Raw genomic sequence first — 57,977 nt, forward strand, 5'->3', positions numbered from 1 at the left:
GGCATTGGCCCTCCCCCCACAGCACTGCCCACGACAGTGTTGCCCGTCCGGCACCGCGAGGAGGTAGGAGGTTGTTTTGCCGGTGCACTTGGCCTGGCACAAGCATCGTGGTGACGTCACCGCCACTTAGTGGCGAATGGCGGTTGTTGTTGTTGTTGTTGTCTGTATGTCTGTGTGTGTGTCGGTGGTTGTGGCTGCAGCAGCAGCAAGGGGCGTTGCACTTGGCGATGTTGGGGCCCAGCCCACGATGTTGAGGCCCAGCCCACGATGTTGAGGCCCAGCCCACGATGTTGAGGCCCAGCCCACGATGTTGAGGCCCAGCCCACGATGTTGAGGCCCAGCCCACGATGTTGGGGCCCAGCCCACGCCGCCACGAGCCCCCATTGCGGCTTCCTCTTCCTCTCACTCAGGCGGGGGGCGGCGGTGTGGGACAAGGCAACGTGGGTTGGTTGACATTCCCCTCTCTCTCTCTCACTATCCTCCCTCTCTCTCTCTCACTATCCTCTCCCTCTTTCTCTCTGGCCGTGTGTCTTTGTCGCAACGCCCCGGCAGTAACCGGGGGGAACCTCCCCATCTCTTGCCCGAGTCCGTGTAGCCCAGGGGGCCCCTTGGCGATGCGGCATCAGAGACGATTCGTTCTGTAACGTAAAAGTTCGCTTCTTCATCCGCTGGCCGGAGGAAGATTGTAGTTGTTGTTGTTGTCGTCCAGTGTAAGAGTAAACAAGCGGTGTGTGGTGGATAGATTCACGTTGTTACGGGTTCACTTAGCCCGTGGTATTATTAATGAGACTCGGAGTGTGTTGTGGGGCTCTGGGTCGTGGTAAATTGTTGTAAAGTAAATCATTTAGATATCGTCCCCCTTGACACAGGGAGAGTGATTGTTGTTGTTGTTGAGCAAGCCATCGTGTGGGAATTGGTGGATATCGGTGAAGTTTTAAATAAAAAACAACGAAACATTTCGCCTTGGACAAGTTTTGATTATTATTTTTGTTCTGAACAAGGGACATCCTCAATTTGCGGTGAGTACCGAACCAAACACATTTACATTTTACTCACAAGCACCACATGTTGCCATTGTGTGTAATATCATTGCTGTAACGTGTATCCTGTGCTGCTCCTATGTTTAAGACGTATTATTTTATAGCGATGTTGTGTAAAAGTGTACGTAGAGTGTGTGAAACAATACCGAACCAAACACATTTACATTTTACTCACAAGCACATGTTGCCATTGTGTGTAATAGCATTGCTGTAACGTGCTGCTCCTATGATTAAGACTTATTATTTTATAGTGATGTTGTGTAAAAGTGTACGTAGAGTGTGTGAAACAATACCGAACCAAACACATTTACATTTTACTCACAAGCACATGTTGCCATTGTGTGTAATATCATTGCTGTAACGTGCTGCTCCTATGATTAAGACTTATTTTTTTATAGCGATGTTGTGTAAAAGTGTACGTAGAGTGTGTGAAACAATAGTCCATGATGTGTACGTGGGATTTAGAATAACATTGGGGCTGTGTGTGCCTTCTTCTGGTTATAGAAGAAGTCCAATAAGTTGCCTTTGGACCAAACTGCCGCAAGTCAATACTTGGCACGTATGAAGATGATTGTGGTTGTGTGCTTATCTATCACATGTGTCATGCATTACACATGTAGCTATCACATGTGTCATGCATGACACCGTACAGGCTGCGGATAATACCTAATATTTCAATACGATGATGCATTCCCACCCGTACCAACACAATAACAACAACAACAACGATAATTTGTATATTAACGAAGCCAATTCATCTTGTTCGGTCACTTATCAGTGCCAGCCACGTGCAAAGCACATTGCACACTTCCCGATAAGAGCTGTGACCCCCAATACATTGTGTATTAATTGTAGAGTTAGTATGCAATGATATATCCTCTACAGTATAGTCTTTTAAACAGACATAATGTAAGTTTTTTTGGGGGGGGTTAGATCGTGTAAATATAAATGTTGTGTCGTTAAACCCGCCACCACCCGATACAACCAATTAGTAATGTTTTTCACGTAACAGAACATGCCAATTCGTTACTAGTACAGCAACATCGGTGTGTTGGATAGCAAAAAGCCACAACGTTTACAATCTTGAGTACGACGTTTCGCCGGTGATTACAACCAGCTTCATCAGGCGACAGCCAGATTTGTGTAGAAATCCTCCTGGTTTAACGACACATTTAGATTTACGCGATCTAACCAACAACAAAAACCTATATTATGGATGATATTGGTCGCGAAAGCCTCCGTGTTAAACATTAAACAGACTGTTTGGGGTGGTGGTGGGGTGGTGGTCATCACCACGCCTGACCGCCTTTGTCTCCCCAGTGGCGATGTTCTATTATACACACTATGTACTCATATTGAGTTCTTAGTCCCCACATACAAACACACTCACTCACTCACACGCCCCATAGCCATTGCAACAGGGGGGACATCGTGCCTTGCCTGCCCTGACTGCACAGACGATGCATCAGCAGGATGGCCTGGGCGTGAGATCATCATCCACAGAGGATGCTTTCGGCAAAATACTGCACATTTTTTTAAAGCTGACACATGCCTGCTAGTGTTTTATGGATTTTTTTATTCCACTTTTCCCATCTCAATGGTTGGAGTGCAGGAGAATGATATAAGCATTTATGTGAACATTATAGTTAGTGCAACATTTTAGTTATATCATGTGTCAGAGTGTCATATACACGTTCTACTTACACACACATGCTTTAAAGCTGACACATGCCTGCTAGTGTTTTGGGTTTTTATGGCTTTTTTATTCCACTTTCCCAATCTCAATGGTTGCAGTGCGGGAGGATGATCTAAGCATTTATGTGAACATCATAGTTAGTGCAACATTTTCGTTAAATCATGTGTCAGAGTGTCATACACACACTCTACTTGCACACACATGACTGTGTATAGACTACGGTACTTCGTATCCACCGATCTGTTAGCCACACACACGCAGCGTAGTGTTCGTTACATGGTGTTGTGTGACTTGTCATTTGTGTTTGTTTTTACGAGATCGCAAATTCTTGGCTATTTTCACTGCACTGTTATTATTTTTCTTGGTTCTTTCGGTATATGAATCCCTGCAGTCACGAAAGCTTTAAATACAAATTTGCCTTGTTATTCTTAACACTTCTAAATGACAATGAAGCGGTAACCCACCGCCTGCAGTATTCAAAGCACAGGTCGCCTTGTTTGTGTTAAGTAACCTTACACTGTTGTTTTTGGTCTTACTCCCCTATACCGTTACATCATTGTCCCCGAGTGAAATGAGATTGGCATGAAGTACATGCAAATTGGACATCGACACATTACTGGGCTGTCATCTGCAGGGATATGATTTGGCTACACATTTATGTGTGTTGTATATATGAAGTACTTGAGATTTCTAGTTTTCTCATGTTCATGTCAATCCACTGCTGGATTTGGGGGGGGGGGGGTCACACGTGTGTTATTTTTGACCATACTTCATGGTGCTGTTCAGAGGCCAGGCAAGAGAGCCATATCCACGTGGGAGCATAGCAGAACAGTACAACATCTTGTTTATATACGTTGTGAAGTTACGTTAACAGTGGAGGCATATTTTTGTTACAGACTGAGATGTAAATAATGAACTTAAAGCAAGTACGAGCTGGATGGGGGGAGCCCTGTTGGAATGTTAAACTTGATAATGAAATGCAGCATACCGATGCGCTTGAAGAAAGTGTTCATTCATTCCACACCTCATTCATTCCACCCCTCTTTCATTCCACACCTCATTCATTCCGCCCTGCTTTCATTCCACGCAGCAGTTCTACGAGTGGCCAAAGAATGCTAAAGAAAAGCTGAAAAATGCACACAAACTAAGCAGAGATGCATGCTTGAATTTCTACTGCGAGCCAGGGAATAAACAACAGATGGCGGGGCATGACAATGACTAACAGTAGCAGGAAGGCGTGGGTCGGACAGATCCATAGAATGGGCGGTTGCTCATGGACAAGACTTGTGATGGAATGGTAACATGGAGATGAAGTGATGATATGTCTTAATTGCCAAAGCGTGGGATTGGAGCGTACCGGAGTAGCATTGCAGAGCTGTGAAGAGTGGTGATGGCCGTCATCCATCAGTGGATAGACCATGGTCGTTGCTTGCACAGTGCCGCATTCAATATTTACATTAGCACGGCGTAGCGTCATTGGTCACAGCAATACAAGTCCGTACAATGTCCTTTATTCGGCAGTGGGACAGATACATGGCGTATGCACATTTACTGCACGTCGTATAAATAAATAGATGTGCATTTATGTAGCGCACTTCACATTAGCAAAGGAAATCTCTGAGCACTTGACATTAAAATGCATTTTTACTCGTGGAAGAATGTGGGTTGTGAAACTGATGACCAGCGTTACTTTAGGCCCGTGCTTCTCGGAGGATTTGAAGGTCTCTGAGCCAATAAGGCATTCTTGCGTAATGTCATCTCTATACCATTCCACTCCAGTATCATTGGAAACATGTGGTAAATAGACGCACGCTTCAGTTTGTAAAGGAACCAGACAATTGTCGGTGGGCCCTCTCTGAGAGAGTGTGTGTGTGGCACTTTGGGCATGACCGCCGGTTACATAATTAGGTGTCCGCAAACACACACGTGTGTGTGTGTGTGTATTCTTTGAAGTGTTTACCTGTGCCTCCACTCTTTTCAGGCCTTGTTTGCGTTTTAATATGGCATGTCACTGGGATGTGTTTGCGCTGGCTCCCCTTTCTCCAGATGCATACATAGATTTTTGCATTGCAACCAGATCTCATGGGTATCTTATGAATGTAGGCATTGATTTGTTTTAACTGCAGTATTTATACAGTCGTTGATTTTACCATTGGTGCATCTGAGTGTGGATTGCAAAAAAGGGGCAATTTGCCATGAGAGACTTTTTAAAATAAATTTTCGTAGAAATAATTGAGGATTATTTATATTTAATTTCAGATTTGTGTTTTACTATTTTATGATCCAAATTTGCTTGTATGCAATAATTATAGTATTACAGTAAAAACAATGTTTCCTACCCCCCCACTCCCTCTGAAATATTTAGATGGGTTGGCCACTGCATTTCGCAATCTAAATTTAAACTCTGTCACTCAATTGTGACTGTAAACCCAAAACAGACACTGGGTGTAAAGTATATTTCAAACAATGTTTTTCTTTTTGAACGGCCATCATTTTCACTCTTAAGTGCTCCCCACAAGTTAATGAAGCACAAACACATTTTGTGACATTGTGTTTTTTTGTGCACAGTGGTGGTGGTGCTGCTGCTGCACGCTAAGACCATAAAAGTCTCTGAACTCAAGGGCCATACGAAGCCCAGGAGATGTCATTTATCTCTCACGTTTCTGACCTTTCGAATGAACTCAAAATCCCAGATGTGCTTTCTTAGTCCGCCGAGACATTTTCTTAAACCCACTGGCTATTCGCTTGCGCCCACATTTTTAAATGTTAAATCCACATTTATTTTTGCTGATCTGTATTTTGGCTTGATTTGCTATCGTTTACATTTTTTTTTAAATACTGTAATTGCAGTTTGCTTCATTGCTGCACACCCACAACTTGCGCATTGAGGAATCCGGTCTGATTTACATTTAGTGTTCCAGCAGGAAACAAAAGGCTGCTTGGCTGAAGATCTTGTTTTGCAAAGATAATAAATAAATATGTTGAGACACTTGCAAACACCCATTAGCTGTTACGGGCTGATGACTAAATCGGTACTGTACTGTGCCCCGAACAAACCGGTTGTCTGGAGCCTCAGCCTTTGGCAGGGAAACCAGCATCACGTGTCTGTGTTCCCCTTTAAAAAGTCTGGTTCTGGTGGATAGGGAGGGCTTCACTTGGCCACCTGTTAGGTGTTGAGTTGTCGCGAAAAAACGAGAGAAAATAATAACAGCATGGCCCACATTCCAATTACTGGGACAATGAATGACTTTCAGACCTTGTTTGCTGATGACTGATGGTTCTTTACAGGTGATGACGCAGTAAAAAGGGCTTGTGACTCATGAAAAGAGAGTTTCGTGCAAGCTCCGTGCCTTTACTGACAATGTTAAAAGCATTACGTGCTCTCAAACCATTTACGGAAAAAAAACGATGTTGTAACCATGTTTCATGCCGTCCAAGTTTGTTGGTGAAGGTTAAATAAAAAATAAATACATTCTTGAAATTGAAAGACTTTTACGTTGTATTTGAACAGCTCCGGCCAGCCCTAAATTGGTTGGAACGCGTTCCAAGGCTATTTGGTTAAATCGGTAAATAGTTTGACTCGTCTAATTCGGGCTTGAGACCTGGGTCAACATCCTGTTCCTTTAAAATACAATTTCCAATGCCTGCTTTTTTATGTGAAGTGAAGGCTGTGAAAACAGTGAAAGGCACTATAAGCTGCAATGTGGTTGGTCATAATGGGAATCCTATCACTCTGCTAACAAATTTCATAATTAAATGCTTGTGCTGTTATGAGAATCATCTGCTAATCATCGCTATAAACCTCAATCTTCAATTACGGTGATTGTAAACTTAAATGAATTTTTATTGTATATTTAAATTTAAATGACATTCTCATTGTATAGTTGTCTGATGACTTTTCATATTGTACCGCGTGCTGTTTTGCATGATGTCCGTCGACGTTCTCAAAGAAGCGTCCCATCACGTGGAGCAAAATGTGGGACATCATGCCTAACAACACGCGGTTCAGCCCAAACACACCGGACAGCTGTACAGTACAACCGCAGTAGTAATCTAATCGCTTGTTCTTTTTCTTTGTCATGCCTACAGCTTTGCAGGATAAGGAGTCGACAGTGTTCTTCATTTAGTCCACTAGGACTCGTGACAGAATCCGTGAGCGAGAAGCGTACCTAAGCTGCTGCTGCTGACTTCATCTGCTATTGAGTCACGGGACCTCAAGGGCCTTTTCTCCTCGAGTTCCACTCGTGCCAGTTAAACCCTCGCGAGCATCAACGGTGTCGCAGCCCCCGCGGTGGCCGTGTCGTGTTAACCGCTCGGCGCCTCCCATCGTCACCGTCGTGCGTCCGTGCAATCGCGAGCGGCGCCTCCGCCAGGCCCCGCACGGCAAGCCGCCACCATGCTGCAGCAAATCCTACGCGACATGTTTATCGAGCCGGAGCTGCTCTCCGAGCTCAATGATGACCAGAAGCAGATCCTCTTCTTCAAGATGCGGGAGGAGCAGGTCCGGCGGTGGAAAGAGCGCGAGGAGCAGATCGAGAAGGAGCAGAAAACGCAGCAGAAGAAGCCCAACTCGAACAAGCGAGGTAAGCGATTGAAAGTAGAGCTTACAGCCTTTATTGGGTCAATGATAGTCCAAATACCAGCCAAACAACAATTAATGAATGACCTATTTGTGGATTGTTTCTCATGGGTGAATTAGACCACTGTCATGCTCGTATGTGGATCTTAACAGCAGTGTTTATAAATGTTACGTGTACACGATTATATATTGTCTGATAGCGAACTATATTAAAATTGCAATTCATAATGGAAAATTATTTACCTCTTGCTTCGGTGATGTGCAATTTCCTGGACTACCATCATGTTGTGTACCATACACAGCCCTTTGTCCTATATTTCACGATGTTGGTCAGTGCGGGTTGGCGAAAGTGAGGAACGGAAACGTGGGGCAAAAGGAGCATAGTACAGCAATTGATGTTACTGTAAGTTCCCCTGCAGCCGACAATGTAGTCCCGTGGCCTATAACACCTGTTATACATGGTTAGCCACCCTTGATTTGTCGAGATCGTGCCAATTCCAGGAGATTTGTTCATTAGGCTACTGTATCACATTTACCCACGTTAGAGTGTTTTCCAGACATGTCTGGTGATCTGTGCATCTTCCTGGATGGGACCATCTCTAGCTTAAGAACACCAGACCCTGGAGAGAGATTAGGTGACTCGTGCATGCCCCGAGGGCTTCCGGCAGCAACACGCCGTCGTCTCTGACCCCTTTTCTCGTTTCTCGCTGCAGATCGCGGCAAGACGGTGCACTGGCAGATGAGGTCGGATGGTGAAGTATGGGTGTGCGTCATGGGCGAAGATCCCGCACTCAACCGCTTCTCACGAAACGACATCCAGCGGTGAGTGGTCTCCGCTGATGGTGACGGTGGCGATGGCATCGGCAGTGGTGCTGATGATGCCGTTAAACGTAGCAATGCCGATCACCGTGATGGCGATTGGAGTTCGAGATTCAACGATGCATCGATTTGTTCGTTAAAATCGATTTGTTGCACTCGCGGATCAAACGCTGCGTCGAACAAATGATGGTTATTGGGCCAAACAAGATTACTATCGAGATAATATGAACAAGATGGTAAAATGAGACAAAATAAAGAGACTCTTTAACTGAACCACTACCCTAAATCCTAACAATTCATTGAATTGCTCATAATGGGGAGTGGGGGAACAAGGGGGGGGGGGGTAATCATCTTAATGATTATAAATTAGGGTTGTTAAATAACAAGGTGGGGGCGGGAACGAGAAACGATTTCATAATTTATAACAGGTTCTGAAAATCGGGTAACGGTCATCATTTGCAGTATAATAATGCACTTATTGGCACACGCTAATGTAGAATCAGTGCGGTGGGCTAAGTCCACCTCCATTTGCCATCGTTTGTCGGTCATAAGGTAAACGGGTAAATTGATTTTGTCAGCTTTTTTTTCAGTGCAGTTTCCGGTATGGAAAATATTGACGTCAACCCTTTTACAAATCTTGCATTCCGCCTCCTATAGCAGCAGTGGACATTGCAATCGTTTCAAATGTCACCTTCACCAAGCAATGTAATCACATTGCGACATCATAGTTTGTCATGGTGATGATGTAAGATGCTTGTCTTGGCTAACAGTCTGGTAATGATTGAGAAGTGAACTATTGACATGGTGGTGTGTGCAGTGCAATTAGTCAATGGTGGTGACAGAATTATGTCATTCAATTTGATATCGATGAGTGAAGTCATTTTTCCTTGTACAAAACATGCACTTCTCTTTTTAAATCCTTTATATTAAGTTCACTTGCTTGCTTGCGTGCTTACGACCGTGCAAATCTTTCGGTCGTTTTTTAACCCACTTCCCGTGATCCAATCGAGCTGACATTTTGCACACAGACTCGTGCGTGACAATTTATTTTCGTGAAATTTTTTTTCTCCAAAATTCTACACTGTTTAGGAAAAATTAAATTATATTTAATTACCAATTGCTTAATGGTGGCAGGCAATCATCTGACCCATAGGTGGCAGCCATCTCAAGCCAGAGGACGAGAAGACTCTAGCCGCCACGCATATAAAGGATTTATAGTGAAAAACTTTGTTTTACGGGTTAATTTTTTATTAATCCACTCCTGGATGAGGGCCTCCCCCCACACCGTGTGGGTCATTTGACCATGCTTCAACATGCTGGTCAGTGCGGGTTGATGAAGACTGGGAGCATAGAAGCACAGTACAACAATGGCTTTTCCTGCACAATCCCACAGCCGCCCGTGACAACCTGTTGTGTTTTAAAGTCACCCATCCAGGCATTAGCCCGGCTCAACACTGCTTAGCTTCTGACCTCTGGGGATGTGGTGCTCATGCCTTTTGATTTGATTGTAAGCATTTTGTTAATGATTTTACAATGATAACACTGGTCAACAACAAAAAAAACTTTTTTTCTGGCCTGGACTTTTGCAGCTGTTTTAGACTAATTTCAGGGTGCCGATTCCAAATCTGATCTCAGATTTGCTCTATCACATCTCATTTTTTTTATGCTATCGGCATACCCCATTTTCATTGATTTTACCCGAAGTTACCTTTGTCACTTATGATTGCAAGTTGTTGCGAGTCAGCGACTGCTTTAGTGTTAAAATATGGTGCTGTATTTTTAGGATAGTGTGTTTATAATATAATTTTATGTAGATATCCACATTTATTTAATATTTTTCTTCTGCAGTTTTTATTGAAAATTCAATATTTGATATCTCAAAAACCTGATGTGATAGACAAAAACTGATGCCAGATTTGGAATCAGCACCCTAAAATTACCTTAAATCTGTTGGAATACCTTATGCCAGAAAAAGTGTGTGACCAGTGTGATGGGAACCGAGGTTAAGGACCACAGTGTGGACACACTGATTCAGGGCTGCTGCAGCTGATGGTGCTTAATAAAGTGGTCGGGGGCACTGGGGGAATGTCTGCACGGAAAGGGAATGTGAAAACAAAGCACGAGTATAGTGGGAAGTTGGCCGTGGATAATGCCTTCATTATTCAGCGAAGGTTGAGAGAGTACAGTGTGACGCTTTATTTTAAATATAAACTCGGGGGATCATCCGTTTTGTCTGTCTCGAGAATGTGTGCAAGAGAGCTCTGGTGGCGATAGCAGCTGGCTGCCTGCATGCAAAAGGTGTAAATGTGCTGTGTGCTTAGCAGTGTATGTGTGGAAATATGAACCGTATGAGACGAATTAAGTCTGTATTTATGATTCAGCCAGTTCTCAAGTTGTATTTTATTATGATTACAAATGAGAGATTACCTTATGAGATTGACATCGCATTTGCAAGGCTGTCCCGGCAGAATGGTAGCAAGGCGTCCGATGAGTACAAACAAATCAGCAGATGACCAATTCATATTTCACACCAACAGTGATATTTAAGCTTATACACAAGATGACAATACATTTTAAAAATGCAGTGAAATTAAATAGATTATAGATAACCATATAATTAGTGTAATAAAATGTTCTCACGTGCATAGAAAGAGGTTAACCATAGGTCTAGTATTAACATGATTTGTAACCGACCCTTAGAGATGTGAGCCGTGGAAATTAGTCTCATTACGATATAACTGGTTCCAATCTCATTGTGCTCATTACGGAGAAAGCTGTGCATGAAAATTACCCGCTGGTAGACTTGACATGAGACGTATTGAGTCTGAGAGAGATATATCCGACCTGTCGGCATGGGAAGCACTTATGTGAGCCTGGTGAGTGTACAGAGCGATAGAATGTATTTGTTTTTGGAAAGATGGACTAATTATAATTTTTTTATGCTGTATCTTAGAGTAGGATTCTTCAATAGGTGGCCCAGAAGCCACTTGGAGTTGCCCACAGAGAGATCTCACAGACACATTAAGATAGACAGAGGAGTTAAAATGAGAGCGGAGTAAACAAGATATAGAGTTAAGAGTGCTGTAGACAAGAGATAATGATTAGTGAAATAAACCAGAGAGAGATAAGAGATCTGGAGATATGAGACACAGGTCATTGGTCCCACAACGCCATATTTTATGACTACACGGCGCCATTTGTGACGTCAGAGTTTTTGGACATGGCCTGCCAGCACATGCTAGTTTTATTTTGAGGCCTGGAAAAAAGTATCGTTGACGAATCTTGTCTGAGAGAATTGAATGGTGAGTAAGAATGCCAAGGCTATGGGCTCTGCTCTGAACATATTGGTGCTGCATGTACATCATACCCATGACTCTGGTTGTGAACATAAATTTGCATCGAAAATCGCATGCAAAATAAATAAGTAACGATTCTCGCTGATTCAACTATCAACCCGCATCAACCAGCGTAGTGAACTTTGGTCAAACAACACCTTGACTGATACGGCGCGGTCAGGCCTTCATCCAGCAGTGGACTGACTGACATGTACATATTCACACGACCAATCACATTTGAACGTGCCATGCAGTTTGAACGTTCTCACCTGCCAATCGGTTCGATTGTTACTAAAATGGAACTGGATTTGAATATGGAATCCAAACTTTTTAGATAATCCAAAAAACGAATCGATTCAGAACCACCCTACTCCAGGAACGGCACTAGGATGGTTCTGGGGTGGGCCCTGCACGACCAAACATCCCTTTGACACACCCAAAGTTCTGCTCCTCAGTGGTGTATCACTCTCATCCTGCCGTCCCCCCCTAACTGAGAGGAGCTGGAGCAGGGCCCGTGCTACCCGTGGACCCCGTAAAACGTGTGCATCTCTTGTTCTGGTTTCAATGCAGGAAGTCTGGGGAGGTCAACAAAAACGAGCGCTTCAAGGAGGCGAACCTGAAGGATCGTCCGCAGAAGCTCACCGCCGAAATGCAGCGGGAACTGCAACAGGACGTCCAGAGCAGCGAGCCGGAGGTCAGACATTAATTATGGGGGTCCAGTGAATGCCGCAACCTGCTCGTGTCAGACTAACGGAATGCAGCTCGTGTAATTATATAAAAATCGAGGCTGCCTTTGTGAATGTGAGTAATGCTTTATATGATGTGTGTATGCGTGCGAGCGAGTGTGTGGGGGGGTGGTGGTGCAGTGGTTGGCGCACTGTGCTACAAACTCGGCCACCCGAGTTAATTTCCCACTCGCGGCCTAAACAGTGGCGATTATTTGAACCGACGCTGGGCCTCCCCTAGGTCGACTCGGCCTCAAATGAGTACCTGATGCGGTGTGTAAACATCGCTACTAGGGAGATAAAGGCCATGGTGCTGGCCACCCAGCCCTTCATGTGTCGTCCCAACTTTCAGAGGTGCTCGATAATTGCACTTGCCCCAAAAGTTTGTTGTGTCTATACAGGAGTTCTTTGTCTTTGCGTATAGATAAATACACATGACGAGAGGTCTTCATGATAGAGTTCGTGTCGTTTTGATATTCCTTCATTGCAAGATCACAGAATACAGTAAAGTGGTTCGACCACTAAAAATGTTTGTTTCAATCTTGACCTTTATTTTTCATTCATTATATATGAATACTGTTCCAGCATAGTTTAACGAGCACCCATTTAGACAATAAGTGCGTTTTGTGTACGGAAACGCTCCCTACTGTACGTATTGTATATATTATTTTGAGATTATGTCAGCGAGTGAGCTCTTAGAATTTTGTTCTGGAAAAATAATAACGTTGCTGGCGGTAAACCTAGCTGAGGCTAGCGTGACGCATCACACTTCACCCACAGGCGGCAAATGTCACGGTGTTTTCTTGCACTTTTTTCTCCCATCCCTATTTTAAGGCCTCCATCATCCGTCCATTAAGTAATTGGAAAAGAGGAATCCGAGAGCAGCTGGAAGCATCGGGCTAATATTTCTCGTATTGATTTCATTGTCAATTATTCTAATTGCTTTGTAAGAAAATTCATAGACGTTCGGGCCACCAACAAGTAAATCATTAGAGAACAAACGGGAGAGTGGGTTCGAGCAAAAGATGACCGGTTTTCGTAGAAATTTCAATCCATTTGTTAATCCACTACTTTGTCAATCCTCTGCTTGTCGGTCGACTGGGTTTAACCATACTTATTCTTAGGTTTTTTCGGTAAAGTCACGTAGGTAAAAAATTAAAATTAATAAAAGTAAAATAAAAATACAGCTATCGTGCTGTGACGGTTCCACCTGAAGACGGAAGCTTGTGTTGCCTCCGAAACGTCGTGATTTTTATTTTATTTTTATTTTACTTTTATTAATTTAAATTTTTTACCTACGTGACTTTACCGAAAAAACCTAAGAATATGAATCCTTGCAGTCACGAAAGCTTCAAATCTAGAATTTAACCATACTTGGCCGCGCTGGTCAGTGTGGATTGGTGAAAGGGGTTGCACGGGACTCGATTTGATATCACTCACCTCTGATATCGGTGAAAACCGGGTTCATAGCACTGTGCGCTAACTACCGCACCACTATACTACAAACACGAATACAAATGGCCCCTTAATTTGTTTAGGCAAGCCTCACTGCATCTCAGTACTTCTTCTTAGGGTCCTCAGGATGTTTTACAATTTCCTCAATGAGTATTTGCTTCTGGGAGGAAGCTGGAAAACCTGAAAACAAAACTCCCAGACATGCAAGGGGGGAGGGATAACACTAAAACAATCTGTACATATAGGTCACCAACTCTCTTGTGCTACTAAATATTGGAGATGGTGAATTCTGATGAAATATACTAGTCGTCATCGTCAGCCATAGTAATTTATACTGCTGGATGAAGGACACGGATTCTGGCAAATAGTGTTGAATATCAAATACCATCATGCCTGGCGTTTGTAGACTTGCATTTGAGTTGGTGGAAATTGATGTCGTCATCTAAGCTCGCATGAACATATACCTTATAAAGAACATAAACCAAAACAGGAACAGCTATGCTGAGGTTGCAGTAGAAAAAAATACTAAAATAATTATGAGGAGAGTCTGACAAGGAGGCACGTTTTGCCTAGGTTATTCACGGCTACATTAGAACACATTTAGTAACATTTGGCTTTGGAGACATCAAGGCATTACAAGCAATGGAGAAAATATTATCAAGTCTCATGTTCGCGGGTGACAGGCATCAGTGTTCCATTTCAATCGACCATTTCTAGACACATGTGCCTGATCTGTGGCGCAGGATCTTTCAATCCCAGATTGGTGTCTTCAGCCATCTTCAGACCCATGGATAATCGAACTTTTCTATGGAAGACAATCATCCTGGATTGTGAGGGATAGCCGATGATGATGATGATGAGTGACCAGTGGGACAGTAGAGGTTAAACATTATGGGTGTGGTGGATCGTGAGTGTGGGTTTGATGGATAGCCTCAGCTCCAGCTGGTGTTCACTTGAACAATCGAGTCTTATCGCGTTACGATCCCTATGTCCGTCTCGTGAGCAGTGCGTCATCTCTTGTAAATATTTTAAAACTCTGGTAATGCATATTTATGCTCTCCCCCTACTTAAATAATTCTGTCTCGTTCATCTTGACTTTTAAGACTTCAAGTAACAGTTGAGGCGAGTAATTTTTTGCGTGGATGCTACTTGCAATGTGTAGATCTTGCCGATGGTCTGTTTTCGATTTTTTTTTCCTGTGTACTGTATTCATAGAATGGGTGCTTGTGATGTTTATGCCGTCTCACACATAGTACTTGGACTGTCGGTGTAATTCCAAGCGTTATAAACCACATGCTATAACCGGTCATATGCATTCATTGAAAACTTTCTTCTTCATTCGGCATTTTGGTATGTTACCATTCATTTTTTGTATATTATTATTATCATTAGGTGGCAAATGGAACACATGGTTCAGGAGACAAAAATGCTAATTTAAAGACATTGCATTGGCGTTTTAGAAAAAGAAATGGGCGTGGGCATGGCATATTGCTATGAGCGATGATGGCCAATTTTACAACGGAGTGACATCCAAAGGAGGGAACACAACAGAGATGATGACCACTGCGATTATTACACGAGATTTTTTATGTTTCCCAGGAAAGTCTTGCTGAGTCTCGAGACTTTTTCAGAATGGTCCTGCAAAGTTTTAGCACTCGGGGTGATGTTACTGTGGTATGTGTAATGCCAATTGAGTAACACGCTGGTGGGTTTTTTCCGCATTGGGATGTTTGGCCATCACCAGTTTACATTGAGTGCATTTTCCAGCTTCGGGAGGAAACGGGCAAACCTCGAGGAAGCCCATGCACTACAGGGGGAGAACATATACATTTCACGCAGAATCTAAACAAAACTATTTTTTACTTCACCAGTTAAGGCCCACTGAGTTTATATAGCTCAGAAGCGACCTCGCCACAAATGACAGCTCAATGAAGTGGCTTATCATGTGGAAACGCAGGTTTCTAAATGTGAAGGGAAAAACTGGAGGAGCTGCAGTAAAATTCCACGTGACTCCCGGGAGGGCCATGCAAACACCAAATACACAGCAGGCGTCCGGGTCGGGATCGAACCCATGGCCTCCTGTATACCAGGCGAGGTAGTTAACATCTCCTAGCCACCGTTGCACCCCTCTACTCGCTGCCAGCCAGCTGTAGAGATGGAGTGATGACGGCAACAGCTCATATGCAGGAGCTAGATGGACTATTGCATCACGAGACCATGTAGAATGGCAAAGACCTGGGTGGGACGTTCAGCCAGTAGTAGACAGAACTCGGCTGCTGATGTAGATGATGACTAAGTATAGCAGCCTGAAGTGGAAGAATATTTACGTTGCATAAATAATTAGGTAAAATCAGTTTAGACGTAGTTATGCATAATTCATACAAATCATTTGAGTGAATTGTCTGTTATGTGTCTTGTGTGTGTGTGTTGTGTGCGTAAAGCTCAAATGCATAAATAAATATTATAAATAGCAGCTTTTGCCTGTAAAGGCGGCTGATGGCCCGAGTCGTGGGTGATGTCGCACGCAGGGCTCTGGATCGAGATTCAGAGCTCCAGGGAGCTCTGCTCACAAAGGTCCCTGTCCCACGCACATTGACAAACAAACAAGAGACCGCTTTCTCCACTGATCAAATGGAGCAAATGGTTGCACCGCATCTCCCTTTGCAAACACAGGGCTCCTTTATCGTGGTTGAGTCACCAGATGTTGTCGAGCTAAACCAAGTGGAAAGTTTCGAAAGTCATCGGTTTCAACATTTTTTTTTGTTACGACCTAAGGATTTATGTTTGTTCGTCCCCCACCCGGTTAGTGTGGATTCGCCGCAGCCTTGTTGTGTCAGTAGGTTGCCTTTTGTGCCTGGAGCCTTGTAGTCTTCAGTATCCACCTATCATCATTTTACAGGCTGGGCTCTGAGTCACAGTCAATGTGTATGCAAGTCCATAGGGTTCTCGTTCAAAGTTCATTGCCTCTCGTCTATTGCATTATAGTTTTCAACAAACAAACATCTAAAGAGAGTGCCTATGACTCAATTACCACGGAAACAATCCATCTTGACAAAAATCAAAAGGGAAGCAGGATTTCGCACTGACCAGCGTGGTGAAGTATGGTCACATAACCCCCACGACCCCCGCTCGGCGTGGGGTGGGGGGGAGGCTCTCTTCTAGCATCAGTGCACCGCGACAAAGGGCGATGTACCACTGGTGTAGTCACAACTTCGTGGGGGTTTTACGAATTGTAACGGAGGGGAGTGGGCGGCCTTCCACTGCCTTGATGCTGCGCGAGTGAGATAAGTGCCGATTCGGTACTAACACCTATGGGCACACAAGCTCTTTGATTGCACTTCACGGGACAAAGTTTGAAGGACACGGTCGCGCGTGTCCTCGCTTCACACACGTAACTGCAGGTCAGAAGTTCGCTTGGGGGGGAGGTGCCGGTCAGTGTTGCGTGTGGTGTTTTTTTCTGATGGATGCCGCACAATTCGGCTTGGTTTGCTTGGCTTTGGAAGTCCTTTGTCATTTTATGTTTTGCAAGAGTAACTGGTTGCCTGTGCAAATGTCCTTCATATCTCCGAGGGTTTTCAAGGCAGGTTGGATTGTTATACAGCGATGAAACTGCGCATCACTTCCGCAGTGTTTCCCCGCTCACTAAACATTTACAAATCGGGTTTGTACAATGGCAGTGTCTGCACAGATAAGTGCAGAGAGACGGAATTCTGTACCGTACTACCAAACAGAAAAAAGCTAATGGGTTTTCCCTCCCTTTGGTATGTGAATAATTTGCGATTTTTTTGTAAAAAGTTATTTATAGAAGATTGCATTTCCCTTTTTGTTCGGCTACTTTGAATAAAGAGTTTGAGGTGTGCGAGACGAGAGAAAAACATTGGCCCACCAATTTATTTTCCCTTTCAGCATCTGTTGTGAGCAGGGAAACATCTTGGGTTGCCGACTTTGAGCGAGAGTATCCGCGTGCTCGCCGTTCGTGTTACGCAGTAACGTGACGTCGTCCGGCGTTGGGACCTGCGGCACAACGCAACGTCAACCGCACTGGAGAAACTATTTTCAGGGTAAAAAAAAAAAACACGCCATCTTTTGTGGGATCAAATCTCTCCCCGGCTTCGTGGGGGCCCTGGCTGCGGACGCTGATAATAGCACTCATGGGCGGGTGGCTGGTAGATTTCCCCAAGGGCAGCTGGGATTGGTACCACCAGCACGACGCAAAGCACCTTCGCACGCCAGACACCGAGCAAACATTTTACGTCTCCCTCATTGCGCTTTAAGTGCCTCTTTTTTACGTGTAATTACAGTACTGTACTTTAGTGCCGGTTTACAATTGTTTGTTTGCTTGCTTGCATTGTCGTTCAGCGGGAACGGTGCAGGGGGGACGCTGTTGAATTTCCGCCCGTGGTTGTGTTGTTTAACAGTTGGATTATGTCCTTCCATTAACAGCTTGCTTTGGTGCTTTTTTGAAAGTGCCACACTTGGCAGGGGTTTAGTTAACGCCTCTCGGCATAGCTCTGTGCACACGGACGGGTTCCTTTGTGAGTGTAAAGGTGCGGTCCTGCAATTTCTTGCCTGATGCCAGTGCAGCTAAGAGAAGACGACTCTGCTAAACGGAGGTGTCGAGGGTTCCTCCGCAGGGTTATTGTTGTAGCCCAGTGGTTCTTAACTTTTACTGAAGTCTTGCACACCTTGGGTTCTCCAATCGTTAAAAAAAATGTACAGTGTTAAATACATAGGTTTGATGAAACAAAGTACCGGTAAAATTTTGATTTAAAGCTCTCATGACTGCAGGGATTCATATTCTTGGTTCTTTCGGTAAAGTCACGTAGAAGGGAAATAATAAAATTATATAAATATAAAACAATATTTATTGTTTTATATTTATATATTTTTTTATTATCCCTTCTACGTGACTTTACCGAAAGAACCAAGAATATAAAGTACCGGTAGTTGTACTTGCGTGCCCGTGCTTCATTTGTGTTTCGATGTTTGCCTTCTAAAATAATCTGCCCATGTCTCGCACCTCTAGAAGGGCATCTCGCACCCCCAGGGGGTGCGTGCACCCCAGGTTAAGAAGAACCACTGTTTATACCTTACGCTGTACTCTTCCACGCTGGACAGAGATCTTAGAAGTGGTGGGAGTATACCCACACTTTACTCCGCCACATACATGGCCTGCCGATCGACTAACTGCGAGTCTACCCGTTTATACTGCTGGGGGGATGGAGGCAAAGGGTTGTGTTTAAGAGAGTTGCCCCATTGTTTCAGCTGCCGCGCCATGGTAACTATTATCCGGCATGATAACCATGACGCCACTGCTCTGTGTGGCCATGAGTTCGCAGCGATGCACGCACGCGCGTGCACGGCTAAAATGCGTTGACGAAGCGGGGCACGATCCTTCGGTGAGGGCGCAAACTGCCGGACAAACGGGGGCGAGACCTGGACGGATAGGTCACGATGTGGGTTACCTTTACATTTTCAGTTAAATTTCGATTTCAAGCTTTCGTGATTGCAGGGATTCATCTTCTTGGTTCTTTCGGTAAAGTCACGTAGAAGGGAAATAATAAAATAATAAAAATTAAACATTATAAAATAATTCTGTCCTCAGGTGAAGAACAGGTCTGTCGGAAAGACAGACGCTGTCTTTCCGACAGACCTGTTCTTCACCTGAGGACGGCTGCTTGCGTTGTGGCCAAAACGTCGTGAGAATGATTTTATTATGTTTTATTTTTATTATTTTATTATTTCCCTTCTACGTGACTTTACCGAAAGAAACAAGAAGATTTCCAGTTAAGTTTCCGTTATCAATGAGCACTCGAGAGCAGAGCGTGTGAAGTAGCCTTTTTCATGAGAGTCTTGGGCAATGCATATTACAGTATATAAAACTTTATTATATTTGATTTGTTCTCGAAAAATATGCATAATTGGAATTTGATTTATGCTGCGGTCACATTATGATCTTGCGGGCGACGTCACAGCGTCTCTCGCGTTTTTGTCTGTGGCGGATGAGACGATTTGATGGTGCCTGTGCAATGGCGCCTGTGCAACGGCGCCTGTGCAACGACGCCTGTGAACCGGACCTGGGCCTCCCCTAGGACGACTCAGTTTCAAATGGATACCTGGTGCGGTGTGTAAAAACATCGCTACCGGGGAGATAAAGGCAGTCGGGGGGTGGTGTTGTCCAACCCACCCCCTCGTTTATCGTGCCGGCCTTCATAGGTGCTCGCTAGCAGCACTTGCCCCAACAGTCTGTTACGGGCTACATGGGGGGGGGGGGGATATTTGTTTTTTGTTCTGCACTGGTGGCCACCTGTAAGATGGAGCCGTCGGTGTGGTGCACCCTGCCGCGCCGGATAACGCAGTGAGCAGTGAGCGCGCCTCCGTGGCGTGCACAACGGTCCGCTCGCAAGCGCATGTTCGGAACATGTACGCCGAAATGAGCTCTTTGCTTGCGCTGGATGTATCTTTTGTGGGCACAAAGCCGATTTAAGAATCAAATTACTCTTTCAGAAATCTAGTAAGCAGGTGGAGCGGTAGCGCAGGGGTGCAGTGGTTAGAGCACCGCGCTATTAACCCGGCAACCGAGTTTTGATTCTCGGCCGTGGGAAACACCAGCGGGCGAGTGATATCTGAACCGGTCCTGGACGCACGCGCGCACCACATTTACCAACCCACACTGATCAGCGTGGCGAAGTATGGTTACACAGATCCCCGCGACCGACGCGGCGTGGGGAGCCCTTCATCCAGTAGTGGGACGGACAAAGTGCTGTAAAATCATTAAGCCATTATTGTCGGTTTCCAGGTCCCACAGCTGCTGGGGGCTGTGCCCTCCCATGCATGGTGTTTGTATCTGCAGTTAATTGCATTTTCCGCTTTTTTCCTTACCGAGCTTCCTTGTTTGTGAGAACGCGCGCCCCCGCGATGATGGCACGCTGCCGATACGGTGCACGAAGATGGCGATGCTTCGAACGTTTGCGCTGTCTGCCGTCGTTTGAGAGGCCAACGATCCAAGCCAGCGCTTATCATCTCGTAATGATCGCCGTAATAAAAATAGCGACACGCGATGCTGCTACAGCGCCCTTTGTTTTTTATAAACTTAACTGTGTTATCTTGGCGATTAGGTGAAGATTACTTTTGTTTTTTTTTATCATTTTAACATGTGCATTTTTTCGTAAATAACTTTGAGCTTGTTCAGGTTTTAGTATTTTTGGCCGATGCTGGAATGTCACATAATCCCCGTGGAGGTAAAGAGGGACACACACCGTGTACTTTTCTGTGATTTCTTTGCCAGCTCTGGAGGCATGTGCAGTGACAACACAACACACCCCAAAACCTAGGTTACACATTAAAGTGCAGTTGCCTAACATTCACTGCCACATTAGGGCATGTGTACGTAAGGAACATTGCTTGCATCATTGAGGATGTAGTTGGAATTACGGATAGGGTACATGGTAGGCAACATGGTTCAATGCAGGACAATTCAATGTTGTCCTGTACTCTGTATTTCCACATCTATGCTCCCTGCCTTCACCAACCCGTGCTGACCAGTATGTTCAAATAACTCGTATGAGGCCCTTATCCTAGCAGTTGATTGTGTATGAGAGCAGCATCTTGACACAACTACATTTGCATTATAAATTATTATGGGTGTAACAATTTGCACCCCTTCCTGCAATGTTAATGAATTGTCACGATTTGATTCAAGAATCAAATTTTTTGTATATATCATTGTGGTGGATGTAGTAGTAGTCTGTTGGACATACTGTAAAGTATTGCGATGCCCTCTCTAGTGGTGGGGAGTGTTTACTAAAACATTTATTCTAATGAACGCAAGTCTACCAGCTGCAGGGATCATGTGTAAACCCATTACTTACAACATATACACGATTATCATTGATTCATATCCATGCAAATTGTTACGTGTATCCCGAGCTAATGGGTTGAAATTAATTAATGAATCGGATGCATTGCTGTGCCGCTTGACTCCACGCCTACTGGACATTTCCAGCTGCGCCATAGCTCAAGGAAGCTTGAAAGATAAGCTCAATTGAGCCTGGTTAGTACTGGGATGGGTTACTACAAAAAAGGCTTGGCAGGTGTCGTAGGCATCAGGGGGGGAGGGGGGGGGCTCCGAGGTGGCCAGGAGATGGCAGTGCTGCGTGTCACCCCCCTCGTCGTCATATGCATGTGGCGGGTTTTCTCCGAGTTGCTCTCAGAGTTCTTTCCACGTGACAAAAAGATTCCCGATGCAAAGGGGGACCCTCCTTTAAATCTTGTGACTCGGTGAGGTTTTTTCTTTTACCCTGGGGTAAATAATTGGCACTGCATCTCAACAAAAAAACGCAGGGCTGGAATTATTTTGAATGTAGGGGCATACCTCAAGATATAGCACATAGATAGCCGGCGGGTACGTGTATGTGGAGCATTTGCTTTGATCAACAAACAATTCCACTACGTGATGTTTACATGTTGGCGTTATCGAACATATTTTATGCGTGAAGTTTGAAAGCATTAGATTTCAAATAAACACCATCACGTAAACTCCTGGGACATGAAGTCATCAGTTTTACAAAAGCATAAATCATGTACACTTTTTGAGAAGTTCCGTGTCAACAATTCCCAGAATTCCGAGAACAGATTCTAAAAGCTTTAAGTAAATGTTTAATAGTACGGCAATTTTATTACACGTGCTGCTTTATGTCCAGAGACAGAGCTGTTTCCACTCATCTGTGTTAGCAGCACTCTCTCTCTGTCTTAGCAACCGCAGACGCCATGGGTCCACTGGGTGAAATAGTTCCTGGAATTTTTCCCATAACCGAACAAAGAAACAACAAAAAAATGTACAAACCTCCCCCCCCCACCACCAGAGTAGTCTGCTCCTTTCTCAGCCTACTTTCCCCCATGCTTTCACGCTAAGCCCTTGTGCGTTCATGACCACTCTCAATCAAACGACAGCGCACTCCTTAAACGGCGCAGCGGCCTGCCTGCACATCCGCTAGCTGTTGGACGACGTTTGCCCATGTGTGCTTGTAAACTGAATTAAAATAAAATGTATATACGGCGTAGAAACTCTGAAAACAAAACTAATTTTTTATTCTATCAGGTAAGGCCCACTGAGCTATTTAGCTCTGTTTCAGAAGCGATCTGGCCACAATTGATAGCTCAACGAAGTGGCTTGCCACGTGGAAATTTACAGCAGCCGCATACTCTAAACGCACGTTTGTGAGCAAAACCGGAGGACCCAGAGTAAAAATTCACGCGACCACAGGGAGAACATTGCAAACTACAAACATATAGGCGTCAGTGTCGGGATTGAACCCACAACCTTCTGTATACCAGGCGAGGAAGTTACCATCTCGCCACCGTGGCGTGTGTACAGCATGTGTGGGGATGCTGCCCTGGTGTAATGCTTAGCACAATGGACTTCCATTCCAGAGGTCCGCTGCCTGTTCGATTCTCCAGTGCGACAGCTGAAAGAGTGGGATATTTTCTAAAATCCCCCCCCCCGCCCACTTCCACTCAGCATCTGTCCACCCAGCAGTGTGAATGGGGTACACCACGTTTAGTCGATCCGCAGGTTTTGTCTCGTTCCAGTAAAGTTCAGGTCTTGTGACGTCTTCCAACGTGTCTGGCCATTGTGAGTGGAAGAATGTGCCAAATACCCTCTATAGGGGCTCTATAGAGTTCCCACCAGTGGGAGGCCCTTCTGCAGCAGTAGCATGAGAAAAGTAACTGCAGGGCTGCACCTTTACTTGTGGGAGTTATGTGTGGAGAGGACTGCAGTGTCAAAAAGAATGTCAGCATGTTGCTATGCTCAGTTCAGCCTCAGGTGGTTATCACTTATGTTGATTGTCCTGAGCCAGTGCTTGAAATTCAACATTTTTAGGGCAGTAATCATGCTGCCTATGGGACAATAAATTTGCCTTCAACCAAGTGGTTTAATGGTGTACAGTACAAGTACACGTACAGTCTTTCTCAGTCCGCTGCTGGATGAAGGCATCCCCCATACCTAGTGGTTCTCGGGTGTTTTTTTTGTTGCCATACTTCACTAAGCTCGGCAGTGCGGGTTGCTGAAGATAGGGAGCGAACATGGAAGTATAGTATAACAATGGATGTTGCTGCTTAGCTTTCTGCTGCCCTGTGACAATATGTTAATGGTGGCCGCCCATCCAAGCACTGCGTTCAGGCTCAACCCTGCTTATTTCCGAATATTTGACGGGGTCGGGACATGTCGTGAGTGATTTTGGCATTGGCGTGTACAGTGCAGTAAAAATGTCAGGATGCGCAGAGCTGCTTTATTAACGCTTTGGGCGGCACTCATTTCTGTTGCCCGCCCTGAATCGTTGGTGGAAATTCTACATTTGCATGACAGGCACCGCAGGGGATATTCACATTGACTTTAAACACAGTGGGGTAATGTAGCATATCGTGTAAATGCCTTTTACTAGCGTTGTAAGCTTTATTATCATTGACGGTAGAAATAACAGGTGCCTTTCATCAGCGTTAAAAATCCTGTAAGTTTTTTTTTCACATGCTGGCTGGCCTCTAAGGACGAAAAGAGACACAGATGCTGTGTACACACGCACACTCTCCAAGTACCCTCCTAGCGTGTCGTCGATTTTTTAGCGCGCACAAAGCGAAGCGTTTTAAAATACCCACTCGTGTAGTTTGCCACGACCCCCTGTTGTGTACTTTCAGCAGCCCTTCCCTGGCGGCGTTAATTAAAGGGTCCAGTGGATATTTTTGGGCCAGGTGTGGTGTGCGAATTGACGGCGTGGAATCACGGCGGCGCCCGTAGGAAGGGCGTGAGCGACGCTTGTCCCCCCCCCACCGCCCCGTGTCCGTGCTCTTCTTCTCGCAGAGGGCTTCGAGTTTGAATGGCTGAGGCCATCGCCGCGACGCACATTCAACACGTCTTGCGCAAACCTGGCGGAGCGACATTTTTACTCCACCGTGCATTCCGAGCGAAAATACTGCGAGCTGGCTTCTTGCGCTAAGTTTCAGGACTTGCCGTGGTAATTCTCCAAGCAACCCCGGGTGTCACGGGTGGTAGACGCAGAAGCTGTTTTCATAACGCCGCCAGTGCATACCTATCATTTTGACTCGGGGGGCTGTGGGGGGGTCTTGAGGGTGTTTAGCCGTGCTGTGTGAAAGAGCTTGTGTTGCTATGTTGCGCAGCTGCGAGCGTGTTTGTCTTCATTGTTATCGTCATCGTTGTCGTCATGATTGTCACCGAGTCACGAGCACGTGAGAGGACGTGGTGCAATCGGCAGCATTACAGCGAGGCACCTTTGTTTGAAATGTTCCTCCGATTTAAACAAATTTTTATTTTACTGGGTTAGGCCCACTGAGTTCGAAAACTCTTTTTCAGAAGTGCCCTGGCTATCCCAAGTGATAGCTCAACGAAGTGGCTTATCGCATGGAAATTTATTGCAGCCAAAGACTTGAAACGCACGTTGACTCTAAATGTGGAGGGGAAAACCGGAGGACCCGAAGAAGAACGTGCAGACTCCAAATATACAGGCGTCAGGTTCGGGATTGAACCCACGACATCCTGTATACCAGGCGAGGAAGTTAACATCTCCTAGCCACTGTGGCACCCCTGTGACACTTCCCAGCAAACATGCGCACTTCCTGTAATTCTGTGACACTTCCCAGCAAACCTCAGATCTATTTATTTAAAAACAAGACTTATAAAATGATAAATGAGCCTGACATGTACCATTTGTAGCTTGCAGGTAAACATATATATAAGACATTTATTTTCAGCCCTTTGTCATGCACTGCTGGATGGAGGTTGCCCCCCACACCATCTCAGTCATAGGGGGTTGTTTGACTTCACTTGAGCATGCCTGGTCAGTGTAGGTTCGTCACTCGCCACTGATGTTAGCCGTGGCTGGGAATTCAACTTCATTGCCGGGTTAATAGTGTAGCATGCTAGCCACTGGGCCACTTCTCCGTGTACCCTTGTGCGGGTAGGCATACAGGAAAGTGTCGACTGACGTTTGACATCGTTTTAATACCCGTGTATGGTAGTTCACACGATGTCTAACGTGTCTTTCTTCAGCCAAATGTTTTGGAGCACGTGCTGGTTGGCATAGCACTTGGTTTGTGCAGCTGTTGGTCGGATCGACGATGTTAACTCTACCCTTCATATCATATGTAGCTGTGCGCGCATACAATGAAAGCTTTTATACCTTCTAATCTTTTCCCTTTGTGGTTTCCCCCATTAAAGCTTTGTCTGATGTGTCCACATCTCAGCCACTAAAAGTTCAAGTCTCAGATAATGAGGCACAACGGTTGTGCCGACTGTATAACTTGTAAAAAAAAAAACCTGGAACGTTTATTTTATCAGCCAACTGGAGACAGATGGTGTCTGTGAAAAAGAGCGCCGTTGAGCAAACATTTTTCACTTCAAATAATGCCCGAAAATTGATTTGCCGGATTGAATTTAGGCGAAACGACAACGGTCCGTGAAAATTCCATCTTGGTAATTTCCCTTGCCCCTTATGGGGATACACCGTATAAGGTGAGGGGATTTGGTTGAGTGGGACATTTGTCGAAAATAAAACTACCATCAGCAAGCGAGCGTTGTGTGTCCTGGCCCTCTACCTAATGAACGGGGATTTGATTGATTTGTTGAGATTGTGAGCTCATTAGGTGACTCGTGGAAGGACAACAACACCGCAGTTGACCATAACACATCTGCCCTTGTCAACGTACTCCTCAATTAGGCATTGGCATAATGATGTGGGCTCAGTGTTTATGTTTTCCATAACCATGACAGTTTTAGTTTGGGGAGGGGAATGGAGACACCTATATTGTCGTACGTGCTGGACAGCATGTTTGTTTATAGTTGTACTGTACTTATAAGCGTCCATAGCTTTGCTCCCCAGCTTCACCAACCTGCACTGGCCAGCATGGTGAAGTATGGTCTGTGGAGGCCCTCATCCAGCAGTGGATTGACAAAGGGCTGTACATGTATCATTGTACATATTATCATTATATTGTTGCTGCTGCTGCTGTAAATATTAAAATCTAGCCATATGATGGGGATTTTAAAATTAGGTGTGTTGGCTTGAGCAAATGAATGCCGGTGTAAATATTTGATGAACACTTGTGGAGATTATAATTACCTTGCATGTTGACTTTCCAATTTTCGATGGATAAGCCCTTGGTTCTAAAGGTCATATTAAGTGCTTTGAGAGGGAATTGGTGTTCCTTAAGCTGTTGCTCAGCATCCTTTGTACAGGTGGCCTTAGTGGGTAACTAATGATGGATTATCCGCCCATCGCAGGAGGGTTGCTGCGATTTGGCGATTCTGTATAGGGGCAGTGACACACGGCACAGCGGTAGCACATTCGCTGCTTGTTGCAAAGGTTCACCGTTCGAATTCAACCACCGCCATGATTATATGGTGCCACGGTGCCAAGATGTTATCTCCCTTGCCTGGCATACAGGAGGTCGTGGGTTAGATCTCGACCCTGACTGCTGTATATTTGTAGTTTGTATGTTTTTCCCGTGGTCGGGTGGATTTTTTTCTGGGTCATCCAGTTTTTTCCTCCACATTTAGAATCAACACGCGTTTCGAGTATTTCTCCGCTTTAAATGTCCACGTGATAAGCCACTTCGTTGAGCTATCATTTGTGGCCAGGTCGCTTCTGCAAAAGAGCTATATACTTAAGTGGGCCTTACCTGGTAAAATAATATAGTAGCAGTATTGTTCCAGGTGTTATTAACCATAGTAATAATGTTACATGCTGTTTGATTCACAGTGGACGTTAAAGATCGCCTGATGTCATTCACAGGAGTAGGCAATTGTGTGCCACAGTCAATATTCCAAATTGGCCAAATTCGAAAATTTCACACAAATTACTCAATTCGTAGCATACGTAGCAATAGTTGGCCCTTACTGGCAGACGAATACCGCTGGTCGCTCTTGAAAATGAGACTATATTGCTGTTTTGAGTTCTCACCTGGTTAAACAAAATAAAGTTGAAGCTGAGATATATCAAAACTACAACATCCACGATAATTGTGATGTCAGTTTTGGAAAACATCATCATATCCCGATTGTATTTTTAAATGTTTTATTTCCTGAAACTACATTAATTAAATAACTAACACGAGTTCAGAATCATACCTATTTCCCATTAAATGGATACTTTGCAAAATGTTTTAGAATTGACGGCATGGCAGTTATATGAGATAATAATTTCCTTGGATCGTTCCATTGCGTAATTGTTTTTGTTTAAAAGAGATCCAGTACGTTTAGAAGTGTTACAAATTTTAAAGTTGCAATTGTTAGAAGACGGATGGGCAGGGCTTGTGTTGAGTGAATTGCAACATAAGAACTCTTAGGTAATCTTTATTCATACTGGTAGTACGGTAAACACAAACAATGTACCGTATTCTCTGGATTATAGGACACTTTTCCTCCTGTGTTTTAAAGCAAAGGTTAGGGTGCTTATCCTCAGGTGTGTGTCAGCGTGGTCAACCTTTGTGTAAATGTATTGATGCTTCGGCACAAGTTTGGGGTGCGTCGTACATTCCGAAGTGACTTGTAACTTTAAGATTACAGAAACAGAAATGCTAAATCGAGTTACAATTCTATATGAAACTGGCATCCCGATAATTGTCATATCTTCATGGTTCTTTCGGTAAAGTCACGTAGACTTTACCGAAAGAACCAAGAAGATGAATCCCTGCAGTCACGAAAGCTTTACATCGAAATTGTCATATCGAGAAACTAATTTAATTTGTGGCAACTGTGTACCTTGCAGGTACAGAGGCCGACGAGCGTCGGGGAGGAGAAACGAATTTCGGAAGAGAAACCGCAGACCCAGGCAGCAGAGGAGCGACACGTGCCCAAGGAAGTCCGCCAAGAGACGCCCGTGGCTCTGCCACAGCAGGCAAGCGCCACTGCATCATGCCCGCACGCCGCTGCACGCGTCCCTTATGTCAGCACCGGCCGGGCTGTCGTTCCCGTTACCGTGTTCATGCACATACGGTCACGATTTAGTCAAGTCCCGACTGTGCGTGCCGCCCTGCTTCCACACAGCGCACACGATTTGAAGTTGAGCAAAACAACAGCGAACAAAGTTGAATTGGAAAAAATGATGGCCGCTGAAGTTAACTCCTGATGAATTCTATTGTGTCTATGTCACAAAAGATAATTAACATTTTCCGAGTTGGGTTTGTCGTTATTCCTTGAATGACACGGTATGTTTAACGGTGACTTCCGAGCGCTTTTGAATTGAATTTCACATTGGTGCACTACAGTTGTGCTGTTGACTTTGTCACGCGGTGAGGAATCAATTCAGAAATCTCAGAGAGCGGTGCGCGCCCGTGTGTCGGAGAAGGACAGGGTTAAAATATATTTTTCGCAGGATATCTGAAGATGATCCTTTACACTGGGGGGGGGGGGGGGGGGGTGCATGTTCCCACATGCTATGCTACAAGATTGCCTCGTGACAGTCAAAGTAATTAATTTAATTTCCGGCACTGACAAGTCCAACATTGTGGTGGGATTTTATGTGCGTGCGATCATTGCGCGACTGGGCTGAGACATCCACTCGCTACGCTTGAGTGACTCAAATCTGGATTCAAACCCCAACATCTCAGTGGTGCCAGCCCAGCGCTCTGACCTCCGATTCATATCCACATTGGTGTAATTTTAATGTAAAATCAATGTAGGTTTAACGACTGACACTTAGAGTGCACTGGTGTCTGCAATGGTTTCTGCATTATAGACGATTCTTTGTCTAAAACAAATTTCAATACATAATGCAACAAGGGTACTGTGTGGAGCTCATGAATATGAAAATATACTACATTTTATGGTTTTATAGTGGCAACCTTCTACATCCAACATATTGACCCATTTTATGCTTCAGTAAGTAAAATTTACAAACAACTACATTTTTATCCATATAGTTAAAAGGTGTATTATACATGCAAAAATGTGTCCAGAATATTACCAATATTTAAAAACATTATTAAAATAAATATAATTAAAAAGATGTATTATACACGATCTTTCCATTCCTGGACAGTCAGGTATTTTATAAATCTGATGAGTTTCCCATCCACTTACACAAAGTGTTACAATTGGTTCAACACGCACACTCTGCCGTGTTTTTTAAAGTTCAATCTCCCTTTCCATGTCTCTTCCCACCAGCCAAAAGTGCAGCAGGAGCCTGCAGACCCACGCAGGATCCTGGGGAAGATGTGCGCTGAGTCTGACCGCAGGAAGCAGTGGATGAAGGCCTCGCACGAACGGCAGCAGAAGGAGGATGAGAAGAAGGAGCAGGAGGAGGACGATGACTCGGAGAACATCTACGCAAACTTCCAGCAGTCCAACTATGACGCCGAGGAAATGGCGTGGCAGGAGGCCCGTAAGTGTCGAGGCTCGGTGCATTATGTGTGCAGGTAGTCCCCGACTTACGATGGAGATGCGTTATGACGACCCAATCGTAAGTCGAAAATATCGTAAGTCGAAAATGGCCTCGCCTACCCAGGAGTCTTAAAGAATGATGATAATTTAGCAAAACAGAGCAATTTACAGTACCGTACTGTATAAACTATATACTGTATGTATTTATTAATTACAATACTGTATTGCTCAGTATAATGTAAAGTAAAAAAACAAGGTAAATTCTTAGCCTACCTATATGAACTGCAATTTCATAGAAAGTTTTTTCAGGAAACATTCCTATCTGCTATAAAAACTTTTAACATGCATTGAACGTATGTATCGTATCGTGGTAACCCTAAAATTAAATCGCTAAAGCTACATATCATACATGCATTGAACGTATCGTAACGTATCATATTGTACTGTACTCGCTAAGATTCTGAAACACAATCACAGAAGAAAATGCACGCGCTAACACCGTGACCACTTAAAACTCCGTCGACCGCTGGTGAGAGTGAGGCATCACCGCACAAGGCGGGAGATGCGTACAGTACATCCCGGCAGCGTCCCAACGTACAGTATCGTACCTCGTACGCTGCTGCGTTTGCCTGCCGCGCGAAATGTAAAACATTTTACAATTTTGTCATATCGCTATCGCCATTTTAAGATCAAAATATCATAAGTCGGACCATCGTAAGTCAGGGACTACCTGTATGTTAAACTTTTTTCGCACAGGTACGTAGCCAACCGTGCTAATTGAAGGTGCGGGGGAAGGACAACAAAACTAAAGTTCGCTGTGTCTGCAATGGAGAGAGAGAGGAGAGACTATGGCCACTGAGCATCCGTGCATTGTTACGCCTCGTTTTCTATGGGCAGCAGCCGGAGCCGTGCTGGGTAGATGTTCGCACAGGGCAGCTCGCATTTCGCCCAGCAGAGCCCAGCCTTGCTGAACCAGTCCCAAGGATTCCCCCAGAACTCGACCACCCAGGATCACTTCTCAACTCGTGCCACACGTGGTAGAGTCGGCCCCCACCACAGGACCAGTTGTAATTTAACGAGGTCAGTGCAGTCACGAGACGTTTGTGTCGTGATGTCATTTGCCATTTTAACTTCCCCCACCGTGTGTGTACAAAAAAAAAATGTAGTCAAGCCATTACAAACATTTTTATTGTTTGCGTTCGTATCGTGTAACACGGTTATTCATTACATTAAACTTCGATAACAATATTTTTTAAAGATGTCTCCCCGACCGGCGCCCACTTGCTGGCCACGGAGAGCAAGGAGGTAATGATGTTGGGGAGACGGAGTGTTTAGGGCTCAGCTCCTGGAGCTTCTTGACTTGTGGACCACAAGGGGACATGGATCCAGGCTCTGGTGCTGCCTCTGGCCAGTACCGGCCGTTCCAGTGCTGACAGAGACCTCTTCTTAGTGGTCATGGAAACGAAGCTCGAGTTTAAATTGGGTGTTGCAGTCTCTGAAGGAAGGGTCGCAATCTGCTGGCTGGATCTAAAGATAGGACAGAGATATGCTGGCTGACTCTAGAGAGAGAGGGTAGCGATGTGCTGGCTGACCCTAGAGATAGATAGAGCAGCAGTGTGCTGGATGGCTCTAGGGAGAGAGAGGGTAGCGATGTTCTGGCTGACTGGAGATAAGGCAGCAGTGTGGTGGATGGCTCTAGAGAGATATGGCAGCGATGTGCTGGTTGGCTCTAGAGATAGGGCAGCGATGTGCTGGCTGGATCAAGAGATAGGGCAGCAATGTGCTGGCTGGCTCTAGAGATAGGGCAGCGATGTGCTGCCTGGATCAAGAGATAGGGCAGCGATGTGCTGGCTGGATCAAGAGATAGGGCAGCGATGTGCTGGCTGGATCAAGAGATAGGGCAGCAATGTGCTGGCTGGCTCTAGAGATAGGGCAGCGATGTGCTGGCTGGATCAAGAGATAGGGCAGCGATGTGCTGGCTGGCTCTAGAGATAGGGCAGCGATGTGCTGGCTGGATCAAGAGATAGGGCAGCAATGTGCTGGTTGGCTCTAGAGATAGGGCAACAATGTGCTGGCTGGATCAGGAGATAGGGCAGCAATGTGCTGGCTGGATCAAGAGATAGGGCAGCAATGTGCTGGTTGGCTCTAGAGATAGGGCAGCGATGTGCTGGCTGCCTCTAGAGATAGGGCAGCGATGTGCTGGCTGGATCAAGAGATAGGGCAGCAATGTGCTGGTTGGCTCTAGAGATAGGGCAGCGATGTGCTGGCTGGATCAAGAGATAGGGCAGCAATGTGCTGGCTGGATCAAGAGATAGGGCAGCGATGTGCTGGCTGGATCAAGAGATAGGGCAGCGATGTGCTGGTTGGCTCTAGAGATAGGGCAGCGATGTGCTGGCTGGCTCTAGAGATAGGGCAGCAATATGCTGGCTGGCTCTAGAGATAGGGCAGCGATGTGCTGGCTGGATCAAGAGATAGGGCAGCAATGTGCTGGCTGGCTCTAGAGATAGGACAGCAATGTGCTGGCTGGCTCTAGAGATAGGGCAGCGATGTGCTGGCTGGATCAAGAGATAGGGCAGCAATGTGCTGGCTGGCTCTAGAGATAGGGCAGCGATGTGCTGGCTGGATCAAGAGATAGGGCAGCAATGTGCTGGCTGGATCAAGAGATAGGGCAGCAATGTGCTGGTTGGCTCTAGAGATAGGGCAGCGATGTGCTGGCTGGATCAAGAGATAGGGCAGCAATGTGCTGGCTGGCTTTAGAGATAGGGCAGCGATGTGCTAGCTGGATCAAGAGATAGGGCAGCAATGTGCTGGCTGGCTCTAGAGATAGGGCAGTGATGTGCTGGCTGGATCAAGAGATAGGGCAGCAATGTGCTGGCTGGCTCTAGAGATAGGGCAGCGATGTGCTGGCTGGATCAAGAGATAGGGCAGCAATGTGCTGGCTGGCTCTAGAGATAGGGCAGCGATGTGCTGGCTGGATCAAGAGATAGGGCAGCAATGTGCTGGCTGGCTCTCGAGATAGGGCAGTGATGTGCTGGCTGGACCTAAAGAGATAGGGCAACAATGTTCTAGCTGAATCTAGAGAGAGATATGGCAGCGATGTGCTGGCTGGCTCTAGAGATAGGGCAGTGATGTGCTGGCTGGCTTTAAAGAGATATGGCAGCGATGTCTTGGATGGCTCTAGAGATAGAGTAGAGATGTGCTGGCTGTAGATAAAGGCTAACGGGGTACTGGCTACATAAGGGATGTTGTGCCAATTTGGTATTCGTTATTTGAAAACCGAATGTCCACGACCATGCTGCCGTTTCCATGGAGATTGCGCGGACGCATCTGGAATGAGTTGGAATGTTTACTTTACATTTGGCTTTGCAGGAGGTGTGGATATTTATGTAGCCGTGCATGGGAGACATTTTGCAGGGGGTAGTGCGGAGCCCAGCGGTGATGTGTGTGAGGAAGTGCACGCGGCGGAGTAGCTGTCGAGTCTGCAGAGGGCCCGTTTCATCCCTCGCACCAAGGGCCCATGCTAACCAATGCAGGTGGACTTTCTAATGACTAAAACTCTTTAAAAATCAGCTCTTCCAGCAGTGCTGATGTCAACACATTGGTGTTAAAAGATTTTAAAAAATTGTACTTATTTTGTTGCCTTATTTGTACTTGATTTAGCTTTCTTTTGAATCGTAGAATTGGAGACCCAAATGCCTGAATTGATTGATATTCATTGGCTTTGATTTGATCATAAAAGTTTTTAAAGTTATAGATTAACCTCATAAACTATTCATTGAATAATAAGCCCCACCAATTTAGGCATCTGTTATGCACTGGAGTTATAATTAACATTGCAACCGGTCAAAAGTTTGCCTGCTAAAATAAATGCTGCTGAAATGTATTATTCTAGAAAGCAAATGTGAAACAGATTTTTGTTTACTTAGCTTTTTATTGTTTCCTCTGCACCGCATACATATTCCTATTGGTGCTATTAAGCATCTTGTAATCTGTGTGCCACTGTGTGTAGATTATACCCCATAGACCATTCATTGAATAAGCCCCATCATTTAGGTATCGTTTATGCACTGGAGTTGTAATTATCATTGCAACTGTATGACACCATGTGTCACAAAGTTAATGCCAGAGGAAGATGACAAGATTACATCACAGAACTACTTTTGAAGTCCCTCCCACACCAGAGAAACACATATTAATGCTCTGCAAAAGATGTTATATGCATATAATTGAAACTGAATTTTGTTATATCTCTGAGCCAGAATAAGCCAAAAATAAGTAGCAAAACAAATTGCAAATGATTGGGTTTTTTGTCATCCGTTGTGGACCAGCTAAAACCGTCCGTTTACTGCATTTGAGGACACGCTTTAATTGCAACAGTAACAGACGTTCTCTTGTCAGCCAATTATTTAACAGGACACTGGCAACAACTCTCTCTCTTAGTAGTGTTGTTTATGAATTATGTTGATGATACCTGGATCCGGACCCAGGATCCCAGCAGTGCTGGTTTAGTGCTCTGGCCACTGAGCAATACTTCATTATTTTATCATTGAATTACCTACAAAATGTCAATACTTTTGTGCGTACGAATGTTGAACTTCTCCCGCACTGTACGAAGCCAACCGTGCTAATCGGAGATGCACGGCACACGTTGTACAACATCGCAGCCAGAGTTTACTTTCTTCAACAATATAGCCACGTTTCATCGCTTTAATGTTTGTGGGATACGGGCACATGTTTGGACTTACCTTGCAGCCTTGTAGCAACAACACTGTCGAGAGAGCTGTTTCCAGAGTCCGGTTACACGGATTGGCCGATAGGGACACCTGGCAGTCTGTTGTATTTAAACAGCAACCCTTCTCCGTTGTTGTGCTTGGAGATGGCAGCAATTCTTTGTGTTTGTTCAAGTGACCCTCTAGCAGAGATGTTTGGATTATATGACCACTATTTTTCACCTGATGACGATTGCTTGTGTTGCGATCGAAACGTCGTGATATTTGTATTATTTTTTTCTTCTATCTACGTGGCTTTACCGAAGTACCCAAAGAATATATATGACCACACTTAAAAAATCTACATAGTATTAGATGGATTTAACACAGTGTGCTTTGCATTACAGCTATTGTGCGGATCTTCTGATTATGCTTTGTGCCGCCGGGTCACTCATTGTTAAAATATTGAGCAATTGTTTATTTTACATTATTGATTGTTCTGGCTTCAGGACATTCAAAGGAGCATCACAGAAGCGGCAACAATGGGAATACATATAATGAATTGGTTTGTCATTTAAGTAGTTCAAACCATTCAGTAGCGTAGCAGCATAATTAAATGTGTGTACCAGTGACTCACGGCTAAAATTGAGCAAATGACAGCAGCGACTGTCGATGCTCATTGAAGAGACAATGGGGGGACGGGGGGGGGGGACAATATAATTGAATTAACTAGAATTGTGTTTAAAATTGCACACTCAGCAGTGTAGCCGCTTGGAGAGGTAAAATTCATTGCAGATTCAGAGTTCACCCTTTGACCCTGGCCAAACATGACACTGTAATGAACCGTAGGGTATTAAGTGTAGTGCTGGAGGAAGGGTTCGGCCTGCCACCTGTTCACCAGATGCTTAGCGTGGCTCCTGATCGACCGCTATTGATAAGAATAGGGGGTGGGCCATATGCTGTGTGACACTGAGGCCCACGAAACAAACAAGAGACTCGCCTTCCAAGGGAATTAGTGTTGGGGGTCGTTGGTTGGTGGTGGCGGCGGTGGTGATGATGTGCGTGATAGTTTCTTTTGACGCACTGTAAAACTTGGCAGCCACTAAAAGAATGTGATATTCAAGAGCAAAAGAACGAGTACTCTGTGCCTTCGTTTTATTGTTGAGCGTCTTAACAGGGGAAAAAAAGTTATTCTGCACGTGAACTTTACCATCATGAGTTGGGGGAGGGAATGGAGATGCCTGCTGTTAGCTGGAACAAACACGAATTTGTAACACCACAGTCACTGAAGGAGAACTACGGGGGGGGGGCATGGGTGTGGGCCCTACTTAATGAAAACAACTTTTTGGCAAAAAATCTGATGGAATGGATGTGGATGGTCGAATAAAAGGCCAAAGAAGAGTGATGAATTAAATTCAGCTGTACTAGATTAGCACAGTGTTTTTCACAAATTTTAAGAGGGGTGGCCACTTTCGCCGATAAGACATCATCAGTGTAAGGGCTGCCACACATTTGAAACCATTGCTGGGTTGGACAGCAGCACGATGACGATGGGGGTGTTTTCACATTTTGTGTATTGTTGGGGGGCCGCCATGAAGAACACTGGATCAGCACAATAATCTGTTGGAATTGATGTTAGCAACGATTAAATACAATACAGAAAATTACATTAATTTACAGCCCTTGTCAATCCACTACCAGATGAAGCACCTCTCCCCCCCCACCATGGTGGTGACGGGGGTTTGTTTGACCATACTTGACCAAAGGTGTGTCCAGGACAGTTGACAAATCAATGTTAGTCTTGGCTGGGAATCAAATTCAGGTAGCGGAGTTGATAGCACAGCAAGGCTTAAGCACTGCGCCACTGCGCCATTGCCCCACCAAATTTAACCAATTAAAATAATTTGGTTTCCTATATTTAACGATGTTAAAAAGTGATTTATTTTATTCTACCAGGTAAGGCCCACTGAGCTATATTGCTCTTTTTTAGAAGCGACCTGGCCACAAATGATAGCCCACTGAAGTGGCTTATCATGTGGAAATTTCTAACAGCCAAACACTTTAAATGCACGTCGATTCTAAATGGAGAGGAAAAACCGGAGGACCCGGAGAAAAATCCATGCGACCACGGGGAGAATATTCAAACTCCAAATTTCCAGGCATCGCGGTTGGGATCGGACCCACGACCTCCTCTATACCAGGCTTGGGTCGTTAACAACTCGTCAGCCAATTCGCCATCGAGAGACAATTACTTGTTTGTATGGGTATGCCGTGGTTTTCACGTCACAGTCAGGTTTAGCATGGTCCGCATCTTCGATTAGCACGGTTGACTACATACGATGCGATAGAACTTCAACATACACACTGATAGAACTTCAACATACACACACACACACGTACGTGTAACACAGATCTACCCCTCAATTTAAGGAACGAAACAGGACTTCTCCACGAATCTGGCTGTCGCCTGATGATGCTAGTTGTAATTACTGGCAAAACGTCGTACTCAGATTGCAAATGTTGTGGCTTGGCTCTCCAACACACCGGTGTGCTGTACTAGTGACGAATTGGCATGTTCTGTTTATGTGACAAACCTTACTAATTGGCTGTGTTGGGTGGTGGCAGGTTTAATGACACATTTATATATTTACGCGATCTAACCCAAAAAAACCTCTATGTACGTTTAACCGTCGTCGCGCTGCGTGTGTGCGCCTCGCAGTGAAGAAGGCGAAGGCGGCGGATGAGGCGCGGCGCCAGCTCGCGCTGCGCACGCGCGAGGAGTACAAGCGCCAGTCGATCCGCGCCATCGAGAAGGGCTCCGTGGCGTCGCTCACCAACCGCTTCGTGGGCATAGACGTGCAGGACTGCCCCGGGGGGGGAGGCGCGAGGCTCGGACCCAAGCCCGTGCCTCCGCCCAGACCCACCAAGCTGCTTCCTGGGTGAGACGCCGTCCGGCGACGGTCACTGACACCGCTACCGCACCGCACCGCACGCGCGGCACCGGCGCGATTTGCACATAAACGAAAACACCCCAACGCGTTCGTCAGTAACGCCGCTCTAGCGAAGGATAAAATGTATAATAAGTGATGCATCTGGCGAATGGCCCTTCTCCGCAGCACAGAGATGTGCCTCGTGTGTGTGTGTGTGTGTAAGTAGCCAACAGCGCTAAACGGAGGTGCGGAGGAAGGACAACAAACTAAACACAAAGCAGTGCGAAAGGAAAGAGTTTTCAATCGAGATTTAAAAGTGCATAGCTCCAGTTGCTTTGTCTGCCATAAGGCATTTTGTGTTGAACAGTTATCACTTTTCATCTAACACCTCCACATGCTTTCCATTACAAGCTCTGCCCTTATAGCCCTTTCTCCATCCACCACTGCAAACACTGGATGTGTGCTCGCGATGATCATTTTCTGTGTGTTGCAACTAGAGGTCAAGGGCATATGCTTGATACTAAAATAAATAACATGTATCCCACTGTCAAGTTACTGCTGGACAAAATCCGAAGCATGGTGTATTGGTCATGGGGATGGTTTGACCATACTTCACCATGCTCGTCAATGCATGCTCAGATATCACCACTGATGTTAGCCATGGCTGGGAATCAAATTCAGGTTGCCGGGTTCATAACACCGTGTGTTAACCACTGCGCGGCCACTCCACCCACCTGCTGGCTGATAAGTGAAAAGAAATTGGTTTGTAAACATTTGTTAAAATTTTGTCAAACCGTCATGCACGTCAGACTCAATATATTTCAATTAATTTAAAATATTTAATATTTGCATGCCAGTGTTCAATTTAAGCAAATAAAGCGAAGAAAATTGCGTAGATGATATAATCAGAAACAATACAAACGAGACGATCAAACTTAAGGGTGGAGCGATTCATGCCGCCCACCCCAGTGATTCGATGAATTGTCACTATTCACTTGTCGCGATTCAATGTAAAAAAAAAAATTGCATTGTGGTGAATGGCAGCATATATAGTGCTTTCACGGGTGACATGAAAACATTACATACAATATATACTCATCAAAACACGTGAACTCTTACACACTATGATGCATTCTTGTGAGCTTAAACGTCGATATCAATCGAAGAATTGCATTCCCTGGAGTAAAGATGCGACAGTCCCATTCGCTCAACCACCGTCCCTTCCAGCGTTGTTTCCTCCCCAAGCCCATACTTTTCTTAAAAGTCGATACGATGTCTCCAATCTGCTTCTGTGATCCACGTGTTTATCTTTCTGTCTCTTGGTGTCATTTCTAGCATGCACCTCTTCAAGCTTCTTTGTGCACTTTTTTTTATAACTTTTGTCTCGTTTTTTTTCCCCCCACAATCTGCATGTTTCTGATCCGTCATACGCGATTACTAATGTGGGAAAAACTAAACGGGAATTGTTTACATGCCCAAACGCCGAACATCATTTGCACCAACTTCACTTCCGGCTTATTTGGGAGTTCCCTCAACAAGTCAACGTGATTTTCTTGGTTCTTTCGGTAAAGTCACGTATAAGGGAAGTAATCAAATAATAAAATAAGACCAGGTCTGTCGGGGAGACAGCGTCTGAACGCTGTCTCCCCGACAGACCTGGTCTTCACCTGAGGACGGCTGCTTGCGTTGTGGCCGAAACATCGTGAGAATTATTTTATTATGTTTTATTTTTATTATTTTATTACTTCCCTTCTACGTGACATTACCGAAAGAACCAAGAAGATGAATCCCTGCAGTCACGAAAGCTTTAAATCGAAATTCAAGTCTACGTGACTTTACCGAAAAAACTAACAGTATGAATCCTTGCAGTCACGAAAGTTTCAAATCTAGAATTCCCTCAACAAGTCTTGAATTGCGCTGCTGGTTTTTTTGTTTATGTTTTTTTTGTGTTGTCCCGTTGCAGCAAGAAGCCGGAGCTGCCGTGCCCGGCATCACGTCAGGCCATTGTGACGTGGTTCCGTGAGCGCGAGATCCCGCGCCGGGCCTGCTTCAGGGGAAACGCGGATACCGTCGCTCCCTGGTTCCACGGTAAAGGGGGGCGAGTGATGGTGATTGGGTGGGGGGGGGGTGGCCAGGGCGAGCTGGTAGGGGTGGTAACGGCAGGACGTGAGGGCCACGTGGAGCGAGTGACGGAGAATCTCTTCTTTGCAGCTTCACTTCTTGTCTCCGTTATGAATCTTGATGCAGCCAGTTAATTATTTTTGTGTGTGGTGTGTGCGTATGTCAATTTTATTTTACTGTTCTTCCTTATGTGCATGCATACTCATTCTGGAATGTTGCATGTGGAGTATATGTTGATGCATTGTAGTCAGGTAAACATGATGTTATATGTTTTTTTTACCAATGACAATCACCTGGAATGCATCTGATATCGTCAAATGTTAGAAGCTAAGCAGCTTCTAACACCACCAGCTGTGCTTACGTGGTGGTCCAGCAAAACCCACTGTGCCTCATTGCTTCCACATTTACACTCCTAGCCTTTACCAACCCGCACTGACCAGCGTGCTGAAATATCGTCTATTCTTTCCACGACATGATGGGGAAGTATACTCATCCAGCAGTGAATAGGTCATGGCTGCTGCTGCTGCTGCCTATGATCCCCCTCTGTGGCTGCACATGCTGAGCAATGATGATTATGATGCCCCCCTCTGTGGCTGCTGCACATTCTGGGTGATGATTATCCCCCTCTAGCTGCTGCACATGATGGGTGATGATGATCCTCTGTGGCTGCTGCATATGCTGGGTGATTCGCAGGCCTCATCTCGCGTGAGGATGCGGAGGAGCTGCTGTCGGGAACGGCGGAGGGTACGTTCCTGCTGCGTGTGAGCGAGCGCGTCTGGGGCTACGCGCTCTCCTACCGCATGGCGCGCTCCACCAAGCACTTCCTGGTGGACGCGGCGGGTGACACCTACAGCTTCTTCGGCGTCGACCAGATCAAGCACGCCTCCCTGCCCGAGTTGGTCAACTTCCACAAGGTGAGCCGATTGCATAGCGGGCTGTCTGCGTTCGTGCAGTTCTTTTGGCGATTGAATCTATTGGTTTCTGTCTGGGTGTTATGTGGGAGGGGGAGGCTGTATATGACTTCAGACTAAACCTCTTCCTTTGTGAATGTGCATCGATAATGTGTTCGTGTGAAACGATGAACAATGAAATGCCTGCGCCAAACACGTGGCCACAAATTAGCAAGCACATTTTTATTGATTAAATTTTGCGTGGTTTGGATCGCAAGTGACTATTTTACTTGCCGGACATGCATTTTACGCACGTTAATACACATTCGTGCACGTTTATTCGATTTATATTCCAAATCCAAAGGCCCTACTCTTGTTATGTGTGGCAAATGAGTGGGTCCTAAAGGAGCATAGCAACGCCCGATGTCAAGAACACAATCCTGCCAGTGGAATTGGCATGTTGTGAATCAATGTAAACTGTTGGTGCACATTTTCAAAACGTCGACATTTGATGAATGCAATTTGTAGTCATGAACTCAGTGAGTCACAGAGCATTTGTGTCATTTTGCTGCTCAGGTGGAGCCAGTCACGGTGATCGGCGGGGAGATATTGAAAACACCATGCGGGCAGCCGCAGGGGAAGTTGCCCGACTACGGAAATCTCTTCAGCTGAGTCGTCGCGAGACGGCAGTACCTCTCATAGCCTCCGTTACTCCGTACGCTTTGTCAAAGGTGGCACGGTCCTCCCTCACCCCACTTAACACACCATTGAGTTCCGTCACCCACTCTCATTTTAAAGTCCACGTCTGTGACCATCGCCAGAAAACCCAATTCTCACCTGGGTGACTCGGTGCCAGCTGTCAAGATGGACATTGTTGAAAAATTAAGGCAGGTGTGTCGCGATGGCTGTGCCCAGACTAATGAGGGCACGTCCTCTTGTGTCATCGTAGCCTATCTATGTCCATCAATAGGCCTATCCACCGTGCAGCACATGAGCTCAGCTTCAGAACAAAGAACAGCTTGCCTGGCTGTTCACAGTACTGCATTAGGACGTGATGTAGGTTCGTCTTCTTTTATTCCTTTGGAAAGGAGCCTTAATGTGCCACTGAAAAAATATATAATATACTGTATACGTGTATGTAAGCTAGTATTGTACTTGAATTGAAATATGCAGCAATATAATTAAAACGTCATCAATAAAATGGGCAAAAATATGATTAAACGCTAGCTGCCAATGTAGGAAATATACCACAACTGTAAAGGCAGATTACAGGAGAAATGTAAACATATTGGGCCAACTTGCCATCGTGCCTGATTTTGGACCTAAAAAGTACAACATTCCCAAAAGAGTGCTGCTTTTTAACCCAAAATGGAATGTTTTTTTTTTCTTACGCCATGCAACTGGATGGGAATGTCTCCCATGAACCTCTGTGCGAGCGAAAAATAGTTTTGCCAAAGGCATTATTTCAAACCGGTCCTCAGGGACCATGCAGTATGTTCATTGTACTCATCTGACATATTTTGTTCTGAATATTTGTGTAAATGTTTTCATTCGTAATTAGAAATATTGGCTTTTGTTTTTACACAAACAGAATGTCATATTTTAACCACCCGTTTTACACAGCAAGTAGCTCAATGGCTTTTATGGATAACTGTGTGAAAATCCCAAGCTTAACTGTACGGTACAGCTTCACATATCCGACTCGCTTGGGACTGAGAGTATGGGCAGATCTGTAAAATGCTTGGATATATGAACAGCATCTATAGGAAAAGTCAGTTACACAATGCACAACTATGTTACTGAAGAAAATTACGCGCAAACTGCTTTAAGCACGCGGACATGCGTCACTGTACTATAGTAGCAAGCAAATGTGCTCGAGATTAATTACACATCACTGTGCGTTAAAATATCGGAATTGTGAACATCTATAGAAAATGACTGTTACACCCACGCACACAAATACTGCACTGGATGTGGGTTATTATTTAGTCAGGGCGGATATGTGATGTTGTACTGTACACGAGTCTGGCCGAGAAAATATTTTCTAGATGTGCACTATCGCATCGGTGGATTAAGTTTAGGAATATTTTTTTAATTGGGAAAATTTAAACAATGCGGAATGTTTTTTTTGTTAATCTCCCCCACCTCTGTCCACCCAGAAATATAAACGAGAACGCCACAGTTGGTCGATCGACAGGTTTCGTATGATTTAAAGCTTTCGTGACTGCAGGGATTCATCTTCTTGGTTCTTTCTGTAAAGTCACGTAGAATGGAAATAATAAAACAATTAAAATAAAACATAAAACAATTCTCATGACGTTTCGGCCACAAAGCAAGCAGCCGTCCTCAGGTGAAGACCAGGTCTGTCAAGGAGACAGCGTCTCAGTTAAGCTTGGGATTTTCACACAGCGTCTCCCCGACAGACCCGGTCTTCACCTGAGGACGGCTGCTTGCATTGTGGCCGAAACGTCGTGAGAATTATTTTATTGGTTTATTTTTATTATTTTATTATTTCCATTCTACGTGACTTTACCGAAAGAACCAAGAAGAGGTTATGTGTGGTGGAGCAAAGTGTGGCTATCCCACCTCTTCCAAGATGTCTGGCCTGCGAGAGGAGGCCAAATACACACTCCAGGAAGGGCTCTCTAGAACTTTCTCTCGTGGAGGCCCCTTCCCGCAAGCAGTGCCGTAAAGGAAACAATTGCAGGGCTGCACCTTTATATTTACCTTTTATTCTTGTATTAGTAGGCACTGGTCGAACATAAAATTTCGATTTAAAGCTTTCGTGACTGCAGGGATTCATCTTCTTGGTTTTTTCGGTAAAGTCACGTAGAAGGGAAGTAATAAAATAATAAAAATAAAACATAATAAAATAATATAATATAAAATTATTTTATTATGTTTTATTTTATATAATATAATAATTATTTCATTATTTTTTATTTTATTTCTTCCCTTCTACGTGACTTTACCGAAAGAACCAAGAAGATAGTCGAACATTAGCAACATTCATTGTCAAATACAAGTGGTGCATCAAAATGTGTTTTCCTAACACCATAAGATGAATTGGCACCTGTGGTAATCATACAAAACAACTGGTTTCCAAAGAGCAAAATCAGTATCTCTATGAGATAAAGCATATTTAACAGTGCGATTATTGAGAAAACATGTGCTTTGTATCCAATGTTAATTATCTGTGAATGTATCATCAGTGAAATTTGGATGAGCTGATGTCCCCTCTTATCAGGTTGCTGTTTTTCCAAGACAACATTGGCGCCCCCATCTTGTCAACTCATCACCACCTCCATAAGAATTACTTATTCATTGATCACGCCGCCACCATTAGTCTCTAAATGAAATCCGGCTGTTTGTAAGAAAAAAAGCCTTAAGTGTGGCTGCCCTCGTGTGTACTTGAGAAACATATCGTCCGGAGGGGGCGATTTGGGTTTACATTTAGAGTGATGAGCACAGTGTTTCAGTCCTGTATCTTGGGAACTGATCTTGCCATTGTGTGATGATGATGATGATAACATGCATGCAAGTGCCTTGTTCGCCATTGTTGAGTGGATTAACATCTTTTGGTTATTACATTTTTTTTTACCTTTCATCAACAGGTGTAATTAAGTGATTAAATGTCAGTTGAACAAATACACGAGGATGTGCCATTAACTTATTTTTGAAAAGTAAGTGCACATTATTGTTTTTATCTACTTTTTTGAACTATATTGTAGTACTGCCGAGATGTTGTCTTTTTTAAAGCCAGATATTTACATTGCAAGATCCAAAATAAAATTGTCTTTTTGTTCTGATTCGCCATGACCACTGAAGTGACCAAAATGCATTAAGGTCCCAAGGGAAGCAATATGGCGTGAAAAAAATTCAGGACTGGAATTGTTTTGTTTGCTTCCGACAGATGCTTATTTTCTGAAACGTGATCTTACGTGTACTTTGTATTCTTAACGTCCTTTGTCCTTGGATGTTTTTGATTCGTTAAAACGACAAAAAAAACGCTGACAGACTAAAAATGAAAAAAAAAATACGTGTTTGCTTGAATAACTTCCAGATGTTGTTCTGTTGCGTACGAAATTTTGACATCACTTCCGTTGTAGAAAATTACGTTCCAGTCTGTTTTTACTAAAACTTAACTTGAGCAAAATTATTATGCATCACTATTGTGCAATGTCAGCTGCAACCCTTGTAGGATTTTATTACAAATATTGTCTGTTTAGCATATCTACAGAACTATATACTATTTAATATGAATTGCATATGAAATTACGGACTTTTCTCTGAAAATCGTTGTCATTAACATTTCTCTTTATGGAGAATTCAAAAAAAAGTATCAAAAGTTTTGACACTGCATCGTTTTTTTAAATGTTCTAAATTGTCGTCCGGCTAACTATCGCTTGAGATAATTGGTTCACAACTTGTACATTTTGTATGCATCAAGGGAAATATCCAACTTTAACTTCTGTTTGTGTGAAACTGCTTTTGAAAGAAATAAAACAAATCTTGTGGCTCGTGTAAATAACAAAAAATTGCACCAATTCCACGGCTGGCGCTGTCGCAGCTTGGAGGAGGGGTCCTTTTTCCGCGATTTTCCAAAAAAGGGTCTGTGTCGTGTTCCCTTTTGTTTTTTATTATTTGATTTAATAAAGATATGGACTTTTGGCATGCCTCTTGTTCTAATTGTAGCTGTACTTTTTGATTTAAAGCTTTCGTGACTGCAGAGATTTATATTCTTGGTTCTTTTGGTAAAGTCCCGTAGAAGGGAAATAATAAAATATAAAACAATAAAACGTTCACGACGTTTCGACTGCAACACAAGCAATCATCATCAGGTGTGAAATCCACAGCATTGCTTGTGTTGCAGTCGAAACGTTAAATCCACAGCATTGCTTGTGTTGCAGTCGAAACGTCGTGAGAATTGTATTGTTTTATAATTTTATTATTTTATTATTTCCCTTTTACGTGACTTTACCGAAAGAACCAAGAATATGTAGCTGTACTTTTTATTTTAAGATGTGGCTAGTTTAAGATAATGTACACCACCGTCAGTCCCCTGCTGGGGGTTGTTTTACTTGTCGTTGGTTCGTAATGTACAGGTTAGTGAAGTGGGGGGGGGACAAGACTGGTTGGTGTAAGGCTGTAAGCAGTGACACGGATTGAACCCACATGGCTGGGTTCGTAGTGCAATGCAATAGCCACCGCTCTACCATGCTAATTACTGTATATTATATAATGCACACTTTTTAAAAAATGGGAAACTTTCTTTGCATTTCAAATGTTATTTTGTAAGTTTGGTCTTCACACATTATTTATTTTAAGTTGTATTGAGTTTCATATTAAGTGGAGGTGTTGGTATTTTGCCAATATACTGTACAGTAGCAGGAGACCACACGAGACAAATCCTAACATACTGAAAAGTATCAATGAAAATAAAATGTATAATTATGTAGTCCCAGGCATGGTGTTAGAAAATCAAGCTCATTAACAAAAGTGCATGGATTTGAATCCTGGGGTTGTCCTTTCAAAATATATAGCTATATTTAGAACTTGGTGAGTGATTATAGTAATTAAGTACAGTATTGCAATGTATTAACACATTGGCTTTCTACTGGTAGCATTTTCCATGAGCATGATTTGGGGTAGAGCTGGGGAACAGTGGTTTGGAAATTGTCCTATGAACCTGGCGACCTGAGTTTAATACCTGGCCACGGCTAACATTGGTGGCCAGTGATATCTTACCTTCGCCAAACCACAATGATCAGCGCACTGAGGTATGGAATAAGTATAACCCGTAAAAAGAACGTTTTTCACTATAAATCCTTTATATGCGTGGCGGCTAGAGTCCTCTCGTCCTCTGGCTTGAGATGGCTGCCACCTATGGGTCAGATGATTGTCTGCCAGTATTAAGCAATTGGTAATTAAATATTTAATTTGTTTTCCCTAAACAGTGTAAAATTTTTGAAAACATTTTTCACGAACATTAATTGTCTCGCACAACGAGTCTGTGCAAAATGTCAGCTCGATTGGATCACGGGAAGTGGGTTAAAAAACGACCGAAAGATTTGCACGGTCGCAAGCAAGCAAGCGAACTTAATATAAAGGATTTCAAAAACATTCCACTGTCTGAGATGGCATAAGGCCTTCATTCTGCATTTTATTGACACGTTCTTGTAGTTTGTTTTACTTGGTTATTATAGAGTATAAACTGTAACTACCTGTGACTTGATTAAGTGAGCAAGATTTGTTCTCATAATCCGATGGTTCTTGAGTTATCTGAGTGTCAGGGCAGGAGCCTTGCTGCAAGTTTCAGCTTCACCGAGTCACATCAACAAGTGGTGGGTCTTGTAAATCAACACCACTGATGTATACAGTTACACATGCTGAGCAAGTCCTATTTCCTGAAAGCCAAGGCGCACTCCTCAAGGGAGATGTAAAACATCATAGGTTTGCGTCGTGCAAAGTGGAGGCTCAAGGCTGTATCGTGTAGAGTTGTGAGACCCCTAGTGTAGCACAAGGACCAAAAGCAGATTATTCTCTATCAGAAGAGTGGCATCCACAAGCACAGAGCCTGGTAGCAACAGCCCAGAGCGCCACCCACCACCACACCGTAACAATTTAACAGTACGTGTAGCGACCACAATAAATAGAGGATTTTCTGTGGATTTTAATAGTTTATTGTTTGGTAGTGAAACAGACCCTAGTTTGTTTATTTTTATATTGCTCACAATCCACCAAGACTAATTTTATTGTGCTGCTGTACTCCATTAAACGGTCCCAGCACTGCAGATGGCTCTTTGCTTACCTCTGGATTTCCAGAATTTAAAAAAATGACAACTTCTCATTCACTTTATCCTATATGCATCTATTGAAAAAAAATCTCAAGACTTTATACCTTTGAATAGGAAAACTATTTCAAAGAATGATTTTTTTTTACATTTGCTATAAACGTTTTATTGTTTTCTACGATTCAACGGCACCTACTTTGGGCAGAAAGTGTATTTGCCTATTTGGTGTTAAAATGTATTGTGCTGTCACTAAAGGAAAAGAAGACTCAAAACCTTAAAACCAGTCCAGAGTTCACCTGCTTAAATGTTGCTGTTAAACATTGGTCCCGAAAGCGCATAGATTTCAGGACTATAACAAAAAATAATAATAAAACAATACAATTTTATTTACGTGGAATTAGTGTATGAACAGTAGGCAATCCAGCAGGTGACGCAGTGCTGATGAAAAAAATAAAGTTCAACCCGGTCCAATTTGCCTGTGAAAAGCTTATCATGATACCCAGCCATTTCCTAATCCAAGTGGCATAGCGTGGTTGGCATTGGCCCACCTCTCCAATGTCCTCATCACATATTGCTACCTGCCCTTGGACTCCAGTGCAGTTGCACCGCCTGCACACTCGATAGCTAAGCCACTGCTGTATCCGATCCTGGAAGGCCTCCCAAGCCATAACATTCACGTTTTTGTTATTCACCCACACATTTAGTTTCTAGACACCAACTGATTTTCTGAGTTGCACATGACCGAGGGCCATATCTTAGGCTCCAAATACCATTGAGGTGAAGATGTACGTGGAACTTATGCCAACATTTCACACCAATCACTGGCGATTGAAGGTACCCACCCACCTGAAATGGGGAATGCATGACTCACAACACCCCAAACCTCTCCCAACCTCCCAAGGGTTGCGGAAATGAAGTACTGGATACTGTATTGCTGTGAAATATTAGTCAACAGGGTCCTTTGGCTGATACAACTGTTATTTTATGGTGTTGTAAAAGACCCGCGTCTGCTCTAGTGTCCTTTTACGAAGTTGTTTTGTTTTGCACAATGACCTCATTGCGCATGTAAAAATGTAATACTCTGTGATAGTGAAGTTATAATACGAATCAAAATTCAACAAGTGATTCTTTGCTCTCATGTGTATGGTCTGTCTCATCAGTTGAGTACTCATCAGTACTTGTATCATCAGTCGTCACGTCTTGTCTTACACTGCGTCTTCCCCTGTACGGTCTTATTCTGAATGTTCAATGTTGTCCGTACTGTTTTGTCTCGTTTGTATCTCTCATCAGTATTGTCTACTACCCTCATATTAGGCCTCGGCAAGGTAAGGTAAAAATGTAAAAACGAGCCTACCTTTACCCTACCTTTTACCTTACCACAATCCAATCACTCTACCCTACCTTTTACCCTTTAGCAGGTAAGGTAAAAGGTAAAAAACAACGAGCCTACCTTTTACCCTACCCTTTACCCTTACCCCTTGGCACGTCGACATCTTTACCTTTACCCTTTTACCCGGTAAAAAGGGTACAATTACCTTACCTTGCCGAGGCCTACCTCATATGTAAACTCTTCTACTGGTAGGAACCACCTGGTTCCACCAGCCCCCGCGGGATTATTGTGTCCGTCCGTCCGTCGTGCATCCAAAAATGGGAGGGGTGGGACTGGGTGGAGAGGGGAGGGTGGGGAGGGGCTGGGTGGGAGGGGCGGGGCTGGGTGGGGCTGGGTGGGGAGGGTGGGGCTGGGAGGGGAGGGCTGGGTGGGGGGTGGGAGGGGTGGGGCTGGGTGGAGAGGGGCTGGTCACCCCGTGGTGCCCTTATAAAACTCAACGTTTAACCTACTCACGCCGGCTTGTGCCCGCCCTCACAGTCGGGCATATTTGCGGAATACACCACGCCGCCGTTGACCCTGGCCATTGACCGAGCAACCCAACGTTCCTACCAGCTCCCTCCGCAGGAATGTGTTTCGTACTCTCTTGTTTAGAACTCCCTGTCGTCTCAATTCTCCCTTGTACTGCTTGGTCTGTAATGTGTCTGTGTATTGTGTCTCGTCTGTACCGTGTCATGTCTACAAGTGTCTAGTTTGTTTGTCCCTGTCTCATCTGTAGTCTTTCCTGAGTAATTGTCTATCTTGACTTCAAAGCTTTCGTGACTGCAGCAATTCATATTCTTTGGGTCTTTCAGTAAAGTCACGTAGATATGTTCAAAGAAAATAACTACGACGTTTCGATCGCAACCTGATGACGACCGCTTGTGTTGCGATCGAAACGTAGTTTTTGTTATTTTCTTTGAACCTATCTACGTGACTTTACCGAAAGACCCAGATAATAACACATTCCTGCGGAGGGAGCTGGTAGGAACGTTGGGTTGCTCGGTCAATGGCCAGGGTCAACGGCGGCGTGGTGTATTCCGCAAATATGCCCGACTGTGAGGGCGGGCACAAGCCGGCGTGAGTAGGTTAAACGTTGAGTTTTATAAGGGCACCACGGGGTGACCAGCCCCTCCCCACCCAGCCCCACCCCTCCCACCCCCACCCAGCCCCTCCCCACCCAGCCCCTCCCCACCCAGCCCCTCCCTCCCCACCCAGCCCCTCCCTGCACGACGGACACAATAATCCCCTGTGGGCTGGTGTAACCTCCTGTACACCAGGCGAGGTAGTTAACATCTCCTAGCCACCGTGATGATGAGAGACACGCAAACTCCAAATCCACAGCAGGCGTCAGGGTCAGGATGAAACCCACGACCTCCTGTACACCAGGCGAGGTAGTCCACAGCACATCGTCAAAGGCGAATGGTTACAAATAAAAATAAATGCTAGTCTACTTATTTTAAAAACACCCACCCCCCCAGCGCTTAGCTTATATTTAACGTTGCATCCCTCAACCTGAGAATCCAAAGAATTTGAGAATCGAGTTGCAAAAAAACCCTTTGATATTAAAAAAAACAATTCACGTGGTCCAACATCTTTCATTTCGGAATCGAGTAAGAATCGATACTCTGAATCGCGCGTGTTTAAATCGAGTCGATCCACGCTAAAAGAATCGATCCACGCACACAGCGCGCGCGCCCCGCCCCGTGTTTGAAACCCAAGAAGCCGGCGGCGGGGGGCGGGGGGATGAGGCCCCTCCCCCCTCATCCCCCGTACCACCCCCCCCCGCTACCCCCCTCCTGCTACCCCCCCCCGCCTCCTCTCGTAACGTCACTGCGGTGCGACCTCGTCAGGAGGGTGCTGCTGCTGCTGCTGCTCGTGTCCCCCCCCCCCACCACGTCCCCCGTCGTCGTCATCTTCGTCGTCTCCGCGTGAACTTCACTCACGAATCGTCGTCGTCACCGTCCGCCCGCCCGCCCGCCTCCATCCCCGGCCCGGCTGCGTCTCTCACTCGCAGGCTCACCACCATCACAGCCACCTACAACCACCAGCACCACTACCACCACCACACTACAACCACCCTACTACCACCACCACCACCCTACAACCACCACCCTACAACCACTACCACCCCCCTACCACCACCATCACCAACAACCACCACCACCACCCCCTACCACCACCACCACCCCCCTACCACCACCACCCCCTACCACCACCACCCCCTACCACCACCACCGCCCCCTACCACCACCCCCTTTACCACCACCAACCCTCTCGCATGTCTTCCTGAGCCGCAGCGCGTTGTCGTCGTAGTCGTCGTCACACCACCACCACCCGCCTCTCTCCCCCCGAGGTACGTGGCGTCGAGACCGGTAGGCGGGGAATGACGGGGGGGGGGGGGGCGGGCCTTGGGCGGTCCTCGGATAGATGCGCTGCCGCCGACCTCGAGGGTCGCTGGGTAGGGGAGCCTAGGCCGCAAGGGGTTCGGGGTGGGTGACCCGGGAAGGGAGAAAAAGTAAGAGTTTTTTTTATTGAAAATAATAATTAATGATATAACTTCTTATCGTCATTAAAGTGGTACACGTCATGAACAAAGGCGTGAGTGAAACTCGCGGGCGTTTAAGGCGATCGAGGCGGGTTCAAATCGTGGCCCGAGATTGATGTCCGAGGAGGTGGCGAGACGGCCGCCGCCGCAAGGTTGATCTCTCGTCTCGTCGCCTGAGATTTCGAGGGGCATTCAAGGAGGGGCGAGGCATTCATTTCGTGAGTTTATTCGCAAGGAGTGAGAGACCTCGAGACGTGAGATTGACCCCGCGGGAGTGAGACTCAATCTGGGTGCGTGTCGCGTCGTGTCCAGCCGCGCCACCGATTATTACGCATTTCACGCCCTGAGAGAATGGGTGCTTTTGTTATATAATGTTACTGTAGTTCTTATCCACCGTCTCCGCATCTTCACTTCCGTAGCCTATCCCAAGTAGACACACAAGTTTCACGCCGTCGCTAGGTAAGCTTAACGCCGCAAATCGTTAATCCCACGTCGCGTTACCAAGCTCCCGATTTGAGAAGTGTGTGGGGACTTCGTCTTTAGAACTCCGAGGTTGTTTTAGGTAAAGTCACGTAGTTAAAAGGAAAATAACAAATATAATAATAGAAATAAAATCATAAATCACGACGTTTCGATTGTTGGTACAATCGCTGTCTTACTGGTCGGTGAACGCTTTCGTTTCCAGTAAATTCCTCGGAAAATGTGTTGTTGTTGTGTTAGAGATGTACTCGATATAGAATTACTACATTGGAATGTGGAATCGCCACATTCCTGTGGGATGTGTAAGGGACACTTGTACGATGGAAGGTGGATAGGACGTTACATTGTAACATTAATAATGCTCCCATCCTGTGTGTATGTATTCACGCCTATCAGATGAATGTGGAGTTTTTGAACACTGACCTCTTTAGTTTGAGCGCGACTTGTGGTTGGTCCCTCTATATCATTTTTAAGTAACGAAATAGGTTGTAACCCAAAACATACATTTGTTGGTGAGACACGATTTCAATTAGTGCACTGAGACAATATTTTAAGATCACTGTTAAGTTTATGGACACCAATGCAGTCGCACTCCTGGAACGCTCTGGCAACACCCCCTGACTGAATTTAAAATTTTTGTCTTATTAACGAAGCCAAAAAGTAGTTTCTCACTGCCCAGCACACGGTCCAGGTCATATATTTACAATATAACAAGTATTCTTGGTTCTTTCGGTAAAGTCACGTAGAAGGGAAAAAATACAATAATAAAAATAAATTTTAAAAAGCAAGAAAATTTGCTGTTTTCACACCTGATTATGATGATTGTGTTGCAATCGAAACGTCGTGAGAATGTTATTGTTTTATTTTTTATTATTTCCCTTCTACGTAAATTTACCGAAAGAACCAAGCATATGAATCCCTGCAGTCACGAAAGCTTTAATCGCAATATAACAAGTGTTTTTTTGTTTCTTGGGTAACGTCTTTAAGTCAGATTCGTGCGCACGTCACGACACACGACACCCTGTTTGTGCTATTTGTAGCGCGTTGTCATGCAGGCGTTCGTGCCATAGAAAGTGGATCGCGTTATTTTAATAACGCTGCGTACAGCAGCGGTGCTGGGTTTGGGCACCCTCGTGCATACTGAGACAGCCTCTCGCACACGCTGTCGTGTTGACGAGCACCTATTGAGAAATACCGGTGTGTGTCTCACGTGGCAGGTGCCGGGTGTGGGTAGCGCCACTCAGTCTTGACTGTTTCATCTCTGCGATGCGGATGTTTGTGTCCCACAGCTTGTCAAGTATTCGTTTTGGGCCAAGGCGACCTAGTGAAGCTCATGTCGCCCTAGGGAAGGCCCAGACCAAGTTTTGATATTGCTACCACAGTGCTTAAATCGGTGAGCACCACACTAACATATCCTCATATCTATGCTCCACGCATTTACCAACCCGCATTGACAAGCCTGGTGAATTATGGTGACATAACACCCACGACCCACACTGTGTGGGGAGGTGCTCATCTAGCAGTGGTTTGACAACATGGCTATACATGCACACCTTTTGTTAAGCTTCATAATCAGGAATTGAATTGGGGTGGCTGTGATTTCAGCAAAGTCTGTGAACCACAACTACACCGCTTCCCTACACGGTGGCAAAGATTGTCAGCAGATATACTATCAGGGCAAGTGCTGTTAGTGACGTGTACCCAAAGTTCAAATGTTCTCGCTTATTGTACACTCGTCACACACGTTCGTGTCCCTAGGGCACAAGTGCTGGCTGGCTTTTGAGAAAGATCTGTTCATACGAGTAAATGTTGCTCTTGTTTTGTTTTTGTTTCGTAGAACTCAGTGCCTTTGCAGTTTCCCCCGCTACCTATCAGAGATGTCCTTCTTTTTTTCGTGGATCTATAAAGGGTTCAGCAGCATGCTGCAGTTCCTGGGTGAGTATTGACAAACGGGGCAAGGGGTCACAATGTACACAAAGTTGTAGAAAAAAAAAGTTTATGCATTATGAGCAGCCACGGTCAATCCACTTCTGGATGAAGCCCTCCCCAAGCTGCTGTAATTCCTCACAATTCTTTGATGTAAAGTCCACTTCACACCTGCACACGAGCTGATTTCATTGCTCCATCTACTCCTTGGATGTTCTTTTGGATGTTAATTGGTGCCACTTCATAATTATTCTTGTTCATCAATCATTATCCCTTCTGGCTATATGTTCTGCCAAAGCCGACTTTTTAACAGTTTTAGTCATGTCTGTAACCTGCTTATGTTTTTTTCATATCCATGGTTTCATCTTTATGACTGTCTTTGTATTTCCCATTGATTTAATTTTGTCATTGGTGGTGGCGCACGCGAGGGTTAGTGGATCACACATGTTGTGAAACGCCCTTCCCGTGGGCGTCTAAGTGCCATACCCTTGAAAACTAATTTTTTAGAACAGATTTTAGTGTTTAGTTTGTTGTCATTCCCCCGCTCCTCTCCTCCGATTAGCCCTGTTGGCTACGTACGTTGCGAAAGAAGTTCAACATACATACCCTGCCTCGCTAGAAGGCAGTACAGCAAGTTGCCCAATCTTCATAGGTTTTCATCTGTATGGACGCATGGGCTTTTTTCCGGGTACTCCAGAGTCCTCTCACACGTATAAAGACTCATAAATTGGCTGAAAACATCTTACCAATGCTGGACCCTCCTGAAAAATAGTTCTATGATTATGTATCTTTCCTGGACAAAAAAAGAATTATATTATATATAGAGTTAACTTCCGCATAGTTGTCTGTATGTGAAATGGTATTCTTGGTTTTCAGTGCATTATACTTGGCTGTGTAAAGTGATACTCTTGGTATTCCGAAAATAATTGTATTTTACCAAGCTTGGTTGAGATTGGTCAGGATTCCACAGCAGATGAACCCTAAGCATATTCCGAACATTCATAATATTTTACCCTACATAACCAACTGTGATCCTTGATTGAAAACAAAGGTTAGCGATACATTGTTAAAGTAAAATGCTAATCGAAGGTTTACAAATGAATGTCTTCTAGGCCTGTATAAGAAGTCTGGGAAGCTGGTGTTCCTTGGGTTGGATAATGCTGGCAAGACAACGCTGCTTTGCATGCTCAAGGATGATCGAATGGGCCAGCCAGTTCCTACCCTGCACCCAAGTGAGCTTCACAAACAGAACATGGTTATTTCTTTAAAAACGCTCAACCGCCCCCTGAGAAAGAGAGACAAAGCGAAGCTTTCCTGGATTTTACAAGTGACGTAATAAAGAGTGGTCATCATCTCTTTAATACCGGCTGACATTTTGGGCAAATGGCCCTGTTTCACAGCACTGAGATAGGGTAGAGGTTGGTTTGTAATTGGAGATTGCACTTCATGCTCGAGGGTTTAAACATTTTTTATCTTATAAGATTGTTAAATAAAAAAAAAATTCGAAGTTATAAATTGACGTATAATTAGTTTAATTTTAGTGGACATTGATTGCATGTCAAACAAAAATGTCTTCGATCAAAAATATATATTCATATATTTTTTATTTGAATGTGCTGGACTTGGTGCTTCTCAGCATTACTGTAGCGTGAACATGATCAAATAATACTTAAATAAATTAATTTTTGATCAAGAGCATTTCTCATATTTAAATCAGCATGGTAATGAGTAGGCTCTTATTAAGAGTAATTGTACTGGTAACATTTTAAACGTGAAAATTATTAAAAGGAAGTTATTCAAACTCACCATACTGATTTGAAAAATGTATATGTCTATCTTCTCTCTATAATTTGTGCTTGTACTGAAGTGTGTAATAACAAGCTGTATGTAAACATGCTTATGATCTCTCTTCAGCTTCAGAAGAGTTGACCATGGCTGGCATGACCTTTACCACCTTTGACTTGGGTGGCCACGCACAAGGTAAACACACTGGCATTCTCAGAAGTTATCTTCCATAAGTACATCAGCTTTTTACCACACTGGAATTAACTTATTTTACGTGAACTGATACATGTATTGTCTTTTGCTTGTGGATTTCAGCACGCAGGATTTGGAAAAACTACCTACCTGCGATCGATGGGGTGGTCTTTCTTGTGGATTGCACAGACCATGAGAGACTCACAGAAGCCAAGAAAGAGTTAGATGTAAGGCCCACGCCTGCGTTTGCCACTGCCTTGACAACAATATAAAGTTTGTGTTGAAATAGAATAAGAAATGAAGGGACTGCCGTTGGCAGTGGTGCACAAGCAAAAATAGAATAATCATTGCATTCAGTCAAATGGCTGGTTATTAATGAGTTTAAAAATTATTTATATACAGCGATACCAGTTTCGACATTTTATTTTGTTTTGGTTTACCTTAAAGGTTCACCAATAACGTTGAACTTGAGCTCACCAGCCTTGCTGGCCAATTGTGTGCACAGTGGTTATTCATTCATGGCATGTGTGCCACAGTGCGGATTTTACTCGAGAGTTGGGCATTAAGTGATGTCAACTTCACAGGGCTGTGCGGGACTTTTATAAAATATGCCATGACGACTCTCTTCCCTTTTCTGGCAGGCTCTGATAACGGATGAAACGATCGCCAACGTCCCCGTCCTCATCCTGGGAAACAAAATCGACCGGCCAGAAGCGATCAGCGAGGAGCGCTTGCGTGAAGTGTTTGGCCTTTATGGCCAGACCACTGGAAAGGTACGGCACCAACCAGGCCCTGCCGCTTTGCCTCTTTAAGCGTGTGGATTTATTTGCATCCCTGTCATCGGAGGAATGTGTCGCATTTTGGTTTGTTGTTGGTGGTGTTTTTTCAGATTTGGAAAATTCCACCCAATATTTGTATGACTTCTCATGCTTTGGGATTTGTGAAAGTTATTTTGTCAAATGTAATGTTTTGTTGCTATTGCTTCAACATTTTTTTCTGTAGTTTTGTTTGTTCTATTGACCTAAATGTACCATTAACATGTAATTTGTGATAATGTAGATGAATAGTAAATCTGTTCTAACATGCACTATTTTAATGGATGAGTCGTGAGCATAAGAATACATTTCCTAGATGAATCGGCATCATTACATGCCCAATTAATTATTGAAAATGTTTTTGTGTACATAATATACACGCAGATTGCGTTCGTGTATGTGAGCCGATGCGCTGTCGTATGTATGTTGATGCTTATCATTGACCACCTTCCCCGTGTTTGTGTGAGCAGGGTAATATCCCACTCAAAGACCTCAACACTCGCCCGCTGGAGGTGTTCATGTGCAGCGTGCTGAAGCGACAGGGATATGGAGAAGGCTTCCGTTGGATGTCACAGTACATCAACTGACCTACACAGCCACTAGCATCGCTTGCCTCAGTTTGGCTACGACTGTGCAAAAACATGCAAGGCTTTTTTTACTGTAAACTACCCAGATGGTTACCGCTTAAATGAAGACTGAAATATATTGCCACATCACAACAAACTTTAGTTTGACGATTCCTCTCAAAGTGTAAGCGCGGGCAGGGATACAACATGTGCATAGAACTTTGTACAGTACATGCTTAAGCAGCTGTGTAAATTTTTTGCTTTGGGAGCTTATGTACAGTTTGTGCTTTGGAAATGACCGATTGTTTGCAAAATTGGACTGCCAATACTTCTGTGGATTGTGCTTATGTTTATTCTGATATTTCAGAATGTAAATACAGAAATATGATCATTATTACCCTTCCCAACCTCTTTCTAATCCCTTAATGAGAACACAATATCCGCAGCTATTTTGCAATATAATAGAAATTATCTGTCTAGCTCCTGGGTAAGTGTATAACATGATAAAAAAAAGACTGACAAATAAGTGCATTCTAAGAAACGGTGTTAAACATAGGGTATATTAAGCATCTTCAAACGTGTCTAAGACAGTCGCTCACAGCTTGACAAGTTATCTGTACTAGTACATTTTTTGGACCTTTTTTGAATACAGAGATCATGATGAGAGCAAAGCTAGTTGGTTGTGATGCCTCCTAGGTTTGATTTCTCCTTGTACGTTTGTGTGTGTTGTCTGTGCTGCTATGGAGTTTCACGTTAAACCCAGCATGGTAGCAGCACTCCCTGCTCGTACACTCTCGCCACGGAACACCAGGA

At 44.5% G+C, this 57,977-nt stretch overlaps 2 protein-coding genes across 6 annotated transcripts in view; both read left to right on the plus strand.

The window, feature by feature from the left end:
• Positions 1–417: 417 nt before the first annotated feature.
• Positions 418–43,014, plus strand: SH2D4B (SH2 domain containing 4B). Of its 2 annotated transcripts, none has more exons than XM_061550543.1 (10): positions 418–444; positions 6,826–7,319; positions 8,029–8,137; positions 12,040–12,163; positions 28,430–28,558; positions 29,827–30,043; positions 37,471–37,690; positions 39,645–39,769; positions 40,496–40,716; positions 41,269–43,014. In XM_061550543.1, exons 2-10 carry the CDS (start codon positions 7,133–7,135, stop codon positions 41,362–41,364), a joined length of 1,428 nt encoding a protein of 475 aa, XP_061406527.1. In that variant the 5' UTR covers positions 418–444; positions 6,826–7,132; the 3' UTR covers positions 41,365–43,014. The 2 variants fall into 2 exon arrangements, with proteins under 2 accessions (XP_061406527.1, XP_061406526.1); XM_061550542.1 differs by lacking the exon at positions 418–444 and adding an exon at positions 455–1,019.
• Positions 43,015–50,746: 7,732 nt separating this feature from the next.
• LOC133341803 (GTP-binding protein SAR1b) overlaps positions 50,747–57,977 on the plus strand; it is an 8,291-nt gene continuing 1,060 nt past the window's right edge. The window contains exons 1-8 of one of the 4 annotated variants that reach the window (XM_061550544.1): positions 50,747–51,208; positions 53,170–53,273; positions 53,718–53,815; positions 54,919–55,038; positions 55,721–55,786; positions 55,907–56,010; positions 56,425–56,556; positions 57,069–57,977. The exon at positions 57,069–57,977 is cut by the window's right edge and continues 1,060 nt beyond it. In XM_061550544.1, the coding sequence (XP_061406528.1) occupies positions 53,758–53,815; positions 54,919–55,038; positions 55,721–55,786; positions 55,907–56,010; positions 56,425–56,556; positions 57,069–57,185 (597 nt within the window). In that variant the 5' untranslated portion in view covers positions 50,747–51,208; positions 53,170–53,273; positions 53,718–53,757 and the 3' untranslated portion in view covers positions 57,186–57,977. Of the gene's footprint in view, positions 51,209–51,424; positions 51,619–51,716; positions 51,860–53,169; positions 53,274–53,717; positions 53,816–54,918; positions 55,039–55,720; positions 55,787–55,906; positions 56,011–56,424; positions 56,557–57,068 lie in introns of those variants that run through there. The other 3 variants (XM_061550546.1, XM_061550545.1, XM_061550548.1) reach the window with 3 other exon arrangements.

Source organism: Lethenteron reissneri, chromosome 12 (assembly GCF_015708825.2).
Source record: "Lethenteron reissneri isolate LAM-NWPU_2019-01 chromosome 12, ASM1570882v1, whole genome shotgun sequence".
Classification (NCBI taxonomy): Eukaryota; Metazoa; Chordata; class Hyperoartia; order Petromyzontiformes; family Petromyzontidae; genus Lethenteron; species Lethenteron reissneri.

Excerpts from the sequence above, each read along its gene's own strand:
- SH2D4B (XM_061550543.1), top strand. The coding sequence starts at position 7,133 with ATGCTGCAGCAAATCCTACGCGACATGTTTATCGAGCCGGAGCTGCTC. Across the intron at positions 30,044-37,470 it reads AATGGCGTGGCAGGAGGCCC|TGAAGAAGGCGAAGGCGGCG; the intron begins GTAAGTGTCGAG and ends TGCGCCTCGCAG. Across the intron at positions 39,770-40,495 it reads CGTCGCTCCCTGGTTCCACG|GCCTCATCTCGCGTGAGGAT; the intron begins GTAAAGGGGGGC and ends GGTGATTCGCAG.